The 72,089-nt window shown below is 33.0% G+C and overlaps 5 protein-coding genes across 5 annotated transcripts in view; 4 read left to right on the top strand and 1 right to left on the bottom strand.

Moving 5' to 3' along the window:
- Positions 1-1,877, bottom strand: part of LOTGIDRAFT_157561 (hypothetical protein) — a gene marked incomplete at both ends in the record, with an annotated part of 4,352 nt that extends 2,475 nt beyond the window's left edge. The window contains 3 exons of the mRNA XM_009049767.1: positions 1,013-1,104; positions 1,395-1,503; positions 1,734-1,877. Of these exons, the coding sequence (XP_009048015.1) occupies positions 1,013-1,104; positions 1,395-1,503; positions 1,734-1,877 (345 nt within the window). The remainder of the gene's footprint in view (positions 1-1,012; positions 1,105-1,394; positions 1,504-1,733) is intronic.
- Positions 1,878-2,389: 512 nt separating this feature from the next.
- LOTGIDRAFT_203482 (hypothetical protein) lies at positions 2,390-7,882 on the top strand. The gene is made up of 5 exons (XM_009049766.1): positions 2,390-2,557; positions 6,646-6,742; positions 6,997-7,074; positions 7,387-7,449; positions 7,595-7,882. The coding sequence occupies exons 1-5, from the start codon at positions 2,427-2,429 to the stop codon at positions 7,799-7,801; spliced, it is 576 nt and encodes a 191-aa protein (XP_009048014.1). The 5' UTR covers positions 2,390-2,426; the 3' UTR covers positions 7,802-7,882.
- Positions 7,883-9,302: 1,420 nt separating this feature from the next.
- Positions 9,303-11,027, top strand: LOTGIDRAFT_112013 (hypothetical protein; the record flags this gene model as incomplete). The annotated part of the gene is made up of 1 exon (XM_009049765.1): positions 9,303-11,027. One exon carries the CDS (start codon positions 9,303-9,305, stop codon positions 11,025-11,027), a length of 1,725 nt encoding a protein of 574 aa, XP_009048013.1.
- A 29,481-nt stretch (positions 11,028-40,508) lies between these two features.
- Positions 40,509-51,823, top strand: LOTGIDRAFT_230671 (hypothetical protein; the record flags this gene model as incomplete). Its single annotated transcript, XM_009049764.1, has 10 exons — positions 40,509-40,564; positions 41,347-41,554; positions 43,576-43,679; positions 44,189-44,343; positions 46,148-46,316; positions 47,488-47,703; positions 48,443-48,669; positions 49,055-49,236; positions 50,567-50,724; positions 51,608-51,823. 10 exons carry the CDS (start codon positions 40,509-40,511, stop codon positions 51,675-51,677), a joined length of 1,545 nt encoding a protein of 514 aa, XP_009048012.1. The 3' UTR covers positions 51,678-51,823.
- A 2,655-nt stretch (positions 51,824-54,478) lies between these two features.
- On the top strand, positions 54,479-61,401 carry LOTGIDRAFT_230670 (hypothetical protein). Its single transcript, XM_009049763.1, has 11 exons — positions 54,479-54,502; positions 56,054-56,274; positions 56,478-56,685; positions 56,940-57,043; positions 57,378-57,532; positions 57,727-57,895; positions 58,073-58,288; positions 58,443-58,669; positions 59,284-59,465; positions 59,970-60,127; positions 61,195-61,401. Exons 2-11 carry the CDS (start codon positions 56,132-56,134, stop codon positions 61,265-61,267), a joined length of 1,635 nt encoding a protein of 544 aa, XP_009048011.1. The 5' UTR covers positions 54,479-54,502; positions 56,054-56,131; the 3' UTR covers positions 61,268-61,401.
- Positions 61,402-72,089: the final 10,688 nt, after the last annotated feature.

Below are 72,089 nucleotides of genomic sequence, written 5' to 3'. Positions count from 1 at the left end.
CCATGTCAAGTGTACACATTTGCCAGCGAAATTTTGACAAACAATCTCAGATTTAGCTTTTTAGTTCAAGTGATTCTACCCAGGTTAAAACATTACATTCCACAATTCAGATCCGAAGGCCCACTAGGGCTCACTTTATGGGTCAACCAAATTTTGGCTTCCAGGATGCTAAAGGATGCTTTATTAGTCATTCTAATGAGCTTCATTTGACAATTAGTTTCTTTTTACTGATTATGTGACTTCTGCCTGTATCAGTTTATAGTTCTACAGACAGAAGGACATATCAGTAATGTCTAGAATACGCTGATCTTCAATTTCAGGAAATGTCCGGAAGAAAGTTCAATGGGCCCCAAGGTCTGAAGATTGGTATAGTGTGTTATTGCACCCATGTGAATGAATGGTCAAAATATTGCAAGAAAACCGTGTATTAATGTAAGGAGAGTGTGTACACCAGCCCCATTGCCGGGAATGAATTGGTGCTAGGCTCTGATTTTGTGTTCAGAAAATTTGAAGAATTAAGGCCCAGAGAACTCATTTTTGACAATTTAGAGGTGCCAAAAAACGTATCAAAATCTATATTTTGGGGATTTTGTACAAAGATACTGTAAATGAATCAATCTCTGCTAAACTTAAGAGGGTTTTGCTGGGGCTTAATTCTCACTTGCTGCGGCCCAGCCCCCACCCTAACGACGGGGCTCGTGTACACTTGACATGGAATGCCCTATGTATCTGTGGATTTCAAACATCTCAAAAACAATTATTAGGAAATTCATTATCTCTCAAGTTGGAATTTTTAAAAGAATTTTCCCTGTTCAAAAGATTATTATTATTATAACTATTATTGGTTTGTATTTGAAATATCAAATATTACCTCAATACCTTATATGAGATTTACTAGCAACAACGAAAGACAGTAGAAATTTGTTAACCAAGAATGTATGAGAAAACTCCATCGTTCACTTGAAGAGTCAGAATCAGTGCATCTGAACAGCTCTACGTAATTGGAACTTACCTGACTTTGTCTAGCATTTCTATCAGCTATTCTAGCTTTAATCAGTTTAATTAGATCCCTTATGTTGTAAAATTCAGCCTCTTCCAATACACCTATGAAAATCAACAATATTAATTTCTAGTGACTAATAATTTATAACAATGAAATTATCAAGGGTACACGGAAGCGTATTTTATTAAGAAACCTTAGTTCACAAACAAGAGTTACTTAAATACTTATAGCGTATAAAACATTGCAATATCATCAAATCATATTCAATTTATCTATGGTATCTTATTCTGTGGCTCTAAGGGCTGAATTCAGATCTGACAAAATCAAAGTTACAGTATCAACATAACAATTGTTTTGAAGCTAGGCTATTAAAAAAAAATATCAGATATACCTTCTTCAGCTAGATCTTTATTTAACACTAGTTTACCATGTCGTAAATAATTTAAAACTGGACCAAAATATGTTGGATCTCTGTCTATTAAATACGCTCCATTCTCATCCTAAATAAATAATAATAAAGTAAAAGTGGATACGTATAGGACAGCAGTAAGAAAACAATGATGTTGTTCAAGGCATACAATGTAAGCACACCATGTTTCATCTAATCCGAAGAGAACTGAAATCTTTCATTTACTAAGAAGCATCTTAAATTATGTGTATACACTAAATCAAGGGCAATAACACAAAATCAAATACTAGTAAATACTCCCAATCTAGACTCTATCTTTACCTTATCTGTGTTCAAACCATTATCCTCATCATCTTGGACTAGTCTGTTTAGAAACGACTGAGGATCTCTTTCTAAGGTTGTTCTGGTAGTTAAAAATACTGTTCCTCCAACATTTAACTTTACCCATGATTTAATTCGACACATTGGGCTTTTGATTTTGGCTTCAAGACCATTGCTTGTCTCTTCATTGTTCTTCGAAACTGCAGTTTCTATTTTTTTCGTAGACATTTTACACTTTATACTGAACTAGGTCTATTCAGACTAAGCTACAATAAATCACACTTCTAAAAAAACTTTCCAATAGCTTGAATTTTGCACACAATACTCGCCTGACAAATATAAGAGTAAGAAAGATTGATGTACAGCCCAGTACTGTAGAGGTAAATTAATTATCAATGTAAAGGTTGATGGGGTGGGGCTCAATTGAAAATAAATAGTTAGCTTCGAACCGTTATCCAAATTGTAAACGATGAGGTGATTCCAGGTTAAAAGACAAGAGTCTTAACATGTAATTAAAGAGGCCACATCATGATCTGCAACGTTTCAGTCACATTTCTCCCAAATAATAACAGAACACTATAATTTGTTTCTTGATCCAACTAATATCTCGCACCATACCGATATTTTGCGAGATATTACGAGAATTGCTGTACAAAGTCAAGGTCACATATTAGTTGCCATTTTTTCGCTGCAATGGCTTCGACAGCAGTAAGACGTGTTGGGAAATCTGTCGTAGATTGGGCAGCTTTTAAAGAACGTGTACCGCAAAATCAAATTGATCCTTTTAGAGTTTTGAAACAAAGATCAGATATCTATGTGAATAGGTTTGGCATTTTATTTATTTGATTTCTGAGAAAGTGTAATTGGGAACCCGTGTAATTTATGAAGTCAGAAAGGACGTATCAATGTTAAAACTGGTGTCTCTGTTTTGTCAACTATTAAATCTGTACCTAATTTCTGCTTACTCTCCAACAGAGAATTTTATTTTTTTTTTCTTTCAAGTCACAATTATTCAAAATCAATTGTCGTTTGCAAGAAATAAGGTTCATACATACCATTGCTACAGATAACTTAATTTGTCTTGCGAAAAAGAAACCCTACAGTGGTGTAACCTAATTTCGTGCATATAAGGATTCAACACCAAATTTTGTCAAAGTTAAAGAAACAGAAATTTTTTAAAATGGCCTTGATATTTCCTCAGATATTCTACAGTATAATTAGAATTGGTTTGTTTCGATATTCTTTATGAATCCCTCACTTTGACCCATATTTCATCAGTAAACAACTTGACAACAGCGGCAAAATGCTTCACCTATTTTCGTGTACAATGTTTCATCTATAAATAAGTCTAGAAAAACACGTTATGGATACCCAGTGATATGATTAACTTCTCTTAGTATTTATCTTTAATATCAATTCATTATAACTAGTGATAATTCCTTCAAAGAACCATGATTTAAAAAAAAAAAATAGTGACTGAAAAAATAAGATACGTAGCGTGATTAATTGCTTAACAACATAAGAATATGGCCCACATCGTATTCTTTAGAATTTTTCTGCTGACACGGAATCCGCTAGTTGATCACGTGACTTCATTCGTTGGACTACATTCTAGCAGACAACACTTGGAATTCCGATTACAGCTTTGGATTATAAGGAAATTCAGCTGATAAATAATATTGTGACGTTTGGTAATAACTGAAATCCGCCATTTTGTATTTGTCAGAGTATACATTAATGCATTTTACCTTGCTTGAAACTACTGGATTCATTCTACTAGCTGATATTGTACAGAAAACCCATGTTTATCAAAACAAGCAAATGCGGAGGTCATGCGAGGTAGTGCATTTAAATTATTAATCCTTTCTGGAAATGCACGAAAAAGAGGTTAGCACGAAATTAGGTTACTTGACTGTACTGGTAGTACTAGTAGAGTAGCCTACTGCTAAATCTATTAGTAAATAAGCTTTAAAGGGATAGATGCACCAAGTCACCAAGGTTTTGTGTTTATTTATTGTAAAATGCTTTAAAACGGCTAGAGTAAATAGCAGTAAATAGATTGACGGTAAATACCAATTATAAAATTGGTGATAAATCAATTAACAATATATTCATGGATGATATAGAAGTACTATGGTGTAAACTAAACTGCAGTATGAATTAGGGAGATTGAGTACTATATCGAAGAAGATTTGACCTAATTTTGACCAGTTCCCCTTGAATTGTTGGTAAAAATCAACAGATAAATATGACGGCTTCAAGTTAGCTACAGCTGCTTTAGTGTGGAATGCAAAGCTGAATGTGTTCATTCACAACAAGAAGTCCTTTGGCTAGAAAATAAAAGAAAAACTTCAGAAACAGCCAGATTGAGCCAGATGAAATGGTGAGTCTGTTAATAACCTTTGATAAAATTTCTCGATTCAGCACAAAAACAAGGAGGCATGATTGTTACTATAAAATAGTATCATTGTCACAGAGATTTGCGCTACAGATTGCTCCAGCACTGACCCTCATATTCCAAGCTGCACCAAGGAGAAGTTCCTGATAATTGGAAGCATGCCAACATCACACCAATCTTCAAGAAAGGTGATCACAGCAGAGCAGCCAATTACAGACCAGTGTCCCTTACATCTGTATGCAGCAAGGTCATGGAACACCTTTTCCTCAGTCAAGTCATGGGCCATCTGGACATAAACAACATACTATCCGACCAACAACATGGATTTAGAAAAAGAAGATCCACTGAGAGTCAACTCAACCTCACACTTCAGGACATGACAGCTGGACTAGAAGAGGGTGGACAGATTGATGCTGTTCTTCTAGATTTCAGTAAGGCCTTTGACAAAGTCCCCCATGAGCACATTGCCATGAAGTTACACCATTATGGGATCAACTACTCAAGTGGATACAGGGCTTCCTTTCATCAGCTACAGCTCCAGTAACATCAGGTGTTCCCCAAGGTACCGTCCTGGGGCCCTTGCTCTTTCACCTTTACATAAACGACCTACCAGAGAAGGTTACCTCCACAGCAAGACTTTTTGATGAAGACAGTCTCCTGTATAGGATTATCTGGACACCCAAAGATTCTGAAGCCCTGCAGGCTGATCTGGAGAACCTACAACAATGGGAGAAGAATTGGAGGACGTTGTTTAACCCAAGCAAGTTTGAGGTCTTACACATCACAAGGAAGAAGGCACCTACTGCCACCTGCTACAAGATTCACAACAAAGATCTCGCAGTAGTCAAGACGGGAAGATATCTTGGTGTTTCATTGACAGACAACCTTTCCTGGAATGCCCACATAGACCAGACAACCAAGATGGCCATCAACAGTCTTGCTTTTCTAAGACGGAACCTGACAGCCTGCCCGCAAGATACCAAGCCACAGAGCTACAAGACATTAGTGAGGCCAATCCTTGAGTATGCGTTGTCATCTGCGTGGGAACCATAAACTCAGACCAACATCACCCAGCTAGAAGCAGTTCAGCGGCGCGCCACAAGATTTGTGAAGGGAGACTAACGAACAACAAGAAGCACCAGCCAGATGCTAACAGACCTAGACAGGAATACCCTCCAACAGCGCAGGACCAACTCTAAGCTGGTGATGGTGTACCACATTATAAATGGTCTCATTGTCATACCATGGAAGCTGTTCTTCCATCCTGCCCACCTAAACACTAAAGGCCACACACTGATATTCATGGTGCCATTTTGCAGAACAGATGTCTACTGTCACTCATTTTTTCCCCTCGGGTATCAGACAGTGGAACCAACTGCCATCATCCATAGCTACTTCCAACACCCTGGAGGGCTTCAAAAGTGGCCTGGCATCCTCACCATGGATCAGAGAGACAGTTTGTAATCCTCTTTTAACTTGTAATATACGTTTGAGACTCACCAAGACCTTGTACAGTTTTCACCTGAGTATGACAATACCTCAGAGAAGGTCATGTACTGGATTGGAAGAAGATGAAGAATAAGGTTATATATTGGTGGATACTGGATAGCAGACATTTCGGGGAGGTGGAGTAGAATATCACTTGAAAAATCTCATGCATCGAAATACAACACTTCTAATTGTAAAAAATAAATATCAAAAAAAAAAAAACCTGAGTTTAAACAATTATCGGTTTGCTCGACTTCTCTCAACTGGAAATCATACCTTGAAAATTTAGACTCACATGAATTATATGTGATAAGTGCAAGTATTTCATCACTTCAAAAATAACAAAATGTGTTTTGATAGATTTAATTGATACTGCATCAAACAACATCATCTGGGATCTGTGTCTATTTCAAATGTAAAGTCACTGACCCTTATATTTCTATGGACCCAAAGACATTCTAAGACAAATGGCATAAAGTTTTAATTTTATTTGGAATATTTATGAAGTTAGAGAAATATTCAATTCAAAGCTCAATGTAGTCTGACAATAGTACTTTGATATATTTTTGAAGGAATTGTGACTGAAATTGCAATAAAATGTGGCTATACAATACTTATGCTTAAATTTATATGGGAAGGATGAAAATAAAGATAGTGGTACTTTATAATAAATTTTTTATGGGACTTCAACTAAAAAATATCATACTCTGACAGCCAATAAATGAAAACATACAGAACTTTTATAGTTATACTTTTAAAGTCATCATTAAATTTATATGCATTTGTTTAATTTTTAAAAATTGTAACTTAACACTTCAAATGCATATATTTAATGATTACTACCATTTTTTCTGAATATTATTGTTGGCAATGAAGCCAAACTTATCCAGGATTGGCTTCACAGTTCTTTGCACCAACTTGAAAAGATTTGGATCAGCTAACACAGAATAAGACTCAAATTAGATGCTATATGCAGATCAAAGGATGGTCAAATATATTGTATAAATTCTTTTTATTTCTCTCTAGAGTGAATAAATATCCTGAGAGTTTACCCAAGATAGACTTTACTTTCTACAGAAATGCCTTAGGTGCATTACCAATGATAGATCAGTTTGAAAAATCTGTGAGTACTTGTGTTTAAATGGTACAAAATTAACCTTTATAACATCATTATTTCAGAAGGTTATTATAAGAATATTTTTAACCAAAGGGTCCAAGAATTTGGTCAGTAGATTTTCTTCTGTGATTGCAAAGAAGTGCAATTGAAGTAATCGAATTCTAAACATTAAAGGGACAGTTGCACCATTTTATTGACTAATCATACCTCAGTCTCATATATCGTCTGGCATATTTTTAATGCTTTTCTTTCTATTTTAGTATTCATCAATTGAGGTACCCTATCCTAAAGATAAAGATAATGTAATCAAGGCCTTGGAAGAACAGGAAAAACTATCAGTAAGTCTTAAATCTTTTTCTAATAACCAAGGATTTAATTTAACATTTGTATTGGACAAGGATATTTATATAAGTGAACGTTTTGAGTATAGCCCAAATATTTTACAGGGATGCAGAGTCACAGTTCCATTTGTTTTTACCAAGGCTTAGAATTGAAAAAGAGAGATTTTCCATGCTTTCCAACTTCATAGATAAAAGATAAGGACGTCAAAAAGTCCAGGAAACATAATTGATGTTATATTTATTTATTAATATTTCTGTGTTATGTATATTGAGATCATGATGGTTTAAAGTTCTTTTTCTTCACTTTAGGCTGAAAAAAGAGAACAATTTAAGAAGGAAATGGTGGAGAAGACAAAGATTTCTCAATATGTTGTAAGTAGGCCAATATTCTGAAAACAATCTATCTTTTAAATGAAACTGTTTCAAACCAAAAGGGTACTACTTCTAATTAATAGAAAGTTTGTAGGGGGTTGTGGTCAAGAATGTTACTTTATGTGTGACTTTTCTCTGATTTCAGTTGGACAATATTCATTTAGTTCCACCACCAGAAGAAATGAATATTGAGATGTACTATTATTTCTTTCCTGAAAGGGCTATTGACCCTGAAAATAGACCAACAGTTTTCCCTCACACCAAATCTGCACAACCGGATGGAAATGAGGGAAATGTTATTCATAATTCAGAATTACATGCTTTATCTTCTTTTGAAAAGACCTCTAGTTAAAATGCTTGAATTCTAGAAATAATATTTAAATAGAATATATAAGAAATGTAAGGATGCCAATAAATTGTTATAATTGTCGAATGTTCTTTTAGAAAACTTATCTTGACAAGGCTTTCAGTGGCAGTGGCCAGTAGAGCAGGGGGAGGGGGAGGAGCATGTGGGTGCAGAAATCCATTTAATAAGGGGTCAGCGAAAATTTCCATTTGGCACACATTGAAAATGTTGTAAATGAAAGTTCAGAAATACAACAGAACATGTAGCTGAAAGTGAAAGTTTTTTGTCAGAATTATGACGCTGTGCAGCTGAGCTTTTGAGTTTTGCAGGAGCATTTCCAAAGTTTGTCACAGAAATTTCAACTAGTTACCAGGATGCAGAAAGTCTTAAAGATGCCCGCTTTGTCACTGCAATACCATTTGTTGGATGCAAAGCAAAGTCTATGCATATCAGACCTTTTCTGCTTGTAAACGAGTCAAAACTCGAAAACGATCCTCCATGGTGCAAAACCGATTAAAAGCCCTGCTGTTAGACAATTCGAAGATTTTATAGAGGGAAACAATGTTTTAAACCTTGATAGAGGAAACAATGTTTTAAACCTTGATAGGGGAAACCTGGTTTTATAACCTTGATAGGGAGTTTGTATCACCAAATTTTGCCACCCAAAAAAGTCTTTTGACCATGAATTTTCCAAATCTTCATATTTTGTTAAAACCAGCAACCACTAATAAAAAAAGACGTTAATTAAATGGGGTATTCAGGCTACCCTTCAGCATGAGGCAATCCCTGCCACAACTAGACTTAAATTAAATGAGTTCAATGTGGTAGCCTAATGATGGCCAAGAGCCAAATGCCTCCTATTGCTCTGTAAGCCATGAATCAATCCGTAAAATTTTCACTTCCTGTTTTATTTTTAAAAATCAAAAATCCATCCACAGTGTAAACAATAGAGTTTACAAACAAAATAGTCTTGGTGATCCTTTGATCACCTAATTCTTGTGAAATGCATCAGAAAGGATATATAGTTGTACAGACATAAGGTGAAATCCCACACAGTTTGCACTTCGACTTTACAACTGCAAGTAAACTTTATAGTTTTAGACTCCGTAAAAATGTCTACCAAAAAAACACCTTTCAAATGTGTGTGGGGACAGAAACTAAAAAACTACACTCTTAGATCAGTTAAAATCAACCCACTACTCAGCACTACTGTATTCTTTGAACTTCAACTAAATTTACCTCTTCAGTTCAAGACTCTTAAAACAAAAACTTATTTTGAATTAAATAATAGGTGAACCTACTTTTAATCATAAATACAATGCTGAGACAAAGAAGACAAAAACACCTACCACATCATTTATCTGGATTTGTGATGAATGGTTGTGATACAGACCAAGCATTAGCCTTGAATTATAAGATTCACAAGAAACAATCTACAGGAAAAAAACCTATCCATTGTGGTATTTGTGGACTAGGCTTTGAGTTAACAAGAAAACTGTTGAGTCACATGAAAATACATATACAAACTGGAGGGAAATCTTTCCATTGTGGTATATGTGGACTTGGCTTTGATATGCGAAGTAAACTTAATCATCACATAATATTTCATAAGATTGAAAATCCTTACAAATGTGATGTTTGTGGAAAGTGTTTTTCCAAATTGTTTCATCAGACTGAACACATGAAAATACATACAGGAGAAAAACCCTACAAATGTGATGTTTGTGAAAAGAGTTTCATAAGAGCACGTGAATTTAAAGTTCACCTGAGAAGACATACTGGAGAAAATCTTTACAAATGTGATATTTGTGAAAAGAGTTTTACAACAGCAAGTTATTTTAAAGTTCACAGAAGAGCACATACTGGAGAAAAACCATACAAATGTAATGTTTGTGAAAAGAGTTTTATTACAGTAAGTAATTTTAAAGATCACATGAGAGTACATACTGGAGAAAAACCACACAAATGTTATGTTTGTGAAAAGAGTTTTTTGAGAACTGGTCATTTTAAAATTCACATGAGAACCCATACTGGTGAGAAACCATACCAATGTGATGTTTGTGAAAAGAGTTTTAGTAAATCATGCCATCTTAAAGTCCACATGAGAACACATACTGCAGAAAAACCTTACAAATGTGATGTATGTGATTGGTGTTCTTCTCGTCCAAATTCCCTCCAGTTACACATGAGAACACATACTGGAGAGAAACCACACAAATGTGATGTTTGTGAGAAGAGTTTTATAAGAGCAAGTCATTTAAAAGTTCACAAAAGAACACATACTGGAGAGAAACCTTACAAATGTGAAATTTGTGGAAAATGTTTTACGACTTTACCTTACCATAAAATTCACTTAAAAACCCATACCGCTACTGGAAAAAAGCCTTTCAAATGTGACATATGTGAATGGTGTTGCTGTCATCCAAATACTCTCAAGTTGCACATGAGAACACATACTGGAGAAAAACCATACAAATGTGATGTTTGTGAATGGCGTTTTCATCATCCAAGTTCCCTTCAGTTACACATGAGAACCCATACTGGAGAGAAACCTCACCAATGCAACATTTGTGGAAAGCGTTTTTTAAGAGTAAGCAATCTTAATGCTCACATGAGAACACATACTGGAGAAAAACCTTACAAATGTGGTGTGTGTGAAAAGTGTTTTACAATGTCAAATAAGCTAAAGGTTCACATGAGAACACATACTGGTGAGAAACCATACCAATGTGATGTTTGTGGTAAATGTTTTATAACTGCGTCACGTCGTGAAGTTCACATGAGAACACACACTGGAGAAAAGCCATACAAATGTGATGTTTGTGATAGATCTTTTATAACTGCATCACATTATAAAGTTCACTTGAGAAATCATACTGGAGAGAAACCATACAAATGTGATGATTGTGAAAAATGTTTTATAAAAGCAAGCTATCTTAATATTCATAAGAGAGCACATACTGGAGAAAAACCTTACAAATGTGATGTGTGTAAAAAGTGTTTTACAGTGTCAAATAAGCTAAAGGTTCACATGAGAACCCATACTGGAGAGAGACCATACAAATGTGATGTTTGTGAAAGATCCTTTATAACTGCATCACATCATAAAGTTCATTTGAAAATCCATACTGGAGCGAAACCATACAAATGTGACATTTGTGGTGCATCTTTTATTACTGCTTCACAACAAAAAGATCACATGAGAATACATACTGGAGAAAAAACTTTATAAATGTGATATTTGTGAAAATAGTTTCTCAATCTCAAAAAAGCAAAATACATATGAAAATACCATAAAAATTCTGTGTTCGCAAAAGTGTTTTATCAAAGGATTTGTAGACTTAATGCTGACAGAAAAATATTCTAGAATCCTACAAATAAATAAGATAATTGAATATGGAATGGGGTCATTCAATCTGAAATCATAATTTTGGAGAAACTTCCCAGGTCGACTCTCAGATTCTTCTAAAAAAACATCCTTTCAAATTGTAAATTTAACAACCATTGCAGCATTTGAAGAATGTTTTTAAATACTGTCTAACACAACTGAAATCATTTATGAAAAAATGTCCTAAAACGCAGCCAGTCGCAACACACTTTTTTGATTATATCTTCATCAGATATATATGGATTTATAGTGCAAATATGAAATAGTTATTTTTTATGATAGTGTGAAAACAGACAATTATTAGAAAAAAATCAATCATTTTTATTTAAATTGTTCTGACACTCCTGATATAGTAATAAGTTTGAATTCATTTCAGATGAGGTCTTATAATATGTCAAAACTGAGGGCAAAAATCAGCGCTTTGTCTAATATACGTATAAAGGTGGCTTGAGTGTTTGTAATCACCCAAGGATGAACCCTAGCTAAAATCAGAAATATCAAAAAATATTTAGTTTGAGTTATTGCCCTTGTTCTTGAAAACGTGTTACATTTTACCCTGCTCTAGAAGGTTAAATTATTGACAGATTTTTACAAAACTTGGTGTGAGTGTTTGTTATCACCCAAGTATAAGTATCCTGTTTTTCAATAAGGTTCATTTTTAGGTGATAACAAACATTGACACCGAATATTATCCAAATCCAGCAAGAAATCAACTCTCTATTGTGTCCAAAACACATTTTCAAAAAAAATTGAATGCGTTTCAAGAACAACGCAAATGTTTTTCAATTTGTCTGATTTTAATTAGGGTTCATCCTTAATTAATAACAAACATTCATACCAAATTTTATCAAAATCCATGAAATAAAACAGCTCTCTATTGTGTCCACTACAAATTTTCAAAGACAAGGGCAATAACTCATATTATTTCGATTTGTCTGATTTTCAATAGGGCTCATCCTTGGGTGTTGACAAACACTCACAGCAAATTTTGTCAAAATCCTTCAAGAAACCCTCTCTCTCGTGTCTAAAACAATTGTGAATAGACGAGTGAAGGGACAATGATAGACCGAAACATCTGCCTCTATTCCAGCCTCTGATAGCTATCTGGACAGATGTCAGCTGGTGTAGAAACAGAAATAATAAGCCCTGTTAATTGGGGACATTCTGCATCTCTGCAGGTCCAGGGGGTTTTAAACTTATTTAGATACCTCGGATCTGCAAAACCCAGGTTGGCCTATATTTGGAAAGATGAATTTTTTTTCTAGTTCAGTCATACCGTCATTTTCTCTCTACACCAATTATGACATGTCTCTGGTTCCATTAAAGTTGTTTTTGGGGCGAAACTGATCAAGCATCAGCCATTTAAAACCAAAAGTTCAAAGTCATGTGATACTAACAAAACGAAAGTCACGGTGATGCCTAACACTAATTTACAATCATCTTAAAGGTAATTCAATATCATTTTTGAGAAAACGCATCTTTGGGGTTGTGGAAAATTCCCATTTAATAAGGTTTTTTTTTCTTCTGACTATACTCCAGCTGTCGGACTAGGGTAACGACTATATATGCCCACATTAATTTGTGGGTGTATTAAAATTGGTGAATCAATATTGAGGGTGCATACAAAGCAAAGTCCTCTTTTTTATTTCATTCGGGAATAATTTCAATATCCATTTTATAGGTTATCAGTTGGATTGAGAAGACAACATTTATTTATCCAAATTTATTAAAGAATAAATCCTCATTTCAAACATCACAGTCATTTCACTTGTCATTATTAAATAATATTCTTATATACAATAACAAAATATACACAGTAACAATCATAGACACAAAAATAACAGGGGCAACGTTAACATAATTTATTTAGGCTTGATGAAATACAACAACTGATTAAATGGTTGTGCCAGATTATTTGTACTTAGGCAATATGAATTTTTACATGATTTTTATATTTTTCGAAGCATCCCTACCCTTTTTTATATACCATTTTATACTTTGTTAAATATGTTGATTGTCACTTAATTTCTAGATTATTACATCAGTTAATCTCGCTCCAGTTTGCTCTAATTTAATAAGTTTGCCAGCTCAAACTTTAAGTAACGCAAGCCACAGTGCAATATTTAGAGCTGAAGACATTATTCATTGGTGTTGTATTTTAGAACATAGAAAATAACAACATAATCCCATCAAAACTGCAAAGCTAACCATAGCACAACATTAGGCAACCCTATGGAATAAAACCCAGAAAAACATTGATATCTTATCTTATGTCATAACTACAAATAATCATTAAAACCAATATATAATATATATTCCCACATAATTATAGTCACAGATCAAAAAGTCTTGATTTTCACATATTGCACCAATATAATATAAACTTAATACCATTAGCTAGTTAATAAATGATTTATCTGAAAAAGAGATAATACAATTTGACTGTTTTGGAGTAATGTGGTCTGACAAATAGAGATATATGAATTCTTGAATAAATTTCATAGCATTTATGATCTCAAGTCATGATTAGAGGTCATCTCATGCTGCAAACACATGTTTTTCGATACATAACTATGGAAGGAAGAATGGAAATAGCAATGAAGAACATTGAATAAAAAGCCATTCCATAACATACAAGAGGCAAAACTAAAGCACTAACAATCATTGCCATTTGTCAAATATGACAATGAAATCAAAGAGACAAAGAATTTGAAATGTTAAGATGTTTACCTGTTGTTTATACATTTCTTTAACATCTGCTAAATCTAATTTCAATTCTTCTGTCTCTTCTACCTTTTCACCATACATTTGTAGAATAGCATTATATCTACTATCTAATTCCTAAATGATAATTTTTCACTATATTATTGTCCTGTTAGGCTTACTACCTTCTTCAGAAACACCCAAAATAGATCTCGATCACATCTTATTCCGTTATTTTACTTACTATTTAAAGTTTAGAATACTCAAACTCAATAAGATGTGATCGAGATCTATTTTGGGTGTTTCTGAAGAAGGCAGTAAGCCAAAACGTCAAATAACATTCCCTTTTTGGGAATTTGTGATATAATTTAATAATTTTTCACATGTCAACTGTCAACAGAGCAGAAAGCAAGTTTTTTGGGCAACTATATTAGAAATTCTAAGAATAGAAAATCTCAGATATATCGCCCCATATCGGACGTAAACCTGGCGGCCCCACTGGGGAGCATGCATCTGTAGCAAACAGGCCTCTGTTTGTTGTCCCATCATAAAAGACTTAAATCTTTAAGACTTAAATTTTCAATGAGAATAAATAATTTTATCAGTGAAATTAACCAATTGGTGCATTACTTTTTGTTTTTCTACTTCAGAACTAGTCTAATTGATTTTCAATTTACAATATGAGAGTTGAGTTTAAAATATTACCTTGTAATTGTTAAGTAATTCAGGATATTCTTTTAATTTATCTTCCAACTCTTCAACTTGGTTTGTTAAATTAACTAATTCTTTAGCCATTGATTCTCGAGTTCTTTCTAACTGACTTATTTCACTCTACAATATTCAAACAATGATTACTATTAGAAATAACACTGGAAAATAATTTTGGTAATTAGAAAAAACATTTTAAAAAAGTAAAAAAATAGTTTGTTACAAATATGGTTTAGCCTGGGGTATACATAAATCATTTTCAATATTCAAAAAACTGAAATTAAAGGGAATTCTATATTTGAACAACTGAAAACCTAAAATTTCCCAAATAAAGATAATGGGGTCTACCTGTAACTGAGTTATTTCCCCTTCTTTCAGTTTTAACTGTGATTCAAGGCCCTCTATTAAAGTTGAAGCTCCTGTATGGCGTAACTGTTCGTATACTGATCTAGTATTATTAGGTGATGTCATATATAAACTTCTTTCTAATATCTCATCCTACAATATCATGGTTGTTCATTTTACAGAAATTTGAAACCCTATTTTCATATCCTTTTGGTAAGCATTGGTAGTTTGAAATAAATAGATTTTTAACACCTTAGGTCTTGTTTAGATTGCAGACATGTGCTATAACTCAATTGCTGATTTCCAACTTAATGAAGACATGTTTTTGTGCAATATAGGATAAGTTCTTGTTCAATTTGTTCCCTTCACCTCAGTGTCTTATGATTTTCACTACTGATAAAGGAAAATTTGGCCTTGATTTCAGTAAGCAAAGCATTTTGAATAGAACACAGAAAATACTCAGCTCTCTAACAGTGACTAGAAATAAATGAGGGTTGTCCAGATTGTTCAGGGTTCTACTGTATGTTAATAAAGTCTTTGAATGGCATTTAGCAATTGTGAGTACGATATATAGATTGTATATTAATATGGAGTTACCCACCTGATTTTGATGTAATGAAGTAAAGAATTGAGGCTGGTCAGTAAAACTAGCCACACTATCTTGTCTAGAAACAGATATTGGTGATGGTGTACCTCGAGATTTAGGTCTTTCTCTTTCCTGCAATAAAAACAGGGTGTGTTTGCAACAAGTAAGAATGAAAAAAATATTGATCCATATTCCATAGTGATGATTGAAATCTTAATCTTTTGAGATTGGAATGCCATTACCAAAACCATAGTAATTGACATGCTATTTCCATTTTGATTCTAACAAATGCTACATTATGCAGAAGAAGTAAAAATCAGTAGTTGTCAATGAAAAACTCCCTAATGACAAATAGGGATAAACACTGCCTAAAATAATTTGGCAATCTAAAAGTGATGTTTTACCAGTATTTTAATCTGTTCATCTAACATGGCACATCTTCTCTTCTCTGATTCTACTTTATTCTTCTCTGTTTCTATCTGACTTTCTAAAAATACCTAGCAATTGAAAAGAAATTTGTATTATAAATGTACAATATATACATATAATAGTATGATATTATAGATGTATACAGTCATTTCTACTTGACTGATATAAGATAATAGAATGAGAAATCTTATATTCAAAACAACAATCTTACCTTATCTCGTTTTAATTCACTTATTTCTTTTGACATCTGATTCTTAATAGCTTCTATATGGGCTGTTTCACTAAAAATATAATAAACTTAAAATGAGAAAAAAAATTCACCTTTCTCCGATAAGAATATATGGCAATGGTCATGTTTTCATAACCACCTCTACATAACGACATATTGATATATTTTCATGTTGGCGACTCAGTTAAAATTGATCCAACTGTCACCAAAAATGTTCTCAAAACATAACTTTGATTAAAAGTTTCAATTTAGTTATCACTTGAATGTAGATCTTATTTGATATTTTATAGTAGCTGCAGGGCTGATCTCAAAGTGAAGGCTATCAACTCTTATATAGAAATGGTGCATGGAATTTAAATAAAATATGTGTTTATTGATAGTTGTGTGATGAATAGTATTTCACACTCATGATTATAAAAATCTATGATAAGAGTTACCAAATTTAACATTTAATCCAGCAATGCATTTCATAAATTTCATATTTAATTTCATATTTATATTATATTTTATTCATATAAATTTTACACAAGCACAAGTTTAAGTTCTTCTCAAAATTCATCATTGGATTTTCCTGGTGTCAAAACTAACGACAGAATCCCATAAAACTATAAGAAATTATTGAAAAAAGTCTTTTGACAACACCTTATAACTCTGAACATTATTAATATGATCTCTTGTTCACATAGCCTTAACTATTTTATGACTTACTTCTGTTTTGATTCTTCTAACATTTCTATTTTAGATTTATCTAATCCACTCTGTACTACTAGTTGTGATTTCTCTTGTTTTAATCTAGAATTCTGGGCCTCAAGGGAAGTAATTTGTGCTGTTATATCCATCAATTTTTCACTTGCCGTTCTCTCTTTTTCTATAGCTATAGCCAATTGATTCTGTGTATCATCTAAATGAAAATAATATAATAACATTAAAAATATATATTTCCATTCCTATATGAAAGTTTAAGTAAGTATTTCAAGTTTCTTGATCAAACTCAACTGTGTTAAATGAAACTAAAATGATATTGTAACAGAGAAGTTTAAGATCGAGATTTACCATAACTGTCACATTTTAGGTAAATTGATGTATACTATCATAGAGACTATTGTTTGTATGATAGCACACAAAAAACATTTACACCTCAACAAAAATTGATTGAAAATAACAATATCTTGAATAATGCATTATCAAACAAAAGTATGTATAGTTTGTATAATGAGTAATAATTTCTATAAAAGAAGATAAAAAGAAGGTTTACTTAGTCTATCTGTTAGATTTTTTTCTACTTTTTCAAAAGAGGAAGCTTGAGATTTATAGGCTGCTTGTAAATTTTCAATCTGTCTTAATAATGGTCTGGTAGCTAGAATCATATATATAGTTGTATATGTATATTGATTAAAAATTCATTATTTCACAATATGACTTGAAATAGTACATCCATGTTAGGACATGATTTTCAACTGTACAATTTAACCACAGAAATTCATATTGTACATAAGTTGTGATCAAGGAAATAGTATATCATTTATCAGGAGAAAGTAATAATTATACAAATATAAATATCAGTTTTGTGAACTCCTTCTTGTCAAATGGCATCAGGCGTTCTTGAAGACTGTAAATATAAGCTTACATACTTGATGATACATTTTGTGATAATTCTTGATTTCTCAATTCATCTGCTTGAAGTTGCTGAAAAAAAAAACACTTCTGGATCTAGAACTTAACCATGTAATAGTATTGAAATTAAACTTTGGATTTCTTCCACTATGGATGTTATATGGTCAAAGGAACTATGGACTTTGTAGCTCCTAATATTTCCATCATTTTCAGATCTATTCTATAACATACATAAAAACAATAAATAACTAACATATTGTAAGTCTGAAATTTCTTGTCGTAACATATCTTCTTTTCTATTCTCTTCTTTTTCAATACGAGCCATACTAATACGGAAATCTTCTATCTACAATACATTTACAAAAATAAAAATATTAATTTACTATCTGAAAGTTTTGTTTATGTGGAAATTAGTGAATTGAAGAGAAAGTATACCTTTTGGCCTTACCAAATTAAATTGATTATAAATAACAATGCAGTGACATCAATAGAGCTCTTAATTTCTCATAGCCATTGGCATTATGTATATTTGTGGCTCAACTATTAAGCATTAGCTTATATGACAAATTTTTTTGAAGTTTAACAGCTGAATATCTTAATCAGATTTGTTACAATTTGACAAAAACTTGCTTATTGCTTATCTTCATACATGTTTTTTATCAGTCAAAGTTTGAAAGTTCTGAATCAGCATCTTGAGTGTATGAGAAAGTCAACTTAAAGAAATAGTATTTTCATTCATGTCTGAGAGAAAATGATGGAAATCAAGATATCCATTAAAACCACACCTGCATGATCAATGATTCTTTTTCTGCTCTAGCCTTCATCAATTCTTTATTCATAGTAAACTGAGCTTCTTCTCTTATCTGTTGTTCTAAACTTTGAGCTATCTGAGTAGCTTTACTATCTTGTGCTGCATTAGCTTTATGTAGCTCTGCTATTTCTCTAAAATTACATATATTTCATAATTAACAAATACAATACAAATTTTCAGGTTTTTGCTAGAATAGCATTAAAGTCAAATAAGACTGAGAAATTTATAATTTTTGATTTGAAAAGTGTTATGGACAATTATCATTAATTCCACCAGCTAAGTATTTGTTACTAATGGTATATAGTACATGGTCCAATAATTGCCACCAAATACATATTCAATAAAAATAGTAAGTTGCATCTTCTACAGAATATAATATGCCTTATTCGCCAGATAGTAAGTGCATACAATCAATACAAGTGATTCAAAAATATGAGAAAACCCTAAACGTACTTATATGAGTTATCTAAAGCTGTCTGTAGACTTCTTAACTTTTCTTGATGATCCTCTTCTTCGCTCTACAATTACAGAATTAAACTTTAAATAGACAAATGGAATCAATCACTTTTTAGTGGAAACTAATTCCATTTCTATTCAGTTTCATTTTCGGGATGAGATTTTAGTCACATTCTGATATTCACTTTAGAAATTTGGTGAGTTTTTTTTTTGTTTTGTAATCATATGAAAGTACTAACCTTGTATTTATGAAGTTCTTTTTCTTGCTTCTGTACAGCTGAATTCAGTTGATTAATGGCATCTAAATCAAATAATGAAAATATGTACATTAACTGATACCCATTCACAAACTTGCAGAAATATAAATAACAATTCATTTGTCACATTGTAATCATATTAACACCTAGTCTGAGAGCCGTTGTTTGCAGTGTCTAGGTTGGCACTCGATTGTAGAGTTTTGAACAGGTTCTTTCTGTTCCAATGCTGGCCTCAATATAATGGTATAGAAGCAGATATGCACATTTTTCCATCTAGTTTTTTCTCCACCGTTTTGAATTGGCTTTTTTTCGGAACATGTGGAATGTGTTCTGAACTATCAATAAGTAAACTAAACACAAGATCAACCAAAAGTGAAGAATCTAGATTGGTTGTTATCAAGTTAAATTGAACTTTTTCTTTAGAGATGTTGATCAAGTACAATACAGTTAAAAACCAGGTACCAAATACTGATACGGTATATACTTTTATTAAAGCTAATGAAAATATACCTGTCTGTTTCTTTTCTAAATCAGCTTTAGAATCACAAACTTTTCTTAAATGTTCTAATTCTTTCTTCATTTCTTCTATTTTAGACCTATTTGAAGAAATATAATAGGTTAATAAATATAACTACTGAAAGCAGCAATTATTGCAATTAATTTTCACAACGGCAATTTCCATCTTAGTCAATATTGATGAGTTTCAAGTGGATTGTCTACTCAAGTTGGTTTCTAGTTTTCAACATGTTTTCTGTCAAACACCTGGCATTCTCTTATGTCTTGTATATGAAATGTGGAAAAGATTTTGGGGCCAATAAAATCACTCTTTGTTCTAAAATTGATAATATCAACCAAACACTATTGCTAGTATTAAGGGATCATCTTTCAAACTATTCCTATTTAGGACATTTGTTATGAATGCAGTATTGATAATATTCAATAGATATATCTTACTTTTGTGACGTGATTAAACTATCATTTTCTTTCTCTTTAGCTCGTAATTTTTTAATGATATTGTTACTTTGTAATTGTTGTTTAGATAACTTCTCTCCTATAATAAATAAATACAATATAATAAGATAGTGGACCACAACCACGGCATGCGGATGGTAAAAACGAAACATCCATTTTAAGTTTCATCAAAATCAGTTGAAAACTAAGAGTAATAGCATATTCAAGATTTTGGGGCAAGGGCAATTACTCTGCTTCTAACAGTCGAAAATAGCTCAATTTTGAACTTGATTTTCATTTCATGTTTATGTATGCACATACCGAATTTCATTTGATTCCTTCAAACACACTAGTTTTTGGAGTGTTTACGAGCAATTGATGTTGATAGAAGCACTTACTGTATAGAGGTTAAAGGGCGATAACTCCTCAAAACTGACGTAGGAGGCCTAAATCTTGAAAAAGCCTTAAATTTAATCAGAAGTAAACTAAACTTTCCCAAACCTTTCGATTTAGGTCCAATAACATCCATTTTAAGCTTCATCAAAATCGTTTTATGAATATGTAAACACATACCGAATTTCATTTGATTCCTTCAAAAAATCTAGTTTTTAGTGCGTTTACAAGCAAATGTTGACGGACGGAAGGACGGACGGACAGGGGTGCCGACAATATACGTCCACATAGAGAGATGTGGGCGTATAAAAATAAATATTACATTGACACATTGTTTACAATATTTTTTTTTACTCAATATATAAATATACTGTATATACTATATATTGTTCTATGAAAAATATGAAATCTATATTTCATATCTATGGAAATCTTCAAAGTTGGGTTTAGAGTTTTTGAATGCTGTTCCAATCCTACCTTTCAATTTTTATATGTCTTTTATATATATGGCAGAATCTCTTTTTAACTTTCAAACGCAGATAATTCTGCACTAGCTGAATTGAATTGGGCATATCCAGATTTTGATTGATTGATAAAGAAATAATGAATTGAAATAAACCTTACCCTCTTCTAAAAGCTCTCTTATTTGTTCATCTTTTTCTTCCATCAATTTCTGTTGACTTCTATCATTTACTCTGGAAATCAAACAGAACAAACATTACAATCTAGATAACACAGTTCAAATATTATACATTTTGTTTTTTATAAATTATTACAAACTCAGATTAACACAAACTGACCTGATTTAAACGGCTTTTTTCATAAAAAAGATATCAACCAGGAATAATCAATAAATGTTGTGAGGTCTATAATAGTGTCTAATACAATGGCATTTTTCTGTTCTCAAACTTATATTAGATCTTTTAGAACTTTCAGTTATCAGCAATCATAGCCACTGTTATAATAAAATTTCAGACCCAATTGTTTATATTTGCTGAACTCTGCACATTGCTAGTCAGATCATAACTTCATTACCAATAGAACCAATAGTGCATACATCCACATGCAGGCCAAGTCAAAGAGGTACACATACGGTGAATCTATCAAACAAAATGTTTCTTTTGATAAGCCAATGAAGTGTGTTGTAGTTTAAAACTACAGTTATGACAGTTTTAGATTTGCAACAACTTACTTTTTATGAAGTTCATCTTGTACACTGTTTAACTGTTTCTTTAAATTCTCCTTCTCCTGTAACAGATATATATAAACAGTCACAGATTGAATAGTGTATAGGACAGGAATGAATAAATACCGATATAAGAAATTATGTTAATTATCTAAGATATGTTAAAGATACAAATAAATAATCCGGAATACAGATTTAAAGAAGAATCAAAATCCAAAAAGCTTCATATCACTGGTGTCTTACTCAAAAGTAGAAATTGGGGAGATGTACAAGGAAATTAACATCTGATATTATTGTGCATTTACCTTTATCACAGCATTTAATTTTCTTTCACCTTCTGTTATTCGCATCTTAAATTCTTCTGTTATAGCATCAACATCTTCCATTTTAGCTTCATGAGCTAATTCAGATTGTTCTAATTGACTGTAACATAAGATGCAAAAAAAAATGCGAACATGATTCAAAATTAAATGGACACAATAGATAGCCGTATCAAAGATTCTGCATATCAATTTTATTTTGTAAAATAATTTGGATTCATCATTTATTTTAAACCCAGGGGAGGTTTATATCCTACAGATAATATAGTGCTTCGGCCAGGACTATTCAATATGCGGGTTAAGAGGAGATGCCTGATTACACTGATTGCAGTTTAGAGGTTTCATTGCCTTTCCAGTTATTACATTATTTGTTTATTATTATAAATTTTCTTCCTTAATGTAAAATATTTCAGTTTTATATCAATCAATCTATACCTTCTTAGGATACTATTAGCTTCAAGTAAATCATTATTTTCTTTACTGAGTTGTACCAGTTTATTTTCTCTTGCTTGTAGTACTTCGGCTGTGTCTGCCAGTTTCTGTAACCAAATATAATATGATAAAAAAATACAACAAAACTTGATTCCTGGATGCCTTACTGGAACATCTAAATATTTTATAGCTGAAAATGAGAATAACGAAGAAAAGCAGACAACTATTCACAATGACACAGTTTTAATCATGCATGTTAGACAGAATATTAAAGCTTGATGATATTATAAACTGGATAATAAATCTGATTAAAATACAGATACAGATCATTATATCATGCCTTGCTATCATCAATTTCATTAATATGTTATGAAACAAATACTATATTTTGCACCAATCAAACGCTCCCTTCAGTAAAAGCTGTTTCAGGCTACATTTTCAAAGAATTATTGAAGATTCATTGTTAAAATTCTCTTCTATTGTCAGCCCACATTTAACAAGCATAACTTATGACAACTTCATTGAAACAAAATTTTATTGAACACAATTTAAAGAAGGATTCAGTCAGAGCATAGAAATCAACAAGTGAAGTAACCTGCAGAAAAATGAGAAACAAAGTATGTTGATCTGCATTTCAATCAGATTGGCAATCATTGATAAATTTTAAAAATTATTTTGTGCAAATCAAGTCTCATTCCATGTATATGTAATTATCAAAATAATGTAGTCATCTACTTTTATCCTTTATAAGTTTGACACAAATCTCATAAAACAAAACAACACTCAAAGAGAAATGATTGAAATCATGAAACAACATGGAAAGGAGCAGACTAAAACATATCATTATACATATTATAGTATGTTTAATTGTTAAGTTATGATCAATTTCTTATGTTTAATGCTCATTATCATGTCGGTTCATTTCAAGTATTGATATTTATCTAGTAGTGATGTGGTCTATCTATATGCAGTGTTTTTATTTCATAAACAAATTAAATTTCATAAAAAAATTAATTAAGCAAGAAATAGTAATTAAGAGAGAATTCAGATCTAGTTAAAACTGTTGGGGTAGAATATTACCTTTACTATTTCCAGCTCTTGTTTAGTCGCAGTCTGAAAATCAGCATGCATTTTATAATCATGTCATACATCTTGGTAAAGAAGGTATTAACAGTAAAGTTTTGTAAGAAAATACCATTGAATAATTTGTTAAAATCTTTTCAATTAAGGTTTTACTTATAAGAGAGAATTGTGATATCTAATTAGCCAAGATAAAGTTAATAATCATAACCCTAGGGTAATAATTTACAGGGATCTAGTAATCACCACTTGTTTTATAACTAAACATCAAGATAGCTTGCCAGGTAAGGTAATATATTGTCAGCTTTGATTTTGAATAAAAATATTTGGCAGTACAATAATAACAATTACCAGTATGAATTAATCAACCTTCAGACATACACTTCTTTTGAATTTTCCTGGGCGATACGGATACTGTATAATATTACGAAGTTTCATCAAAATCTGTCAAGAATAATTGAGCCTTCTAGAGTATTTTTTTTTTTTTGTAAACAGTATTTTATTCATAAATATATTCAAAATATATACATTAAGAAAAGGATTGGGGAACAGGCTGGGCCTATATTACCCCTCTCCAACAATCGTTTATATGTAACTATAAATTATATGTAAAATTTGAAAAAGATGGAAACTTATAATACATACATATTTACATTATGTACAACTTGCTACACGGGATTTATGCTTGTAATGATAATAAATTTTCTTTTCAAAATTTACAGGCAATAACTTGAACGCGTTTTAAAGAACAATGAAATTACTCTAACTTTCGATTCTTCTGATTTTCGATTCTGCGTCATTGGTTATCAAAAGGGGCTAAGATACATCACGATTATTTTCATCCAACGCAATGCATCAATTCTAGGTTTGTAGATTCATCGGTGAATCGTTGCAGCCCTACCAATAACTCATACTAAATATTTTTCGATTTTTCTGATTTTCAATAGGGTTCATCCTTGGGTGATACTAACACACCAAGTTTCATCTAAATCCTTCAAGAATTGTGCCTTATGGGGTATTTATGAGCTAAAAATTTAACGTGGGCAATAACTCATACTAAATATTTTTCGATTTTTCTGATTTTCGATACGGTTCATCCTTGAGAGAAAACCAAACATTTACAAGTTTCGTTAAAATCTGTCAATAATTGAGCTATTAGAGTGTCTACAAGCTAAAATTGAATGCATTTTGAAGATTTTAAATAGGGTTTATCCCTGGGTGAAAGCAAACACTCACACCAAGTTTCATCAAAATCTGTCAAGAATTGCGTCTTCTAGAGTGTTTACGAGCATTTCAAGAACAAGGGTTATAACTCATTCTATATAATTTTTGGATTTTTCTGATTTTCAACAGGGTTCATTACAAACAATCATACCAAGTTTGGTTAAAATCAGTCAAGAATTGTGCCTTTTAGAGTGTTTGTGGATGGACAGACGGACGGACCTGGGAGACGACAATATAGGCCCCCATTTGATGTGAGTGTATATAACGCAGTATAATCCTATATAAATATCTCAAGTTGTCATACATCTCAATCTAGAGCTATTACATGAAAAGCATTGGCCACGAAAAGCAAAATGTTAACAATATTAATGAGGGAACAGCATTCATTAACTGTTAACAAACATTAACATTAGAGAAAAAATATGAAACAATGAATTGTTTTCTTTTCTTTTCTTTTTAAAAATTAAACAACTATAAAGTTAAAAAAAAATGCAAATAAATAATTAGCATTGATCAAAAGGTTTTCTAAAGCAATTCAGTGCTTAATGATTAGATGACAAAGCATAACCACAATGAAATATGATTGATGTGGACAGACACGCCAACTCATTTCATGAAATAGGAGTTTAAACATCTCACACCAGGTTATGACTGCAGAATGATGATTTATATACAGGATTTACAGTGTGCACAATATGAAATACATAGATTCAATGCTATTTGTGTCAAGAGAAGTTCAATAATTTGAGCGCGATTTATCAAAGTGTTTCCAAGACATTAATAACAAATGAGAAAAACAATGCACTAATATATATTTCTAAAATGTATTGTTATAACGCTGATCCTATTCCGCTTATAGCAGTATATAACATGTATTTTTTTTGGGTTGTTCAGAATAAGTAACAGGGTTTACTGGGATATAAATAGTAACAGGTGGCAGATATTAAAATCAAGAAATTTAGGTACTCTCCATAGTCTGACACATTTATATGGTCCCAATGCATGTTGGAGTGCACAGTATGTTTTTTCAATTTGTATTTTACTGAAATGAGTATATTTTATTGGTATCGGTATTAGAGTGGGGAATTACTAGATGAATCTGCAGAAAATACTTCTAAATATATACTTACTATACCTATATCAAGTAATAATAGGACAATCAATACATGTACATTATAAGGTTTCCACAACAATCAGTACGAAATATATATCAGTAACATGTGATGTATATAAAAGGGACTAAATGAAGTGAAAGATAAAGTAAGAACCATAAAGCAGGATGATAATCAACCCTAACATACCTTTAGTAATTTCTCAGTTTGATATGGATTATTACTTTCTTCTGAAACCACTGATAACTCTGGTGAATGATGCTCTGAAATACCGAACCATTCATAAAGAATTGAAAACATAAGGAAAGAAAGAGTTCAAAAAACAAGATAGAAACCCAAATTAAGTTCTGTACATTTTAAATAGTGTGAAAAGACAATGTTTGATTGTTGCTTGAACAATCCATATTCTCGACAATTAGAGACTAATAACCTCCCTTGGCAGACCACCATTCGATATATCCAATTTGGAATCTTGTAATATTTGGAGTAAAAGGATGGTGATTGAAAATGGTGGCCTTCATTGAATCATCGAAAACTGTTGCACCAACCCACTTGTCCATAAGTGATCGATGTGAAACTTGACAGAAAGGTTCTTACATGTGTCCTCAAAAATTGTATCAAAAATTTCGGAAAATTCTAATGCTTCCTTACATTATAAATCAAAGTTTTAAGGTGGGATTTTTCGTCTCCCACAAAATGTTCTTTGAAGGAATATAATTGGTAGAGTAGTAAAGTACCAATCAAAATTAATGAAGAGAATATAGGATTGTGAAAGCAATGGCTAGATGATGATCATCATCATACCGTTGCTAAAGGAACATGGAGTCTGGTAGGAAAATGGTTCATTCACATGGTTTTGCAAACATACCAGTATACAATTAGTTGCTTTTTGAACATCTCAAATATGCTCAATGACTAAGCTTATATAATGTAAAGAATTACAGAAATTTGGAATACTTTTGACACTCTGGGTGGAAAATACTACATTTGTACATTCCATACTTACTGTGTTCATCATGAGATGATCTTCTATGGTCAGGATCAAAATCATCACCGGAATCTAGCTCATGTCTATCTACACTATCACGTCCTGGACTTAATGCTGCATCATTTTCACCAGCTTTACTATATGTACTAGAACTCGACTGACTATCTGTACGATGATGTGATGTTGTTCCACGTGCAACAGTTTTTTGAAGAGCTAATTTCAAGGGAGATAAATCAAACAGTTTATATTCTCCATTGGGCGTTGGAGTAGAGATTATTTCGATATCAGATGATGTTGTAGTTTCAATATCATCACTACTATCATGTCCACTTACACTTTTATCAATTTCAGATTCAACTTTAGAGCTTTCTGATTTTTCTCCATTTGAATCGTGATTGTCACCAGCCCCATATTCTGATTTCATCATGTCTGCCATGGCTTCTTCTAACATGCCAGATACATTCACAAATGATTCACCTAAACTTTCATTTTCTAAACTTACAGTTGTACCTTCTGGAGCTTCTGTAATGGTGTCACCTGAAGTACTAGTACCTAAACTGATATCTAATTTATCACTGGATTCATCTACATTAACCTTCTGTTCTTCAACATTAGTTTGTGGTATTTCATCAATATAGTCTTTCTGTGAGTCAAATTCATTCTTATCTTGAGAAATATTCACCAAAGAAACCGTTTCAACATTATCCACAGTTATTACTGCACAAGGCATACCTTCACATTCTACAGATGTAATTTCTGAATCAACTGATGAATCTTCCCGTAGTTTGATAGCATCTAAATCCACCGATATAATAGAGGGGGCATCATTAATAATATTCACACTTTCATCAGCAGTTGTTGTCAACTCAAGAGCAGTATCTACACTTGATTTGGAATCATCTGTAAGGGCCACTTGTGGACTTTCACTTTTTGAATCAGTTGAATCATCAATATTAATCAAATCCTCAACTCCTAAATCTTGTTTACTTTTAGTTTCAATTGAATTTTGAAGATCACTTCGTAGCAAATTAACCTCTTGTTTATCAGTAAAAGATTTATCAGAGTCAGACATAGATAGAATAGTGGTATCAGATGCTATCAAGAAATGAGAGTGTTCCAATGCAACATTTTCTTCAGTTTTACTGCCTATGACACTTTCAGAATAGACTGTTTCCACATCAGTATTGTCAAAATTGCTATCGCATGTACTGGTACTTAATACATTTTGAGAGCCTAATAGAGCCACAAATTTATCCTCATCTGTATAACTTTGAACATTTGTAGGCAAGGAAACTTCAGAAACTGAATCTTTCTCCACACATTCACTGTCTATTTTTGAGCCTAAATCAGTTTCACTGTTATCCTTATCACATATGTTTAAATTACTTTCTAAATCTATAACATTTCTATCTGAATCCTTTTGAGGACTATTTTCATTTACCTTTGTTCTAGTTGTATTAATGTCCATTTTTGTTTCATTTTTCTGAATAACAGATTTGTTTTCCTTCACACGAGATACTTCTGATGAGGTAATAGAGCTCCAAGAATCACTTTGGCTTTCACCCCAATTGAATCCCCAGCCTCCTGATGATTTATCTGATTCAGTATTTTTAGAATCTTTATCTTTTGATAATCTTGGAGATAACTTAGGCTTAGTTTTCAAATAATCCTCAGAGGACTTTCTATCCAGCATTGATGTTCTTTTCTCCTTTGATTTAGACTTGTCTGTATCTGAGGTTGCTATTCTAGTGTCACCGTCTTGTGTTTTGTTACCATGACTGGATACATTAGAATCTCTTGTTGGTGTGGATGTCATCCAAGTATTCCAAAAATCATTTCCAGCTTCTTGTTTTGCTTTTGATTTAGTCTCTGGTTTAACTTTAAAAAAAAAATGGAAATGAGATCCACTTGAGCAGCCACAAATATACCCAAATTAAAGCCCAAGCTCTTATCAATTGCAAATTTCAAAATCATATATAATAATATCAGTTTAGATAAGCCTTTAACTATGCCTTAAAAACTACTATCCAAATAGAAATTGTCAATTATATAATTGAATTCTACAAGAGCATTTGCACAGGTAAGTATTCAAGCCAAAAACTATAAAGTTAAGAATTTATTATGTTCTTTATCCAATAAAGATTAATTGGCCACCAGAATAAATGTTGAAGAAGTACAATATAAAGACTGCTGTAAAACAACTTTATAGACTACTGAGATTACATATTAATATATCAAAAACTCACTAAAAGCTTTGTTTACTGTTTACATTACAGTAGTCATTACAGTATTGCTTATTACCTGAAGTGCTAGCTTTGACTTCACTTTCTTCATCATCTTGAATATCTAAAGCTTTATCAATTTTAGTCTGAGCAGTTTTAAGTGCCTGGGAAGCTTGTGATGCTATATCAGTCCAACCTGAACTCCACCAACTCATCTTGGTATCTACACAAAAAATGATAGCATTTTTCTGTTACTGTTTAATTCAATGTTAAACTTTGTTGATATATATGAAACCTTTAAATTGCAATTGATACATTAAGTTTACTAAACAAAGTAAAAGTGAATTTGTTGACAATAAGCAACTAGAAATATTATTTCATTATCGTGCAAAGATCATTGCAGTGCAGTCTAAATTTTTCAAAAAAATTCTGGGCAAGAAGTTTGTTTATTGGTATAAATATTTCTGTTGATCAGAATACACTCTATGACAAAAGCATATTTGAGGGTTCAAATGGTTAAGTATTACTATTAGAATGTCTTAACTTCTGCTTAGGGTCAAAATTCGGACTAAATTTCCCTCTCCTCTGTGACTGTTAGGCTATTTTTCCACTGGATTGTATTTTCAACAACCAAATCACGATCTATGACTTTAGATAGTATTTCATAGTTTATATTTATTATCTCAGTCGTCATCCAAATGAATAACTGCACCCGGTGCCAGTCCAAACACAGCCACACAGGCTGAAGAATAGCCTACTAAGGTATCGTTATGACAATTTTTTCACATTAAACCACGGTTTGTTACTATGAAAGGGTCGTGATTTTTTGTACAATCAATACATACCACTCAAATATTTTTCTTATTTCTTCAAATTACCCCTGTATTTTGTAAAAGTATTCAATGTTTACATTTTACCTAAAAATTATCAGCCATGACAGATGACGTTTCAATTCTCGTCGTAGACGAGTTACTACGAGAATAAAATCCAGACCACAACAAGATCACATTATATTAAATACTGTACGTAACGCGGGTGATCAGTTTCTGAAAATACTTTAGCTGTACACCCTTTAATATGAATGTGCCAGGTTTTAACTTAGATTTTATGAAAGCTCATTCAATGCCCTTTTGAAACATTTAAGTCTCAATATTAAGAATTTTGTACGATGGGCCGTAATTTTAACCCGAAAATGTCAAAGACTGTATATATTTCAGAGTGAGGTGGACACCCTTCAATATGAATGTGACAGGTTTTAACATAGATTTTATGAAAGCTCATTCAATGCCCTTTTGAAACATTTAAGTCTCAATATTGAGAAATTTGTACGATGGGTCGTAATTTTAGCCCGAAAATGTTTAAAATAGAAAATTTAAAAAAGTCTGAACCTGTATATATTTCAGAGTGAGGTGACCACCCTTTAATATGAATGTGCCAGGCTTTAACCTCGATTTTATTAAAGCTCATTCAATGCCCTTTTGAAATATACAAGTCTCATTATTGGGAATTTTGTACGATGGGCCGTAATTTTAATCCGAAAATGTCTATAAGTAAACATTTTTAAAAAGTCAAAGACTGTATATATTTCAGAGTGAGGTGGACACCCTTTAATATGAATGTGCCAGGTTTTAACATAGATTTTATGAAAGCTCATTCAATGCCCTTTTGAAACATTTAAGTCTCAATATTGAGAATTTTGTACGTAACGCGGGTGATCAGTTTCTGAAAATCGCATCCGCTGGAAGCGAACCTTAACTTGTCATCTACCAACCAACCATTCTGAAAATCGGGTACAAACATTGACAAATATGTCAGGGAAAATAGTGCGGTTAATATACAGACAACCAATATTATTTTGTCCCACATAATATTATTGCTAATAATATCAAACATAGCCTACCTATAGCTGTAGTGCTATCAATCTTTGGTCTTTGGAAACGGGCCGGTGCCAGAAAGTGTAAAGCTAAATAAAAAAATTGTTGAATTGAATGCCATGTCACTCTATGTTGTTGTACTAAAAGAAATAAGAAGACACCCTTACTCCCTTTAAGAGTGACAAAGTATTTTATTTACAAAAACAGTGACATAGACAATTCTGTGGCCCTTATTCGACCGGTGGGTTCGTTTTGCCGCATTGCCCAACTTGCCGCATCGTGCCCAGCTGCACAAAAACGACTTGTAAAACAAAACTAAAGGTTTCTGATAAAATCCGGAATGACCATTTGTTTCACATGAAACGATATATTTTAATCTGTTGCCCCGCATCGATTTTCTTTTTATTTATAATTTGGACCTGTTAGGGAAATTGAAAGCATAGTTTTATGGTAAAATCTGGATTAAAATAAATACTAAGTACAAACGATCAGAACCGTATAAATACAAAATACATAAAACAAGTCCAGTTCAATAAATAAAATTGGTCATAACTTGACAGATACCATTAAATATGAATGTGCCAGGTTTTAACCTAGATTTTATGAAAGCTCATTCAATGCCCTTTTGAAACATTTAAGTCTCAATATTGAAAATTTTGTACGATGGGCCGTAATTTTAGCCCGAAAATGTTTATAAATGAAAATTTAAAAAAGTCAAAACCTGTATATATTTCAGAGTGAGGTGACCACCCTTTAATATGAATGTGCCAGGTTTTAACCTCAATTTTATGAAAGCTCATTCAATGCCCTTTTGAAATATACAAGTCTCATTATTGAGAATTTTGTACGATGGGTCGTAATTTGAGCCGCAATATGTCTATAAGTGTAGATTTTGATCATAGGAAATCTATTTTAAAAAAAGTGTTCATTTTAACACGGACGACCCCCAGATTTGATAAGATTCAGACCACGATATAAATAGCGTCGCGAATCATGATTAACCTATAGTTGGAACCTAGTATAACTTGAAGGCCTAAGCTTCAATTACAAATTGGAGCGCTTTTGTCGTTATGATCAAAATTAGTTTAGGGTTGTTTCCCTTCGATAATTCTTGTTTACAATATTACTCTTTAAACTCGCAAAGTGTAGGAGAAGTTATATTATATATCAGACATAAAATTAAATTTTCATGGCAGATCACATTCAGGTTCGTAGTTTTTCGGAATTTCATCACATCAAAAACGAAATTTGATACAAAAATGAACCATTGATATGCCCATATAAATATTAGTAGATAGGCCTATTCTATGATGTCCTTGTGCCCAATAGCACCTGTCTTGTAAAACTAGCTACCATAATAAGAATTTTTTATTTAATTCGAAGCTCCGTTCAGTAATCAAGAAGTTTACCATTCTTACTTTCTTAGGCTACTTCTGTAAATTTCATTGCCTTGGCTTCGTAAATTTTCAAAACGAACTTGAAAGACACATCGAGTTTTTCTTACACATCAATTTCAAAGTGATTCGATTTATCAGACTTTTACTCGGTCACCTAAACAGAGCTAAGGTGAAGAATATTCGTCATGAAATCGGGTTCAGCTTACATCTCGGTTATCTCCACTCAATATTTTGACTGTTAATTTCCCATACTTCTCTTACCTATGAAAATATAATGTAAGGGGTCAACACACTGTGTACCGAACAGGTCAAATATAGGGACAGAGAATGCAAAGCCTAACATCGAAAAACAAAAATATTTTACATGTACCACGCTCTAATAGAAAAAAATTATTAGTATATTTCTGGAAAACAGACTTTACATTACTGTAAGTGGAAATTGTCAGAAGTGAATGAAAATCTACATGTTGGTTTAGGTTAAGCATAATCGAGAAACTTCTTTGCAGCCTACAGTGTAAAGAGTCAGAATAGCGTTGAGCCTTATCTTTCATATTTAGATCACAAGATTCCTACTAAGTACTGATAGAACACATTGTTGGACATCAAATTTGTGATAATGGATAAAACATGTTACTCAGTGAAAATCAAAATTGTGATAATGGATAAAACATGTTACTCAGTGAAAATCAAAATTGTGATAATGGATAAAACATGTTACTCAGTGAAAATCAAAATTGTGATAATGGATAAAACATGTTACTCAGTGAAAATCAAAATTGTGATATTGGATAAAATATGTTACTCAGTGAAAATCAAAATTGTGATAGTGGATATAATATGTTACTCAGTGAAAATCAAAATTGTGATAATGGATAAAACATCTTACTCAGTGTAAATCAAAATTGTGATAATGGATGAAACATGTTACTCAGTGAAAATCAAAATTGTGATAATGGATAAAACATGTTACTCAGTGAAAATCAAAATTGTGATAATGGATAAAACATGTTACTCGGTGAAAATCAAAATTGTGATAATGGATAAAACATGTTACTCAGTGAAAATCAAAATTGTGATATGGGATAAAATATGTTACTCAGTGAAAATCAAAATTGTGATAGTGGATATAATATGTTACTCAGTGAAAATCAAAATTGTGATAATGGATAAAACATCTTACTCAGTGTAAATCAAAATTGTGATAATGGATAAAACATGTTACTCAGTGTAAATCAAAATTGTGATAGTGGATAAAACATATTACTCAGTGTAAATCAAAATTGCGATAATGGATAAAACATGTTACTCAGTGTAAATCAAAATTGTGATAGTGGATAAAATATGTTACTCAGTGAAAATCAAAATTGCGATAATGGATAAAACATGTTACTCAGTGTAAATCAAAATTGTGATAGTGGATATAATATGTTACTCAGTGAAAATCAAAATTGTGATAATGGATAAAACATGTTACTCAGTGAAAATCAAAATTGTGATAATGGATAAAACATCTTACTCAGTGTAAATCAAAATTGTGATAGTGGATAAAATAAATTATGTTACTCAGTTAAAATCAAAATTGCGATAATGGATAAAATATGTTACTCGGTGTAAATCAAAATTGAGATACTGGATAAAACATGTTACTCAGTGTAAATCAAAATTGTGATAGTGGATAAAACAGATTACTCAGTGTAAATCAAAATTGTGATATTGGAAGTTCTAAGTCGTGATAATAGAAATCAATTGGGCAAAAATGCTGGCCAGCAACACTAAAAAAATATAAATCTAAAATAAACCTAACCGAAACATACGCACAAGTCGCGAGAGAAACTGTGGGTGTAAGGGGTAGCTACTTAGAGCTTGTAGGTCCTATCAGTATGAAATGATACCCTTCTTATGATAACATAATATCTACGATATGTTTAATAATTAGAACCTGACACCTACTCAAGCCTAACTTCAAGAACACATAGCACCACTAGGAAAACCAGCATACCTGCTTTCGTTCAACATTCTGCGACCCTGCCTGGGGATTCTGATAGTCTTTTCATGCTATGCTCGTGCATTTTGACAACTCGATAACCCTTTTCCAAACCAGCATCACCTCGGTAGTTAAACAAAGAACACATCGAACAACAGATAATCCACTGTACTTGTCGACGTCTATGATAGAAGCATTGTTGCTACCAACGTCATCTCTGTGACCCAAAAATTTCCATATAACGTTCACCAAAGTAACAGTAGCATAATTTGTCAAAATTGTCGGGGTCTGATCGCCCCCCATATTCAATATTCAACACCGGAATAATATATACCTACACAACCCTAGCCGGACAAATCTGGTCCTACGCAGTTCTTCCGACGTGATATTGGGATGTGATTAACTCCTCTGCCAAAATAGGCTTTTGTCATAGTGAAAATCCTCAAAAACTAGGGACCCAAAAAATGGGTCGTAGCAAACCCCATGAAAATCGACATCTTGTATTTGGCCCTAAACCAAGTTCCTATGTCCCATTCTAAGGAACTGCAGAGGGTCAGATTTGTCGGACAACACAAACCTATATCCAACATAATCAAACTCCCACCTTTCTGTACGCTTTTTTCTAAATTATTTCCGTTTTTAATTTTCATTGAAAGCCAATGATGTACTACCAAGTGTTGATTATAGGATCTGAAAGAAAATCCTGTATTAAGAGTGAAGAATCATATTAAATATTGTCATCAGTTGTAAAAGATAAGAGATTGTGTAAATATAGCGACGAGGCGAACAAACGAATACAAAAAAAAAAAATAACAACAACTTTAAAGTCCTATTTTCCTGCTCTTGGAGCTATTTAAGACTGGCAAAGTCAAACAGTGAGCAATAAAGGAAATTTTCACCAGGAGAGTGGCGGTTCCTTATTATTGTTTGATATGGCCTCGGGCAATTGTCTTATCCTATTGACTATGCCTTTTTAATAAATAAAGGCAACATAATTTATAATATAACACATTTTATAGCAGTGAAAGTCGCCCAAAGCATAACAAATGAAGTACTTCGCATTCTGTATTTAACAATGATCGCCTTGGTTACATACAGTAGCTCTTGTAACTTAACCCCCGATTTCATCTCACACCCAAGCCAAGCTGCGAGGCAAGTTGACGGTTAGTTCGACTTGACGTTGCCTTCATTTTTGAAAACTAACTATTGATAGAACATACGTTACTGGGAACTTTCTCATTGACTAGAAATCACCTCAATCAAGACCTAGAAACAATGGTTTTAGTTTGAGGGTTCAAATTTCTATTGTAGCCTACTGCACTGAGAACGATTCATTCATTATCAAGGGCTTAAATCTTGGTTTGAGATTGTTATATTTTTTTTCTTAAAAAGGGGTGTGGTGGGGATATTAAGAAGACATTTAACGCTAACGGGACGTATCTGAGGTCTTATTGTTCACAGCTCATCGTCGAAATGAGTGTCAAAAATTTTCTGCGTTTGAAAGTTAAAAAGACGACTCGACTTTTGTTGAGACTCTGTCATATATAAGACATATAGAAATATATATTGAAATTATGTCATTTTCGTACATTTCTAGTACTTATAAAGACTATTATATACATGTATTCAAAACCCAAATCAAACCCCGAAAATGGCGAATTTGTCCCTTTAAAGACATAGATTTATGGTTAGCGGATCATAATATAAAGGTATCTTTTTATTATCGTGCTTTTTATTATTACTGGCTGTGATATAATCACAAAGCAATTTAAATTGGCGAAATAAAAAATTTTGACGCCAGCTATGTGATAGTGAATTGACCGATAAAGAATTTTTAGAATGATAACTCAAAACCTTTAGTGTTTAACGATGCGTTTAATCCCCTAGCTCGTTACTTTATAATTTCAACAATGACAAATTTGTGAAATAGCGAAACCCAAAGAGGCTGTCATTTTGTCCTACTTTGCTATCCCACAATGAGTCGTTATCAATAAACGAAATTTTAATCCAACATTATTAAAACCTTACCTATTGTTTTTTTAATTTAATCTAATTTTTTATCAGTAGAAAATGAATAGAATTTCACAATCACGTGGCATTTGACTGACATCTAAGGTACGGCTCTAAATCCGATTTTTTTCTATTTAAAATAAAAAAAAAATTGTTAAGCTAAGTCATAGCATACTTATTATCCAAGAAATTTTACTTTATATGATTACCGTACTTAGATTGTTCCAGATCTGCACAGTTCAAACACTCTCCCCCTCGCGAAATAAGTTGAGTTTGGTTTCCGCGTGACCTATCCGTACCTCATACTGACACTTCATGTCTTATGACATCTTTTTGATAACGGTTTGGTTTCTTCTAATTATATGATAAAACCAGTCCAGTGAAAAGCAACAAAGGTGAGGGTCTTTGTTGGAAATTAACGAACAATATCAGGTTATATGATCACTGTGTTTTTTGAATAACTCTTAATTACATGTTAAATGATGTATCGTCCAGAAAATAGCATTAATAGTCTCAGATTACTCTGAGTACACACAAATTTCAATAAAAACTATGAAACTATTCCAACAGAAGTGACAAACTATTTAATTCAATTTCTCAGTTATTTGTTAAGAGCAAAGGTATATATGGCGAAAGAGAAAAAGTTTATTATAAAAGCAGGTTTTTCGTTGTGTTTTTTGATTTCAGTGATTTTGGGAAGTCTTGTAGGGTTAATATACATCGCTAACATGAACTGTGTTCATTTCAGATAGAATAAATAAGGCTGTAGAATTCTGTTGATAAAATACTGTGTCTCAAGCATTGTCATAAATAATGTCGAAAATATTCGAATGTATGAATCTTTGTCTGAGAAAAGACTAATGAATCTTGCTTGATAACTAAAAAGGTATGTCACAGTGAGTCAAACTCAACAAGTTTTATTTTATGCTTTCTGATTCTGATAGGCGGGTTTAAAATCCAACCACTCCAAACAGCCCAAACAGAAATAAGAAATTGAGCAGATTTTGGTGTCAGGAATAAAGATTTCATACTAGGCCTACTAAACGAAACTATAAGACTGCCATTTTTGTCAATGTTGTGTCATCAAAGGTTTTTCAAAATACTTTGAGTGAAAAATGAACAATGATCATCCAACATAAAATACATTAAGACACATACGAGATAAGAATTCAACCTGAATACCTATACACCTTTTTCTATATCGCTCTACAAGTTGTATTGAGCACTATTTTAACAGTGAAAATATTTTATTATTCACAAGGTTTTGGGACATAGGCCATGACACCGCACTACGGATTATTTATTTAAAATACGTTGCAATCCTTTACTTTTCAGTAGATATTTTAAAGGCTAGACCCGTTTTTTTATTTTACTTTTTTTTATTTTAAAGGGGCTTTAGGATTTTTTTATAGGTCAGAATTATTTTGTTTGTTTAAATTTTTATTAAAACTATATTGACCAAAATCTAAAATCATTACATCACCCCGTTTTCAATTAATCCTTTTAAAACCAATCCATTTTTCAAGTAGTATACATAGATGTAAATAGCCTGTTTTAGAAACATTTTCAGGTATAATTTACGACTTTTTTTTTTAAATAAATGAATATTTTGCATACTCACCTAACTTTGGGTTCACTTCAGAGCCGAACGTCATAGCATCGGGGCAACAGAGCAGTTTACAGAACTAAGGCATAATAAGGTCAGTCCAAAATTATCTAGATTTGAGCCTTCTTCCAAACTGTTTCAGCGAAATATTCAAGGTCCCAAACCCATCACCAGAAAGCGAATGTACACAAACTATAAAGACAAAATGAAGAAGTTATGTATATAATTTTATCTTGGACATAATATCGTATGGAACAAGTATAAACGGAGTAAGCGCTCTCTCAATAAGTTACGCCAGACAGAGAAGTCATGCTTATTAAAATGAACCTCAAGAAAGGTGCAAAGTTAACGGGACAAAATAATTTAAACAGTCTAGATCAAGGGAGACAAGCTATTAGAATTGAACTGTCAACGTGAATTGCGGTCAATATTTTACACAGAAGTCATAAAACTTTATCATTCGTTTACTCAGAATTCATATTGATATCGTCGCTTTTAAGCAATAACCGACAAAACCACAATTTTTAAAGTTAAAGTCTAAATGTTGATTATAATTATGTCCTTAAAGAACGGGAATTTTTAAGAACCAAACAAGGCTAAATTAAAAATGCTATTCAACTAAAGATTAAAGCCATAGTTAAGATTATAAATTTTTAAATGCAAGTTGTTCAACAATTTTAAGATCTGTTAAGGATATTTCTCCAAAAAGTCACTGTGACACTTACGGATTATTATAGTCTTGACATTAGTCGATCGTTGAACAGGTGAGAGAAATAATGCGTGTAATATTGTCACATTGTCTTTTTTCTGTCGTTTTTAGTTCTACTTGATAGCCCTACCGTGTCCAGACTGGTATTCATGCTTCAATGACTCAAGGTCTTACTAACAGTGGTTTTTGACTAGCAGACCAAACAGACAGGTTTATTCAACAGATAATATTAACAGGTAAGTTCATTTTATATTCGAATATAGTATAGAATACTTAAACATTGTGGAAATCCCCATAACGTGTATATATCACCAGTTGCGTGCGGCTGCACTAAACTAATCGGTTTTTAAATTTGAGGTTAACAGAAAAAAAAACACGCATGTGATTGCAGACACACGCAAAGTAAAGGTGCCCTCACACCTTAGCGACCACCGGTTGTGTTTGGCTGCGAATAAAAAAAAGTCATAAATTCATATCGCAAATCGCAAGAAATGTGTATGTTTACGAGATTTGAGGTACACTTCTAGTACGCAGGTGATCGCTGATACACGTTGAATATAGGTACCCCATTTTCTATATATCACAGAGTATCTTATTTTAATATCCAAAAGCGGATAATTCTGGACACACATGGATTTGAAGGCTCAAATTTCGACGGAGAGCTGTGAGCACTATTACTGATTGGCATAGCTAAAAAAAATTCTCGTTTCGGCGACTAAAGTATGATTGGTCAAAAAGAATGGGCAACTTTACTGTCCCATTAAGCTGAGTGCATTGACTCAAAAACTGTTCTTCGAATTCATAAATACTTATATTTATAATATAGGACATTCTATCATATTTGTGAGTTAAACATTACACAACAAGTTTTAACTTTAAAATTACAGTATGCAAAATTTTCATGGAAATATTTCTATAAGATGCTATAAGATTACATTTACGTATCTACTTGATCATAATGCTGCTTTGTTTACACTTGTTTGCCCTTTTTGTTTGGGTGATTTATTTCAGTGTGTGTTCTGAATTTTATCAGAGACGAAGTGAAGTGTACCCTAATTCTGAACAGTGTGACTTGCAAATATAGGCTATATTCAGTTAATATCTTTTATGAAAACTAAATGCAGGATGTAACACAGGGTTCATACAGCACTTCGACTCAAAAATTCAAAGAATTTTAAAGGACTCTGGGCTTTGAAATTCAAGGACTTTTCAAGGATATTAGTCTGACGGAATACACATGTACCTAACTTCTGAACTGTGAAATCAATAAAGATAGTTAATATTTGTCAATGGGGTTAATGATAAAAATATACGCAATTTGACTCAACTCAAAATTCAAGGACTTTTGGGTTTTTTATGTTGTTTTCAAAGACTTTTTTTTGAAATCAAGGTTTTTCAAGGCAACGGACGGAATTCAAGGCTTTTTCAAGGCTGTGCGAACCCTGTAACATATTTTCACTGGGAAATAAGAAGGTTTCCTTGTTTTTCTTTTCCTTTTCGGGTGTGTTCTAATGGATTTAGCCTCGTTTGCTACTTCTGTTTTGAACCTCCTCACCAGTTTTTCAAATTTGATCTACAAGTGAGACTCGCGGGATTTATATTTATGTTTGAAAGCAGATAGACAGAGGAACAATCCCTAAATGTCGTATTATTGAAACCCTGGTCGTTATCATTCATTTTTTTCAGGCAGATATACAATATGGGAGAGAAAATTGTATATGATGATGTATTGGTATTACTAGGAGAATTTGGTCGGTACCAGAAATTGGTTCTGGTATTATCAACTCTGACCTCTCTTACCTCAGGTCCAGCACAGCTGAGTTCTGTATTCGAACTTGCAATACCAAATCACAGGCAAGCCTCTAAAAGTACAATACATTTAATGGGATTCCAACGAAGGAACTTGAATGACGTCTATTTCCACAACAACCGACGTCAATGGTTTCATTTGGCAATCCTCTGCAGTTTCCGTAAAGCTGAATCTGTCTCGGCAATTCATGGTAGATTTCCTTGTGTCCTCGTGGGCGAGACTCTTAACTTCCGGCATTTCACAAATATTTGTGTCCTATAGGTCAAAATTGTAAACTCTTTACGGGGACTCTTTACTTTTATGTAATGCTTTGTTGTGACTATCTCTTTACCTATGAAAGATTTTGTATCCATATCTTAAAACGTTTTTGTTTTTATTCACTTTATTTACCATCGCTTGTAGTTCTAAACGACCAACCACTAATGTTTGAACTACCAGAATCACGTGACAATAAAGACACAGTTCTGGCAAAAAAATGGCTACCTTTCATTACTGTGATATGCTGCAGAGCGTTAGCAAGACTTTTGCAGACTTTCTGCTGTGGTTCCTGTCATTCCAATCAACGTATTCACATTAAGACGTCACTATATATAACACGTACCAATCGCATACTAAACACTTACAAAGTTACAAACACACATTTGGTATTAATTGATCTAATAATCTAATAAAATATCGTTTTATTTGGTGATTTTCTGGTTCTTATGTTGTTGATTTTTTTTTCCAGATGTGCTCTTCCAGGTTATGATAATGATACATATCAAATACAAGATGATTACCATAGTTACCTTATTAACCAATCCATTCCCTCGCATTCTAGCTGTATGTTACGTAATCAATCTATAGACCAGAATGGGAATTTGACTTCAAGAGAATATAAATGCCAATCTTGGGTTTATGATAAATCTCTGTTTACAGCTACGTTAGTTACGAAGGTATTCTTTCAACACTCATATAAAACCAGACACCATCTAGACGGATCTTTCCGTGAGTTTACCCTGAACAAATTGATACAGAAGATTTCCCAACGGATTATGGTAGCATACTAAAAGTCTACCAAAATTGGACCATACATAGTGGGTCAAAATCAAGATGGTGTTCAAGATGGCTACCGAAAGCTTAAAATTGCAATAACTCAGTTGCTATTTTACCTAGGAAGATGATTTTGGTGCTTACACCCGGGTTTTCATACCATAGAATCTGTTGATGCGGATATAATTAAGATCAAGTTTAAATTTGCAATAACTTTTTAGAATTTGGTGTCCTCACCCAGGTTTTCATTCCCACAGACTCTGTTAATGCTAATATAATAAAGAGCAGAAAAAATCCAGTCAAGATGGCGTCCATGATGACTGCCGACAGCTTACAAATTGAAATATTTCAATTGCTATTCAACATAGGAATTTGTGTTTTGGTGTGTAACATTACTTCTTCGGGTTAAAACAAAATGTTATAGTGTAAACATTATTATAACAATTATTCACAATGGCGTCCATAGTGGCTGCTAGAACAATATGATAGTTAATATTTCAATTACTGTGCAAGCTGAGAAAGTCGATTCACTGATGGTTCCATATTCAAAGAATCTGGTAATGTAATCTCATTCTGGCAGAATTAAAATACACATATTATTCATCATCATCCTCAGACTCCTCTGTGACAGTTCTGTTATGTGGATTGTCACAATGTCATGTCTGAAGCGGACATGGTCTACAAGCATGAGTACAGGGTAGACCATACTTCCTGCAAGAACAGCTTTGTGTCACACATGCATTTGAGCAGTTACAATGCACATCCTTCAGGAGTCTCCCAGGGGCAGCATTTTTCTGATACCACCCCCACTTTGACGGGCAAAGACAAAATACACCAGACAGTCTGTATTTTCTGTACATCATTTAGCAGGAAGGACAAGGCAATGGCGCATGGAATCACATCTGCTGTAAAAGTCTCTCAAGACAGCACCTTCGATTCTTGTTTTCTCTTCAAATTGTTTAAGTTGTCTCCCAAATTGGGGATCTATATCTGGCGGATGTTATGAATTACAAGCTCTGTCCGCTCCCTCGTGCCCCACTTGAAGCCAGTTATATCGTCCGAGTCTGGTTAGCTACAATTAGTTTTAGCTATCTCAGCTCATGCGAGTAGTAGAATTGTCATAATGTGATCTTTGGACATCAATCAAAAATGAAACACAACACATGACGGGGCCATAACAACCATCCCATTGTTAGCTTTACTTCAATGTTCATTGACAAGAGAGAGGGAATCCTCTCAAGAGACGCCAACTTAAGCAACAAACTGAGGACAAAAGGTTTCACAGTGGTGGTGAATGCACATGAAGATGCTGATGTGGAAATAGTCAAGGCAAATTCAAACCTTCGGCAACCATTTTGAACACCATCTTGCTTGGATTGGATCTGATCCTTATTATATCAGCATTAACAGATTCTATGGGTATGAAAAACATTGATTTTGACTCCCTATGCATGTTTAGACGTTATTAAGCAGACAAAATGCTACCAGAAACCTTTTGGTTCATGGTTACGTGGTCATATTTCACAGTCTCATCTCCTTGTTTGACGAATATGCTATAAACTGATATCATGATTGAAACTCCATTTTTCCTGATACAACTATACATACAGTGCCCATGATGGTTTTGCAAAAACCTTCACCAATAACAACAAGTTGTTCATTTTTCTATAAACATAAATATAATATACTGTTAACAATAGTCAGGGAGTCAGGACAGAATTCGGTGTTGGATAAGTGCATAAGTATAGCACTAGTGTAACACTAGCCCCAACATTTGACCTCGATACTAACTAATATTAACACTAACACTCAGTTCTGACCTCACGTGTAAAGTAGTATTTCTAACACTGGTGCATAATCTGAGAATGGTTGGTAGTCAGTTATGGACCATACCTAATACAATAATATATTCATTTTGTGACAGTTTGATCTGGTATGTGATAATGCTGTATATCAGACGAATGCTGTAATGGTTTTATTTCTTGGTTTGTTTATTGGTTACACCACTTTAAGCACGGCCTCTGACATGTAAGTGATTATTATTGTCCATAAGACAAGACAATATCATGGTTTCATAATCTGATTACGATTGTACCTTTTGAAACACACTACAATGTTATGTTTCAATGAAAAAAAGCCCTCGTTACACTCGCTCTATGCTGTAATAGTTTGATATTATTGAACATCGATTTTTTTTATACCTCAGATTTACCGGCATCGATCCGTATGCGCTTGTAAGATGAAGAATGTTCACAGTACTGTGTGGTGGCCACTTTGGAACAAGTACGAAAAAAAAATCATGATTCGGCGACCAGTGGCCACAATGGTGACCATTGCATTATACGTTATCCGTTCCTACTCACATATACCGCATTTCATGTACGACTGCACCATTAATCATTGTGACGAGTGTAGTTGCGAGACAAAATTCTTTCTCCATCCCGTAACATTTTATGGAGCTCTTTGACTCTTTGACCCCCACCCCTCCTTCTTTTCCAAAATATCAATCTAACTAACACTGCTGTATTTTATTTTAGATTTGGTAGAAAACCAGTAATGCTAGTTTCAAACTTTGTATTTGTAATCTCCAACTATCTAATGATTTGGTCACCAAATTACATATCACTTATGTTGATAAGATTTTTCATTGGATTAAGTATGTCAGGCCAAGTTTTAGTTTTGTATATTATTGGTGAGTTATTCTATATATTATTGGTGAGTTATTCTATATTTTATTCATGGGTATTCTACATATTATTGGTGAGTTATTCTACATATTATTGGTGAGTTATTCTTTATATTATTGGTGAGTTATTCTGTATATTATTGGTGAGCTATTCTATATTTTATTGGTGAGTTATTGTACACATTATTCGTAGGTATTCTACATATTATTGGTCAATTATTTTATATATGATTCGTGGACATTTTATATTACTGGTGAGTTCTTTTATATATTATTCGTTTGTATTCCATACATTATTGGTGAGTTGTTCTATATATTATTGGTGAGTTATTCTATACATTATTGGCGAGTTCTTTTATATATTATTCGTGGGTATTCTATACATTATTGGTTAGTTGTTCTCTGATTATTTGTGAGTTATTCTACATATTATTCGTGGGTATTCTATATATTATTGGCGAGTTATTCTATATATTATCCGTGGGTATTCTATACATTATTGGCAAGTTATTCTATATATTATTGGTGACTATATTACTGGCGAGTTATTCTTTAAATTATCCGTGGGTATTCTATACAATATTGGCAAGTTATTCTATATATTATTGGTGACTATATTATTGGTGAGTTATTCTACATATGATTCGTGGGTATTCTATACATTATTGACAAGTTATTCTATATATCATTCGTGGGTATTTTATGTATGAGTTATTCTGTATATTATTGGTGAGTTATTCTTTATACTATTGGTGAGTTATTCTGTATATTATTGGTGAGTTATTCTTTATTTTATTGGTGAGTTATTCTGTATATTATTGGTGAGTTATTCTGTATATTATTGGTGAGTTATTCTATATTTGTTATTAATGAGTTATTCTATATATTATTTGTGGTTTTTCTATATATTACTGGTGAGTTATTCTGTATATTATTGGTGAGTTATTCTATATTTGTTATTAATGAGTTATTCTATATATTATTTGTGGTTTTTCTATATATTACTGGTGAGTTATTCTGTATATTATTGGTGAGTTATTCTATGTGGGTATTTTATATATTAATGATGCGTAATTCCGTACATTATTGGTGAGTTATTCAATATATTCTTTTTGGTATTCTATATATTATTTGCAAGCTTATATATCATCCCTACGGTACGTGGCCCTAAGTTAAAACTTTAACCTAAGTTTTTAATTCAAAATGAGACTAATTATTAGTAATTATCACCTAATTTTTATCCTTGAAAATAGTTATCACCTACGTTGAAATTAAAGTTTTTAATTCAAAATTAATTTTCACCAAGAAAAAATTTAAGTTTTTAATTCAAAATAAGTAGTGAAATATGTCGTATGTGAGGCACTGTACAGCAAAAAACAGCTTACAGAATGTTGTGGGTTATATAAAGAGACAGGTGCGCCATTATATTTGACCAATCATACCTTAGTCTCAGAAACGGGAATTATTGAACTCAGTCAATCAGTAATAGTGTTCACAGCCCATTGTCCAAATTAAGCTTTGAAATCCATGTGTGTCAAGAATTATCTGCGTTTGAATGTTAAAATGACAACTCGTCCTTTTAAGATAGGGCCACTCTGTGATATATAGAAAGACCTTTATCGAAATAGTGAGTAAAATTCCTAGTTTGAAATTTTTGGAAGAATTATGCGATTTTCGTACAAGACTATTTACATAATTTCAAGACTCAAGTCAACCCCTCACCCCCTTTAAAGAAAAATGGCACATCTGTCCTTTTAAGAAATTTAAAATAATGTTATACTTCTAATAAGGTGTATGTGTTTTTCTTCAGCTCTCGAATTTGTTGGGCCGGATCAGAGAATTTATGCAGGTGTTGGTTCCTTCTTCACATGGATTGTTAGTTGTTTTATTTATATTTGTGCGGGATACTTCCTTCGTGATTGGCAACATTTACATATATTTGTAGCTATTTACTCTACTCCTGTTTTACTCAACTTTTTGTAAGATATTTAAAATTAATATTTGTATTTTTTTTACCACAAATGAATATATTATCTAAGATAGCTTGCGAGGCAAGGTGACATACGCCCATTGACAGCTGTCAGAAATGATAAAACAGTCTTTAGTGACTAAAGTACGAATTTTCTCATATTGAAGAAATATTATTAGTTTGAATTCAATTACATATATATATATATAAATATATATAAGCTAGTTATTTATGCTGAGCAATTCTACAATTTTTTGTTTAAATCAATATCAATTACCCAAATACAACAAACAATTAAATAACACAGCACTGATCAAGGGCGAAAAAACAACTTTTGACGCGCGTTTACAAAATCAATGGCAATAACTCAAAAAACGTTTATCAAAAATATCTCAAGCTAAAATTTGTCCGAGATCTTATCAATTCCAATGATCACACCAAGTTTCATCAGAATCGGTTGAAAACTGTAGCTTCTATTGTGCTCACGATCGAATTTTGACGCGTTTTTACAAAGTCAAGGGCAATAACTCAAAAACCGTTCATCGAAAATGCGTCAAGTTAGAACTTGTCCGCGATCTTGTCAATTCCAATGATCACACCAAGTTTCATCAGAATCGGTTGAAATCTGTATCGTCAATCCTGCTCACAAACTATTTTTAACAAATTTCGACATGTTTTAACAAAGTCAAGGGCAATAACTCAAAAACCGTTCATCGAAAATGCGTTAAGTTAGAACTTGCCCGAGATCTTATCAATTCCAATGATCACACCATGTTTCATAAGAATCGGTTGAAAACTGTAGCTTCCATCCTGCTCACGGACTATTTTTAACAAATTTCGACGCGTTTTAACAAAGTCAAGGGCAATATCTCAAACACCGTTCATCGAAAATATGTCAAATTCGAACTCGACAGAGATCTTATCAATCTAAAGCAACACACCAAGTTTTATCAAAATCAGATAAAAACTGTAGTCTCTATAGTGCTCACATGAAATGTTGACGGACGGACCGACGTACCGACGGACATGGGCGACGACAATATACGACCACACATTCACGTGGGCGTATAAAAATCAACCTCACTTGTACAAGTGCAATATAAGAAAAATGTAATTTTTTCGTTTTGACATAGTAGAATGTAAATAGGCCACACTCTTCATCGCATTTTGTTTATTTAAAGTTGTGTACCAGAAAGTCCACGATGGTTATTAACCAGGGGATATAACAGTAAAGCCAGCAAAATAATCCTAAAATCAGCCAGAATAAATAATATAGAATTCGATAAAGAATTGATTAAAGATATAGAAATAAATGATAAAGTTACTCAAGTTAAATTTTGGAGAATGTTTACAAATTACAGATTGTGTATCAGGACACTTATTATCTATTTTACGTGGTAAGTATGATATTTTTACTACTCTGATTTAATCACCGAATATACAATTTGGAACATTCACAAGTAATGACGTTCAGTCTATGAAGATAATGAGCAATGTGAAATGAGAAAAATTTTGATAAACATTCGCTTTGAGGCCTTCACTTTATTTTTTATTTCATTTGCCCATTGGTCTGTTGTTTTCACTAATTGTCCTATACCGACTGGGAAGGTCAGCCGTTGCACGTAATGTATCATATAATTCTTTAAAACATATTAGGCTGATGGCATCGTTGTCTCTATAGGGTTGCATATAAAAACTATATTCATTGTGAATTCGTGCCCTTGTTGTTTGAAATGCGTTCCAATCTGTAAAGTTGTAAACAACATTGAATATAAAATAAATACAGAAGAAAAGTATGCTTCTATACGGAGCCCCTAATTATTTCGTTTAAACGAAATAATAATTCAATTCGTTTAAACGAAATAACATTTCGTTTTAACGAAATGATTAATTCGTTTAAACGAAATAATTAATTCGTTTAATCGAAATAATTATTTCGTTTAAACGAAATATTATTTCTTTCGTTTAAACGAAATAATAAATAAATATGTTTACAATTGCGCCTTAGGGGCTCCGTACTTTCTAGATATGCTGACAACATTTAAAGTAAAATATTTCATGCTAGCGATGGTCGCAGTTCAATTTTTTATGCTTTTATGTTACCGACATGTTCTTAATTTGTCTTAATGATTTCAGGTTTGCTGCCAGTATGACATATTATGGAATTATATTAAATATGGGGTTATTATCAGGAAATATGTTTATAAATTATGTGATAACCACCTCTCTAGAGGTACTGGCCTATGTAATAGTTATTACAACGACTGATAGAATTGGCCGAAAGATGATGTCATGTATTTATTTGGTTATAGCTGCTATTTGTTTGACTTCTTGTATTTTTACTGAGCTTTATGCACCACCAGGTAATGTCTTCATTGAACCAATACCTTTAGTATATTTTTACTGTAATATTGTTATAAAGCACGATATTCTTAACACTCGATGTCATTCCACTCGTTAAATAATGAGGTCATATCATAGTCGCAATGTGTCTTTTTTAAAATTAGTTTATCTGCAGAATGGTTTTTAACTGCAGAACATACAAATCATCCGGTAAATAAATTTCCAAGAAGAAGTTAGCAAAATTAAATGGAGTTCAAAATATATTAGTCCTTAGTCCATTAGCGTAATAATCCAATAAGTTTCGAATGTGAGATTGGCAATGGAAGGGTGCTACGGGATCTTAAAGTGCTGTGTCATTACAAAGTTGCTTGTTCTCTTTCCTCAAATACTGTATAACAATTGTAGGTCTAAAGTGGATAACAACTGTGTTAGCCCTCACTGGACAGTTTGCCGTCACCTCAGCTTTCTGTATCCTCTGGTTTTGGACTGGTGAATTATTTCCAACAGAACTTAGAAATACCGGGACTGGAACAAGTTCTGCTGTGGCGAGAATTGGTTCTGTTGTCGCCCCTTATGTTGGATATATGGTAAGACAAAAAGCAGCTTATTTTGAACTTAAGTTAAAACACAAACACTGGTCCAAAACTAAATGATCTCAAATATGGTCTGATTAAGACCAAAATAAAAAGTCGGGTGTTTCAGAAAGCGTACATGTAGTAGTGCACAAGCCTGATCATTATGACCCAGCATAGCTAGACATAATCTGCCCTTTATACTCGTTACTTCTACGTGATACCTGGTGGGATATTGGAACCTTTTGAGCCACGTTTTATTTATTGGAATAGAGGCCTACTTAAAGGGATGGGTTCACCACCTGTTTGATAGTAGGTAATAGTACCTTTGTAGCTAAACTATCAATAATAATGTTCACAGTTCACAGTCAAATTTTGAGCCTTCAAATCCATGTGTTTGAAAGTTAAAATTACGCCTTTTGTTGAGACACACAAAAAGAAAAGAAAAATATCGAAATAGAAAGTGAAATTCATAGTCTGAGGTATTATTGAAGAAATAATGCAATTTTTTTTTAGATTTCTAGTACTTTAAAGACTATATGCATATATATAATAATGTATGTGCATTCAAATGATCTGTTCAACCCGGTTTCCCTCGTCAGTGATGCAGGTCGGAGGGACTACTGTTGTCGTCCGGTGGGAAAAAAAATTGAAGCCCTTGAGCTACAGGTTGTGCACGTTAAGGATCCCTCGATACTTTGAAATCGAAAAAGATTTAGCTACTGCCGTTGTCCTGACAACACTTCCCTCATTGGACGCTGCATAAAATGTTGTCCGTCTTCATGACCAACAGTATACTCGACCTAAAACAACGTCATTCAATTCATTTTAAAAAAAAAAATCTCACATGTTGGTTGTTGTACAGTTTTAAAGATAGAAATGTTAAAACAGAACCAACAAAATAAACATGTTGTTACGCATCGTGTCCAAACCGCGCCCCACACCCCATTCCTCGGGGTTAATAAGACCATGTCAAAACCCGTATTCTTGATATGATGATTGTTACTCAGAGTTTCACGCTATGCGATATTCAGACAACTGACCTATATAATCCAGCTTGCGTCCCTACTGAAGTTCGACAAGTAGAACTTATTCTCATGTCTATACTTCGAGACGAGTTCGGAACGTTTGTTTTAAGTTCTTTGGGGCATTAATGATGGAAAGCTTTTCGGTTAGAAATCACGAATACGGGTTTTGACATGGTCTCGAAGAAGTATGACGAATGGAGGAGTGGTTAGGACACGATGGGTTTAGCTTTGCTATCAATGTAACAGGAAATGTTGTAATTATTATTTTTCAGTTTAAGTTACCAAATGTGCCTTTAAAGTTATATAGTTTATTTCAGAAAATCGTGATACCAGGAGTATTTGGACGTATATCACCATTTATTGTCTACAGTAGTCTATGTATATCGGCTCTAACATTATCAACTATATTTGTACCAGAAACATCCCATCTTACATTACCAGAAACAATTGATGACTGTATTCAACTGGGTCATGGGTAAGATCCTAGAAATTGCTAGGTTCAATTTTATTTTTCATTAATTTAGTTCAAGCGCTAAAAGGGAAATTGTAAGAAAAGGTCTATCTTATTACTAAAATGTATATTGTATAATTTGTATTACGGGTTTTGTTATATCTAAAAACCCGCATACCGTAGGGATTTTCCAGGGGAAAGGTTTAAAAGTATAAAAACCCAAGGGAAAGTGTTTTATCTGACTTATAATTCGGCGAACACCCATTTTACTGAGTTAACCAACAATAACCGACGATGGGGAGTAACTTCTGCATTCAAGACTGAGGTCAGTTCATCAACCACTGAGCTAGGCTTACTATTTGTATTCTTTGAATTTTCTATATCATCCTAATAAATTGTACTACGCGTGGTAATGAATTCCACCAGTCAGTGAAAGAAAGTGACCCGGGATAAGGCTCATTAAACCTATTCTGATCACCAAAGCAGAATGCAAGACAAAACTTATCGCATGAACATATCTTTCACCCGGTAGTGTTCGCTAGATTTAACCAACGTGCTCTATTGTTGATATATCAAATCATTGTCTGGTAAAATGGTTGCAAGTTGTAACTACAAATGTTGTCAATTCAGCCTGCAATCAGTGAGATATATAGACTTTATATTGGATAAAGCCTTCTGGAGTCACAGTTAGTGGAGAGAATTATACATATTTATATATCATCCGTGGGATTTTAAATGAAACTGATTTAAAATTCTACCATAAGTTACATCATATTTAATGTTTTGTCATTAATAAGTGAAATCCTTGGCACTTAAGTAAGCCATATAATAGAAAATGTAGCCAATGTCGATTGGATTCTTAAGTTAGTTAGATTCTAATTTGAGAAAAATAAACTTTATCTTACAGATTTGGAAAACAGAAATCCAAACCTTCACCAGAAGAAATGAAAATGCTGAATTCAACAGTTAAAAGTTGAAGTAGCAAAGCTTAAAGTTCTATTGCTCACCATTTTGTTCACCAACATTTCGCTGAAAACTTTTGACATTCATATTACTAAAATATCGTATTAGAATAGAGCTGTTGTCTTTAAACTTCTTAAAAGTAAAATAAACATTTTTGTCCACTATTACATAAAATGCTTTTTGGAGAAATATCGAATAAAAGTACTGTCTTTAAGATTAGATATGGGATGCACCACACCTCGGTATTAATCTGTTCCTTTGTCTGAACTGACTGGCAGAACCTATGGGGTTCAACTGTTTGAGGATACAGTAGAATAGAAGTTCTACAATGACATGCTCCAAATCCACCAAAAAGTCACAATGGTTTCTTATAACACAATTTTTGTGTCAATTGACTTTCAATCGTTTGAACGCTTTTCCTTTCTTTCTTTCTTTTATAAGCAAATCAGAAGGCTTAATATGATATTCTTGAAAATTTACATTAGTTGGCGCGGTCATAATCCGTGATAAGTATTGTGATAAGTACAATTACGATAGCCTACAAGTCATTTTGATTATAATGTACTGTGAAACATTGCAAAATATCATATATTAAGCTTGAAATTTTCACTTTTAAACTTTAGAACAGCTGCGCAAGACATAATGTTTCACCATCGCCGTGTCGACTAGCATAGTTGGATACGACATTTAAGGAGCATGTACTTTAACACTCTATGTTAAAATTATGCTCGCTTTGGTTTGGTTAACCTACTCTTCGCCAATCAGTTTGCCCACATCTCCTAAAGTCAGATTCAGAATAACAATTACGTTTCATTCACATTTATGTCCACCAACATGAATACACTAATACTTTGGAGTCATTTACGGTTAACCTGACGTTTATGTTATGTGAAATTGATAATGCAATCTGAATTGTTAAGGTCATTGTGTCTGTAAACTTATAATATTAAACATGAATATTATAGTACTTTGTACTGGTTAGTCAATAGCCGTATTCAATTTGTTCTATATTCAAGGATTGTTTGATATTTTTGGTGTTACTAAATCAAACATTTTCCAAAGTTTTGTAATTGTGGGCTTTTGCCAAAACGAAAGGCACGTCAACTTCCCTAAAGGTAAAAAATACTTTCTTTTCTGAAGATATAGAAAATATTATATTTCATATCTATTTTCCTCGCTCAGGTATCTCATGTCTTATGCAACTTTTTGGTAAAAAAAAAATTCAAAGAAATTAGATTGCTGTTAAATATTAAAGGAATACTACCTCTTAAAATGGACATGTAATTTAAAGTCTAAAACGAAGTGTATATTCATCAGTTGACTAAATATAGAATCTGAAAGGGGGTACATCCATTAAACTAAATAATTATTGAAACCCCCTTCTCAGCATGTTGAAGTGGACGTATTTGGACGTGTAAAGTGGGAATAGACGAAGTATGGTGTCCGGTGCGGTGTAGCCTACGGCGCGGGATTATCTAGACAGTAGAAAATAGTAGAAGCGAATCATGTCCGCACCGTGTTTCCGCAACGAACACCGCACCGGAAACCGAACGTCGTCTATTCCCACCTTTACACTATCTTCTCTGATTGCAGACCAACCAAATTCATTTCCATCGTGTATGATTCAGGTGTTTATTGGGCTCGCTTTATTTCTACCTCTTTGCTGGCTTGCCGATTATGAATTGTGGAATGCGATTTGCATTGAACTAAAAGGTTTTATCCTTTTGATTCAGACGATTGTTAAAGTTGGGATTAGAAATATGTGGGAATCTGTCAAACTGAATCACGCCGGGAAATGAAAATGAAATGAAATGAATGAGTTTTACGTCCTACTCTTCTGCACCTTGTGGGCTAATGAAGACGGGCAACGCCATGCAGGTTGCCATGAGGGAAATTTTGCCAGGACAGCGGCATTAGCCTGCTCTTTTTCGATTTCCAACTGTCGAGGGATCTTTAACGTGCACAGCCTGTAGCACACGAGGCCTCGGTTTATTGTCCCATCCGAACGACTAGACGCTTTTTCCATGTCAGCCCCTCTTACCTGCATCACTGACGGGGGGAAACCAGGTTGAAAAATCCGAAGGTATTATCTCGACCTATGCCGGGATCGAACCCTGGACCTTCAGGTTAGTGAGCAAGCGTCTAACTCACTGAGCCACCGCGGCTCCCGAAACACGCCGGGAAACAATTACATAATATATATGACTTAGCAGTGATAATTATTATGATTAACATAATCATACACAATAATATAATATTAGTTTCCCACGGTTGTTGTAACTCGCTTTCTAAGGCAATGTTTACATATTAGAATAGATAGAATGGAATAAGACCGATTTGTCAACAAAATCTTGCCAAAAACACTATTCGAGGAGATAGGTGTCAAGCTGAGAACAACAAACCAATAAAATCCAACAAACAGCTTCAATTAATCACCAAAATTCGTAGTAGCTTTAGGTACAAAAAAAGCCACGTACTCAAAATGAAATCAGAGAAACACCCAAAGATGAACTTGTTTGAAAACTGTTACTGGAGTCCGAAGCAGGATTTTAATATAAAGATAGTAATACAAGCAAAATCTATAAAACTGACATATGTGCGCTTGTAAAGCAGATTAATAGAATAATGAAGATTAAATAGTAGATTAAGTATGGGAGTAATTAGGCTTTACCTCAGATTACGCTATTAACTATAAATTTGTATGGCTGGGGTTTACCGGCTGGGATACCCGTCTGATATGAAAACTACACGTGTACATCTGAACGTTATGTTTACTTAACGTGAGTTCAGACTCGCCATAGGTCCTAGTATATTAAGGATAAATAGCAGTAATAGGCAGGTAAGTTGAAAATCTTTTGGTGATGATTTTGAGGTCTTCCTCAATGACACAAGGATGCCGACTGCAGCAATCGAGTTCGGTCGTCTGTATAATGATTGAATTTTTAAGTTAAGTTCCTGGCCCTACCATTTGGCTCAGAAGGTCTGTTGTTCTTAAAAACAAATAATCTGTTTGGATGGGTGAAAATCAGACGAAACTAAATAATTTGAAATTGCAAAAGAAAGATTCTATACACTTCCCTTCATGAAAAATGAAAAGATATAAGTTTACCAGATTTTGTATAAAGCACAAACCCTCACTCCCATATTCAAGAACCTTGAGTAAAGTTCGGGATGACCAATGTCGACTGGTGATTCGAGCATCTCATGAGGTGACCATATTCCGATCGTTCAGTTCCGCTCTGGACAGATTCCTCCAGGCTCACCTTTAATTTTGTAATAATATTGAATTAAATTATCAACATGATGATTCCGTAAAATTTGCAACGAGACTCCAATCTTTTCAATTTTTAGGCATAATAATATGCTTTATTGTATAATAATATAACAGGGCCTATCAACATTCTCATAGAAAAGAAGCTGGAAATATTGACTACGATTTAGGACTCTTGCTTAATAATTTCTTTTCATTTAATATTTTGAATTTTTTAAGGTTATTTATCAGGAATATTATTTTTGTGTCTAATGGTGTTTAAAAGGATAAAGGGTAAAATAAGTGCTATACATATCATGTGCATAATGGTATCTCTTATCTTTTTAAGTCGTTATAAGCGTGTTGATTTGAATAATGACCCGTATCTACAATATAAGGTCAAGTTCTGCATGATAAGACAACTTACTGTGTACACATTTGAGTTCACATTTACCATATAATGCTACAATTTGGCTTGGCTGATCTAGGTTACCAACTTGTACCTTCACAAAGTATTTCGCTGACAGAATATTCCAAAAAGGTCCAGATTCGAATTACTCTAGACAACCAACCCTAACTCAGTCGCCCGAAAATGTCCTGGCAATTTAAAACTTTTGAAAACGACCAAAAATTTTATAAACCACTGGTAAAACCTTTGTCTTCCTATTACCCTTTGATCGCTGCATTATTCACTTTCCAAAAAAAACCTTACTATTTCGAAATTTGTTCTCTTAGATTTTCTCTGCAATCTTATTCATATCGGAGAATAGGAAGATTTTTGTCCTAAATTGTATCCAAGACTACCCCAGGAAGCTTTAAACTGACCATACGAAGCTTCCGATCAAACACGCCTGTTTATAATGTTTATATATTATTTGACGTTTTGTGCAGAAACCATGAGAATCAAATTCACCCGTGGTCCCACCTATTACGCGAGCGTGACAATGTTTCATGAAAATACAATCAAAACTATTTTTTTCATAAGCCATTTTGGGTATTTTGACAAAATCAAGAACTCAAAAAATGTTCATCGAAAATCCAACCAAGTTTTGCTAAAAGAAAATAAAGTAATATTCTGCGAATAAGAAGAATCGTAATAGTTTCTATTTAGAATGGTTTTTAGGTTTATTTGTTTTTCAGATATTTAAGAACTTCATAAGAATAGTCTGAAGAGGTCAATAAACCTACTAGAAGATATATCAAGAGGTGTCAAGAAGAATGTTGTACGATGATGTGTTAGTGTTACTGGGAGAGTTTGGACGACATCAGAAATTGATGGTCATCTTTACAGCATTGTGTTCTTTTACCTCAGGTCCATCACAGCTGAGTTCTGTTTTTACATTGAACATTCCTAAACACAGGTAGTTATCTTTTTACAACAAAGTTTTTCCATCGTTGCATACAACGTAACCTTGCCCGTCTTCATCAGCAGTAGGGCGTCAAACTCTATCAATTTACTATACTGATCACGATAAAAGTTTTCAATATCAATATTTAGACTTTAACCTCGTTTCACCAAAGTTAAATCAAACATAAACAATGTATATTAATTAATATTTTTCAGATGTGCTCTTCCAGGTTATGATAATGATACATATCAAATACAAGATGATTACCATAGTTACCTTATTAACCAATCCATTCCCTCACATTCTAGCTGTATGTTACGTAATCAATCTATAGACCAGAATGGGAATTTGACTTCACGAGAATATAAATGCCAATCTTGGGTTTATGATAAATCTGAATTCTTTTCTTCATTTGTTACAGAGGTTAATCATTTTTGTCTTATTCAGTTTATTTTCAATATTCATTTACGAACATTTTATGAGACTAAGAAATTAAGGAACCGATCTGTATAAATATGAATTATCGATTCTAGCTCATAAAGATGCCGTGTTAGGACAGAAAGTGATGGAGACAGTTCTTGATTAATGAATTCGTCAGATGCTTTTTAGTCAAACCTTAATCATTTTAATTTATTGATAGTTATAATACTTCTATAATGTATTCTGTATGCTTCCAGTTTGATCTTGTATGTGACAGAGCAGTGTATAAGACCAATGCTGTTATGGTGTTATTTCTTGGTTTGTTGGTTGGTTACTCTACATTAAGTACTGCAGCTGATATGTAAGCTTTCTTTATGCGTAGATTCTACTCCAAAAACAATTAAACTGTTCCACCAAATACTAAACTGATGCAAATTACTTAAAAACATTATCTGTGAATTACTATAGGTGGTTCATGCAATTTCACTAAAAGTAAGCTTTTTATGACGTCACTATCGTGAAAGTCGCTATTGACACATAATGTCCTTTGCGTCAAAAAACGCATTCTTGTGGAATAGCAAGAACAACAGACGTCTGATTGGAAAAATTGGAATGGTGCAAATCGGTGTTACCAGTCTCCCTGATACACATAACATTTTTAGAAAAATCTTTTTACTATCCTTTTTATGTTTCAGGTTTGGTAGAAAACCTTTACTGGTAGTGTGTAACATTGCCTTTGTGGCGTGTCATTATTTAATGATATGGTCTCCAAATTATATATTTTTGATGTTTATTAGATTTCTACTTGGTTTAAGTATGTCTGGCCAAGTTCTAGCACTATATATCATAGGTAAGAGGCCGTAACTCTTACCAAGGGCTATAAATTAGAGCCCCGTTTAACCGATTGACAAAACTCCGGAAACCCCACTGTAAAAGATATTATCAAATTTGCATGTACAAATAGTAGAGTGATATATTAATGTTCCCAAATACGGTTGAATTAGATGATGAAACAATGATAATCATGTTTGTAATTTCTTTCAGGTCTGGAGTTTGTTGCACCCAATCAAAGAATATACGCTGGTGTAGCATCATTTTATACATGGTGTATGGGTTCTATGATTTATATTGGTATGGCATATTTTATTCGCAACTGGAGAACATTACAGATTGTAGTGGCGGTTTACGTTACACCTGTTCTCTTCTTTTTCTTGTAAGTCTCGTGAGATTTTATATTTCCTTGGGCGTTCGTCTTTCTTACTAAATTTTATTCGTCCATTACTGGTCTTCTTGGAATTAAGACCATGATTCGTATAACAATGATAATTTTATGGATATATTTGCTAACTTATTTATAATCCGCGATTTTGTGACTAAATTTAAATTTCAGGATTGTACCAGAAAGTCCACGATGGTTATTGACCAGGGGATATAACAGTAAAGCCAGCAAAATAATCCTAAAATCAGCCAGAATCAATAATATAGAATTCGATAAAGAATTGATTGAAGGCATAAAGGTTCAGGATAAAGTTACAAAATTCAAATTTTGGAGAATGTTTACAAATTACAGATTGTGTATCAGAACACTTATTATCTATTTTACGTGGTAAGTGAAGGTTCTAAGAAAGAGACACCAACTAACAGACATTAACATCACGCAGAGCAACAACTTTTTCGAGATAATAGATTTTGATAAAATCGGCTATGCGGTGTAGATATTTCTGTGTGTTTTGTTAAGTGACGCAATTTTGTATTTCCAGGTTTGCTTCCAGTATGACATATTATGGAATATTGTTAAATATGAGTATATTATCAGGAAATATATACCTCAATTATGTCATTTCAACGGCATTGGAAATAATAACATATACCGTAGTAATGTTGTCAACAGATAAAATTGGTAGAAAAATGATGCTGTGTATAAGTTTGATAGTATCTGCTATTTCGTTAACGTCTTGTATATTCACATTATTGTACGCTCCTTCAGGTATGATTAAATCTTTTACACGTGATAAGGTAGGAGAAATATGTAGATATTTTTCTTACTGCGAAAGATCAATCTAATGTCTATGTCATGTGGCTCTGTGGTCTGGCGGTTTTTTAAATATGCCAACAGGGTAAATATAGCATTCAAGAATTTTGAAATCTCAAGAACCATAAAAATCAGTGCAATTGGGGGCATACTGGTCCTTCCGGTCTATTGCATTTCTTACTGGTTTAAACGATAGTCTCGTACATCACGAGTTGTCAATAATATGAGACTTTGTGATCGAGGCTTAAATCGTTCGCGAACCAGTTAAAACTCGATGTAAACGCAACGCGTTAGACAATAAAGCAGGCTTTAAGCTAGCTTAGAGCTAGCTCAGTGGAAACGCGGTTATAGACTGCTTAGAAATCCACAAGTCAACCCCTAAACTGGCATTTTCATTGGGCGTGGAGTAGTAATTGTCCGCATTTTCAACCAAGATCGAGAAAATAATGTAAACCATTTACCATTTCGGTTTATTTGAGAAAAATATTAAAATTTTACATGCTTATCAACTAAATAGAACAATAATCTGTGTGTATATACATACATATTAGAATAATTTATAATTTTAGACTTCGATTGGTTAACAACTGTATTCGCTATCATTGGGAAATTTGGTGCCACTACAGCTTTCTGTATCCTCTGGTTTTGGACTGGTGAATTATTTCCAACAGAACTTAGAAATACCGGGACTGGAACAAGTTCAGCTATGGCGAGGATTGGATCAGTTGTCGCCCCTTACATTGGATACATGGTATTATTTGTTCTATATTTCATAAATACAAGAATTTTAGCCTCCGACATAAGGTTAGCTCTACTGAGAGTTCCAAATGCTATATTCACTAGAAATCTAGATTATAGTTTACATTCAGTACCATGCCCTCACCCCACGTTTAATGTGTTCTCTGCCAACCCAGATTAGAATATATTCTATTGTAGAAAGGTGTAAAAAGGCTAACCTCAACATAAAGACCCTATGTGCTTATTGATAGTTGTGTGATTCAAAGAATGTATTATAAAATTTATGAAATTCGTTGCCGGTTTAAATTTTTTTCTCGCCTTGGCTAGGGTTATATTAAAACTCATTTCATAAATTTCATACTACATGACTCGTATAAGATCCTCTATATTATATATGTAACATTTGAAAATAGGCGATGCAATAATAAGGAATAACCCATAATATAATTTACATCAATTACATTGGTTCCCTGAATCGAAACCGCTTTTAAACATACTGTGTTTTTTTCTTTTCCAGACTGTCAGTATTTCGGGAGCATTTGGTCGAATATCACCATTTGTTGTGTTTAGTATTATTTGTATATTGGCTCTAACATTATCAACTATATTTTTACCAGAAACATCCCATCTTACATTACCAGAAACAATTGATGACTGTATTCAACTGGGTCATGGGTAAGTAACCAGACATAATAGGCCTACATAAATATAATATTGATTGTAACAAGGATTATAACTAAGTTAATTAAGCTTTTTAATAAGTTCGAAATAAGATAAATTACATAATCTTTCGTAAATCGTAGATTTAATATAGAATGATTAGATAGTATTAGACAATCTAAGAAAGAATAAAAAAATAGAAGACGTCATGAAACTCAGCCTCCTTGGACTTTTCAATCAGCAGTAATTAATAGCCCTATGATTGAAAATATTTCCATATCTAGGGTCCCATTCCAGTACACGTACAGCGAGATTTTACAATCGCCACTGGTTTCAGGATCTGCCATCGAAAGAAGCGCGTAGTCGATCGGATTGGTAAAAGACAACGCTCCTTACGTCACAAGTTGTGCAATAAAAAGGGACATGGCTAATTCTGTTGTCCTGCCAAAATTAACATAATTGCACATTGCGTTGTAGAAACTTGCAATATATAATACAGTAGTCATATTACCACATGATTTGGTCCATGATGTTACTATTATTTAGTCAATACATTATAATTAGTTAATTAAATTAAAATCTGTATTTAGTGTATTGCTATAATGAATCGTGAAGAGTCGCCTGGTCACGATATAAGGAAATACCTTTTGAAACATTTTGATCTGCATTTGAAGTGGATAAAAAAGTCACAGGTTTATTTTAAGCTTCTCCACTGAATAATTAATACACACTATATACTACAGCGTCACAACTATTTTATACTACCTTATTACATCAGAATAATCATAGTCACACAAAATAGTTGACATCATTACAGAATACTTAGTAACCCCCAGCTTTACTAAATCTTTGTAGTTGTTACTTTTTTAGAATCTTAAATAACGCATATAAAATCCACTTTGTCCCAAAAATAGCTGCACATAAAGCGTTAGATAGTTAAACAAAGACAAACACGGTCGACTGTGATCATTTAATCGTTAAACTAAATCAGAATCGTTTTAATGACCTACTAAATCATGTAAAACAATAAGGCATTGTTTTGGATTGAAATCAAAATCTATAGTTCATTTTTATATTTTTAGGTTTGGGAAACCAAGGAAATTGAAACAAGTAGAAGAAGAGATCAAAATGTTGAAAAGTGAAACTAAAATGTAAAGCAAATTCTTTGTTATAGGTCTACATGACGTATCGAATAATTTTGCAAAACAAGCCAAAGGTAAACATCGAGCATAAAACCTTGACATTTCTTATACTATTCTCAATGTCTTGTAAATAAAAACTTATGACAGAAGATAAATATTTGTATATTTATTCAAATGGTAAGTCTACATTGTAGAGAGAAACAATGCATAGGGCTTTTCTTTAGCTAGCGATAAACAGTTTTATTGGGGTCTGTTAGTGTTAAAACAAGGTATGACTAAGTTCATTTCACTACAAATACGAACAACAAACATAGCGACTTGAATGGTGAATTTTAAAAGTTCAAATGACGAAACTAATGAAAATATGTTTAAAAATCCATACAAGCAAGACAATTCCGTTATTCAAAATCTCGTCCAAGGTATGGCAAAATCGCGCACGACACCCGTCACTACCACAATGATAAAAATCACGAGATACAACCAGATCAATTCATGTCTGACCAAAAAAATCAGCCTAAATACCAGAAACAGCTACATTGTATTTATCAAGGAATTCTGCATAACGGCCATAAAATTTCCTACATGGCATATGAAGTTTGTGTGTCAAGCAACCATATTTCAGCAATTTCAGTGGTTTCCTTAATTTCCAACTGGAAGTGAAGAAAACGGCTAGTAGTTTACTGCTCGATGGAGGCCTCGAATAAATTCTGCTTCATAAGAGCAAATAAATAAATCAGCAAGTAAAAGAGCACAAATAGGAATACCGATTACTTGCTGATTACTCTGCCTACCAAATTCGACAAATATGTTATCTATCAAAAAATTCAACATTTTAACGACATCTCCTTCTGAATATTTATTGATAGCGTCAGGGAACTGATCACAAATGTTATATTATGATAAGAAAAACACCCGCATATGATTGGTAGTAACACTGCAATTATGTTCAGTACATGTAGTTTGGATTCTTATGCAACAACATTGAAATCAAATACAGAATCTTAAAGGTTTTACACACTTTTTATATGCCCTAAGTGATTGTCAAATGTTTTTTGGTACCACCTCGCAGAAGTCAAAATTCCAAAATACTGGACAATTCAAGTAGAAAAGAAGCGCAGCTAAACTTTCGATAGAATGAAGGACAGCCTACATCAAAGAGTTTTATTTGAAGTTAATTACAATACCGAAAATGTTAGTAGGGGTATAGGTTGGTATCCACCTTTATTGAGTAGCAAAAAAAGCAAGTCGTAACTCAATGTAATTTTCATTGTTCTCACAAAAGAGACAAACCTAGCATACGTAATAATTTCGTCGGTATCAAAACAATAGCAATAGTTTCGTATAATTTAGGGGTAATAAGGCCAATAGGAAGCAATAAGACACTAAAATTAATACCAATAAAATAGATGTAAGACAAAACCAAAACGATTTTGGGGCCCAAAAACATGTTTCCTAAGCAATCAAAGCAATTGCGGTATGAATATTCAAGTATTTCCCCTATTGATTGTCTAGATATAAACCAAAAAGACCAAAATATAAACTTCCAAATGGATTTTGACTTGTCAAGTCAAGTAACATGTTTTTCAATATTTTACTCTACACTTTGAATTTGACATTTCTCGAGTGAAATTATGTAGGCACGTACTATTTATATACTACACACGTAAGAGTATTAAATTCTTGTTTATTGGACCTAATGGTGGACCTCAAATCACAAGTTGGAAGGTTTAAAGGCTAACAGTTACAAAAGTCTGGGGATAAGGTCTACCATCTCAACTCCCCATTTCCCCTCCGAATATATCACTTGCGTCACTATAGTATCACATATAGATGCATACCTTGCCAAAAATTTCTAGAGGCATTGCTGTTGGAAAACTTTGAGACCGATCTGATTTCCAATGAATTGCCTATGATGAAACTTGGCTTGCTTGGTTGAATTAGACCTACGTCTTTTACGGTCCAACTAATATCTATTATTCCTTGTTATTTAAATCAAACGGGATGTTGAATTTAAGACAGGTACTGTTCATGAGGATCATTTTGCCCGAATTAATGTTTTTGATTGAGGTAATTAGACTTTCACACGCTGACAGCACTATTTTGTCCACCCTTAATGGTTTACTATTTAGAACAATTTAAGGCAAAAGCTAGACTATTACCTGACAGGATTAAGCTGTCTAGTTGACAGGAGGAAATCAGACGACAACAGGTTGATAATGCCATGGATCAGAAAATATCAAGCGTATCGTTCCTTATGTCTTCACAACAAAATTCAAAAGTCATAATATTTGATATTTTGTTTAGTTATTTCTGTAATTTTCAGACCATCCTACTTTGTAGCAGACAAAACATTTCAAACCATATTTTTTTCAGTTCTCTTCTAGAAAGGTATCAGTATTAGAAAATAAATTTAGTTTCTTCACACGCAACTTGACAGGAGCCGAAAGGAACATTATTTCACATGAAAATTGATTTTAAAATTACCAGTTTAAGGACACGACAGTTATCTAATTATTGGTGTCAAAACAAAAATAAGATGTGGTGTTTTCACAGTTAATTTAGGTGTTGTTAATTACCATGATGATATTCCTGGATCAATATCATTCAAACTTGCTGGTTTACAAAACGCGTCATACTATATACAGCACGACTAGACTTCTCACAAACACTATCTTCCATCTAAACAGAAAGGTGGGAGAAGATTTTGTATCAGGAAGGTAGGAAAGACAAAGATGGCATTGGGATGTAGTCTTCTGAATTTGGTCACTTTACTATCATTATTTGGTAAATTATTGACATTTCCTACGCAGCAAGCCAATGAGGTAAATATTATTTGCTATTTTTCTTTATAAAAATTATTTTCGTACATGTGTGTTAACTCCATAACAAGTATAATTATTTCCATAGGATTCATTTATATGTTCAATTTTATTTTATATCATTTACTATTACTGATAAGTATTTCAAGAAACAGCAAAACTTTTTTTTTATGCCCAATGTACATTAATTACCATAAAACATTGTTACTTAAGATTAAGATTAAGTCGGTCTCTCAAGTATTTTTTGATTTTTGATTTCTTGTAACATAAGACACCGGGAACAGACAAACCTGAATTTTCAGAGGAAACGGCGCAAATTGTACGTAGATTATTATATATTTTCACTTTGAGAAGTAAATTGGGAAACAAATTGAATTGAATAGGTTATTAATTGAATAAGTTATAAGTCGCAAGTGTAAATTATATTTTAAAAATTTCTTTTTGGAGTCACTTTGTGCCGTAAGAATCAAACTGTCTGACAGCTGTTGTAGGCGTAACTTTAAGGTCTTATTTCAAAAGATCGATGTTACAGGCGCTTTCCTTGGTGGTCTCTTTTCATCCTTTGCATTACAGTTAGATGATAGTTTAGTTTTTATTACATATGTTTCCAAAGTATCGTACGTTAAACAATAAAGTTGTAAATATATGTTATCCGGATAACAACGAATCGTCAGATACTTGTTGATTGTTCTGATTATTGAAATAATGACTTCACTATCGCAAAAGGTGCTAATAATATCTATGGACCATTCGTCATAAAACATTTTAGTGGAATTTCCAGATAATTAAAAAATGAGAATAGAAAACCTCTTTACAATCCCTTTAAGAGACATTGGCTTTGGCCCTTTTATAAAACGACATTTCATGATAACTGAGAAAATATGTTCCTTTCTTATAAAGAATATTTAATTTAATTGTTGTAAGGCATCTTGTCCGGGTTTTAGAAATAATACAGTTTCAAATAGGTGGATATATATATCTTATAAGTGTCGAATTTCAACTTGTTTAGTAGCTGGGACTGAAAACCATAAAGCTTAAAACAATATTTTGCATAAATTGTATATGTAGATCACTTACTTTAAAAAATATAAGAAAATTTCTACTTTAACCCAGTTTCTTGATATTTAATTTTTTTATTAGAAAAAATATTGTTTATTTAAATAACACATCATGTCTTAATTATGACAATATTCTGGTATGTTTTGTGGTTTCTCCTACAATCTAAGTTGAACTAGTGCCAACTTCAACACCTTTCTCGATCAGCTCAAGTTATTGCCAATTATATGGAAAATGAAACGAAAGGAAAGAAAAGATGGCATTGGGATGTAGTCTTCTGAATTTAGTCACTTTACTATCATTATTTGGTAAATTATTGACATTCCCTACGCAGCAAGCCAATGAGGTAAATATTGCCAAATAGTGCCAACTTCAACACCTTTCTCGATCAGCTCAAGTTATTGCCAATTATATGGAAAATGAAACCAATTTAGTCAAAGGCTAAACGTCAAGATAGTCAGATAAAAAAGAAACAAGAATATAATTGGAAAATTAATATTGACTGAACATCCCGATTTTATCAGTGACGTAAGATTAAAAAGATAACTTGAAGAATATCGAACCAGAGTTTTCTATCCTTGTATAAAATCGTTGTTAGTTATTTGAATATTTAAAGGAACACACCTGAAATATAGAACAAAGCAGTCTTCTCAGTTTCATTTTCTCATCGAAGTTCTAATCTCTGATTTTCTTGACATTCAAATTACATTCTCAATGAAAATCTTAACCTTTAAAGGTAGATAGTAAATAAAGGGCAATAACTCAACAACCGTTTATAATAAATTCGCGAAATAATTTATTCATGCACTCCTTCGAGATCTCATCATTATTGTGACTAATGGTCCCGTCACACCGAAGTGGCGAATGGTCTCCATTATTCGCGGTGTCACGGCGTTTATTTTGGACATTATCTAGAAAAGCGGGGTCGTGAAGCGTTGTTACAGACTGGTATGACAGGAATCTCATCAAGTCATATAAGTATGTCAATATCAACCACTACTCCATAATCTAGTGTGCTAGTAAGCTGAATTTGACAGGTTTTAACTAAATCAAAAGCAATATCTCGCCAATTGGTCAACGACAAACCTTTGATATCGATCTTATTTCAAATGATAAATGAAAATGTAGTTTGTATCATACTAACAAAGAATAACAACAGATCGACAGACGGACCTAGGTAAAGCTAATGTACCTCCACATTATCACGCGTGCATAAAAAAAGCATAAAAAAAGAGAAGAAAAAAAACTAAATTTCAAAAACGACTCCACCACGAATCCATTATTCCAGACTTTTGAAATCAACAACGACTTGTGGAACTCGAAATTTAGACACGTGAATCTTAAATTTCTACTCATGGAAGCTGTACAAATTATCGTTTTTCAAAATTTCATTGAAATTAAAAAAAGAATTTCGTACCATCTTAATGTAAGTCATGATAAGTCAATATACAGTATTATGTAGTGATAATGACATACGGAATCTTCACATCCTTATTTATACCTACTTTCAAAAAGCATTAAATATTAAATATTCCATCCTCGATACCAGAATGTCTTTAAATAAGTACGCTCAGTTACCAGGATATCATCACTTAGCACTAACTTTACTCACTGTTAAACTGTAACTGTAAGACGCAGTTTAATATAATACCAACCAGTGTATATTCTAACCAGCGATGTAAAATTTGCATTGAAGTTGATTAACAATCCCGGCGTCAGGTTATCCTTCGATTCAATAAAAATCCATTTCAAGTAGAACGTCGTCACTGCCACTCTTTTATCAATAGTCTCAAATGTGGATGTATGCTGATGGGTCCTTGCAGTTGCGAGTGGATTTTGGGGAAATCATAAGTCTATGGAATCATATCATTGTTTTTTCTCAAAGGTCTTGTATCATAAATGGTTTGTTTTATTTTCATCGTTTTAGTGAACAAAAAAACAAATAATTGGCTAATAATAAAAAAATAATAATAAGTCCTCGCCGTTTTATAAGTCAGAAAAAACAATTCCGCTCGTTTTTTTAAATGGTATGTAAAATTATTTATCTCTCGGTATGCGGTTTTGAAATATCATAAAAAAAAACCTCAGCAGTGTTATACCTGTACACATAATGAATGTCCATAAAGGTCGACCAACCCGGGATTTACAGACATTTGAAGCTGAATTGTTGGGAACCGGTCACTTGGAAAGCTACTTAAAATAAGGCACATATTGGTAATACATTCAAAGTTTTGTGTAACTCTATTATATAGGAGGAAATGTATTAGATTCGTCAGAGGATTTCTTGAATGAAATTTCGTTTACTTGACTAATTAATCTTTCCTAGGGAATCTCATTTTACAGACGTATTATAATTCCCTCTACATCTGAAGCTGAGTAAATCATTTGTCTTCTTGTCTATTTCGTGAAATATTGGGATAAAAATATAATCTATGGTGGTGCCTGGTAATGTCCCCGATTATCTAAGAATTATACGTCATGATACAGCGAGGAAAAAATGTCTTACATCATCTGTGTTCACTCTATCTATGCATGCTTTTCGTTGTCAATAGTAAACAAATGATACTCTTGTTCTTCTGATACAAATAATATATATATCGGTAAAGGTTGTTATCTGAGCAAATAAAAAGTTTTTTTGTTTTTTTGTTTTTTCCTATTTTTTTTAAGAGAATTGAAAAATCAGGCTCAAAATAATGCTGTTAATCTTAGATGTTTCTTGTGATTATATTTGGCTGACATTTCTAGGAGAGAATTGTGTTTCTGTTCAATATCAACTTACCAAATTATATTTTTAGCAACTCAAAGACATTCTAGGACTAAAAGTACTTCTTTTTAGATTGATATACTAATTTTGTTTAAATAATGGAAAACAATGAAAAAAACTTTGACAATAGTCTTTGGCAATGTTTTATTTAAACCATTGTCCACGTCGGATCATTAACTGAGTATGAGATTTTAAAGAGCAGATGATGTTTATGCTAGAAAAGATAAATCTGACATTGTGTGTAACACTGTAATTATCTGTTATTTTAACATCCATTATAGATTTCAAAGATTAATAGTTACATGCAATAGTTGTCATGATAATAGCAATAAATATATTATGGACCCACGCTGTACTGTTGACAAACCTGCATTTGGGTAAATCTGAGTCCTGTTACAACAATGCAAAATGAACCTTATCCTTTACCAGAGTTTTAGATTGAATCAAAGGTCTACCAAAATTCGATCATGATATAATACCTCAGCAAGTCTGACCTCTGATCGTGGTTTAAAATAGTTCCGATTCTATTGATCTTTACCTCGAGTACAACATGAAAAAAATATACTAAAGGTACGAGACTTTTTTTCAATAGCTGATTCAATACTGAATTTTGATGGCAATGATTTAAGGTGGAGCTATTAACACGTACATTTCTATCAAACAGCATGGTATACGTGACAAATTATCAGTATTAACTTTCAGTTGATATTAAGGACTAATATTATTCGACATTCTCAATTCCAATAATTAGATTTGAATTGTTCATATCGAAAGGTCAACAATTTTTCATTATGTTGTAAACCATTCTTTTAAGACAATTGAAAACCAATAATTAATTTTTCAAATCAAAGGCAATTAAATCAGCACCGAAGTTTGAGTTCTTTTAAAAAATCAACAATTTGTATCTCATTTTGTACCTAAAACCTCAAATACTGTTGTATTGTGACGAAAACATGAAACATCGATATAACAGTTACACGGTGGTTGACGTTTCCAGTGTGATTTGAAACAATTCAAAAACTGCTTTGAAATACATAGACAACGTAGTTTGTATTGTAGCGATCTAGTGAGAAGGCTTGTGATACCATGCGAACATTCAGCATATATCATTGCAGCTATGGTTGGATTGTTAACTCGATCTCAGGTCATACTCACAATACTCAGCGCCTGTACTTTTTTCATTTTTCATCTCTTTTGTGGCTGCAATCAACACAAGTCAGCCTGACAATAGCCGCTTCGAGTAATGGAACAAGAAAGGAAAAAGATGTTCTGTCTTGATCCTGGAATCACCGATATCACAGTAATGTGCATGGGCTTGGATATTACTTCTGCCATCAGGAGCCACGTTTTTTTCGGTTTTACATAGTTCAGAGGAGACAACATTTGCGATCCCGAGGGTGAAAACATTAAAGCATGGAGACTTGAGGCTGTGGATCTTCCACCTGTCGTGTCTCGAGGGACAATTGATTACAGGAAATTAGATAATCTGTGTATGCAATGACGGCGTAGGCCATGGTCATCAAGTCTCAGTACAGTACACAATGCCAGGTGGCTCACTAAACTGTTAAATGCCTTTAAAGTAGTTTTGTTTAGTACTCCTTTAAGAAATTACCACGAAACAGGTACGATCTAAAGTGAAAGCCAAATCACGAAACTGAGACAAATTGTGACTTTTCACAATGAATTGTGACCAGTTCGCCAATGAAATACCTCAAAATGATCTATACTTGTACAAGGCATGTCTGAAATACATGGGTCTGGGCGCTCTGAAGAGTTACTTGGTAACTGAGTGCAAAAAGGATATATATCTGTTCAATTTATTCTATTTTTTTTGAGTGGCTCTTGGACCCTGTAGAGGTTGTTTAATTTAATTGATACTTTGCATCTCTAGAGAGAACATGTATGTACCATCGCTATTAGGATTTTGATGCACCCGGCATTTCATGCGCACTATACAGAGGAGAAGTTTGTTTTTGTCACTGGCCTGTGGGTTTTCAACCAAGCAATGGAAATACCTGATTTAAGATATTGAACATTTATTGCCCTTTATTACCTACAAGTGTCCACATCTTTAAAAGACTTGTTTTGTGCTAATTTAATCTAATAGAAACAATAAATTATTTTTATCCCTATAAAATAAGCGCTTTACAGGATTCAATACACTGCTCAAAGCAGTCTACTGGTATTTTACAAAGATATATTGCTTAAATGGTTCTAAAATTGTTCAAGTTATTTCTATGAGATGTTCATTTAACGGTTAAATGCCATTCATTATTCGCCAATTTTCTCATTCTCAATTAGTTTATAAATACAAAGCTTTTAAGACGTAGAAAACTTATTAATAGTCTCTTCAAATCCCCGTTGGAACAAAATCACAGTACCTAATATAGACAAATTGACGATAGAAAGATGATATATAATCCATGAGGATTTCACTTTATTGTATTAAAATCGAGTTTACATTGTGAGATGTGTAGTTGTATGGTTACTTATTCATCAACATAACACCATATGGTCCTTTCTCCGTTAAACTGTCTTCTGCTGCCATTAGTTCGACACAAAAAAAAAATTACAAGTATTTTCTAGCTGAAATTGTGCATCGGAAACAATTCTTTTAGCATTCCCATATCACGTTCGACCATTATAAATTTATATTATTTTTACAACAACTAGACCAGGGGACAATAGGCATATTTCAATTCAATGAAATGTTTCAATTCATCCGGAATCTATGCAAGAAAAGTGAAAATCTCTGTTGACTCGTTTGGAATGTGAAAAATGACTATCCGATTTTGTTTGTAGTGTAGTGTAGTGTAGTGTACACTGTTTTTGATTTGCAATTCTAGTTAGGCCTATGTTAAATGGTTTAAGACAATGGTTTGAGATACAAATGAAACTGGTCCAGTATTCGATTATTGTTTGCTTGAAAACTTAGCACTAGAAAGTACTTAGCACTAGAAAGTACTCGTAACAAATTGAAATTACAATTCAACAATCACCTAAATAATCAGTTTCAGCAATCGGAAAATTCCCGAAAGTAGGCAAAGATTTAATAAATATTCATACGAATTTCAACAATTTACAAGTCATCGCTCTCCTTGAAAAGGACGGAAATGAAGACAATTTGGATTATACAAACAATAGAGTCAAGGTAACGATCAGATTCTCTTTCTTACTAAGTCGCACTATTTACAATTTCTAATTTCTTCATTTACATTTAAATGATACAAAATGTCAAAGTACTAAATCATCTACAGAACTAACTTTCTGGTAAAGGAATTTTCCAGCTAACAATCGACAAATATATTAGAAAACAATGTATAATAGTCAACAGCCTTTTTCAGATGAAAGAAAAACCCCACTTAATGTGTTTAGTGGAAAAAATAAATCTGAATATATCAATTCGTGCTCCAGAGGGATTTACTTTATGGTGAACAATAGAGTTGTAGGGCCTCAATCTTAAAGAACATTCCTCCTTTCATTCCATCACAATCTTATTCTTTTTCGTCCTCATTAACCCAATTTCACATCTTCATCTTGTACACAATAACTGTATTACAAAACACCAGAGATGATCCTGTTGTTTTCAGTCATTTTATTGGTCACTTGAGTCACTCTATTGATACTGGTTTCTATCATTCCAAAGAAGTACAATAAATTTCTAACCCGGAAGAAAAATTAAATTTGTAGCATCTGGCGAGACGCAGATCAGTGGCGGTTCCAAACTCTTAAGATTCGGGTTACGGACTGACTAATGGGGAGACTGTCAAGGTTGTGGTTCAAATTCGGCAGTTCTGAGATGGTTCCTCAAGAAAACATGTGGGAAATGAAGTAGATTTTGTATCAGACATTTTAAGCCTCGGTCCCACTGGGAATTTGGAAATGGGAGATAGTAGGCGGTGGAGAAATGTGGAAATGTTTTGGGATGCTTGGTGATGGATAGCGACAACATTTTAGAAAAAAATGGAGCAGTACTATCAAATTTCGCAACGGAAATGATTCTGCAAAGGTCTGCTAAACATTAAGCGACAGTTCTGCGATGTTGGACGATAATCTGCAACGGATCTGCTGACCATGACCAAGTTCGTCCGGTGACTGTTGCCGATGTATCGGAGTTATATTGAAGATGTTAGACGTTTCGAAAACGTTTTGAATTTACTGAATTCTAAAACTGATAGCAAATGCAAACTATAAAT

Source organism: Lottia gigantea (genome assembly GCF_000327385.1).
Source record: "Lottia gigantea unplaced genomic scaffold LOTGIsca_14, whole genome shotgun sequence".
NCBI classification, from domain to species: Eukaryota; Metazoa; Mollusca; class Gastropoda; family Lottiidae; genus Lottia; species Lottia gigantea.
The sequence above is the reverse complement of the archived record's forward strand: the minus strand, read 5'-3'. Positions and strand labels throughout refer to the sequence as shown.

Excerpts from the sequence above, each read along its gene's own strand:
- LOTGIDRAFT_230670 (XM_009049763.1), top strand. The coding sequence starts at position 56,132 with ATGTTGTACGATGATGTGTTAGTGTTACTGGGAGAGTTTGGACGACAT. Across the intron at positions 58,289-58,442 it reads CTTATTATCTATTTTACGTG|GTTTGCTTCCAGTATGACAT; the intron begins GTAAGTGAAGGT and ends TTGTATTTCCAG. Across the intron at positions 58,670-59,283 it reads ATTATTGTACGCTCCTTCAG|ACTTCGATTGGTTAACAACT; the intron begins GTATGATTAAAT and ends TTATAATTTTAG.
- LOTGIDRAFT_203482 (XM_009049766.1), top strand. The coding sequence starts at position 2,427 with ATGGCTTCGACAGCAGTAAGACGTGTTGGGAAATCTGTCGTAGATTGG. Across the intron at positions 6,743-6,996 it reads TAGATCAGTTTGAAAAATCT|TATTCATCAATTGAGGTACC; the intron begins GTGAGTACTTGT and ends TTTCTATTTTAG. Across the intron at positions 7,075-7,386 it reads AAGAACAGGAAAAACTATCA|GCTGAAAAAAGAGAACAATT; the intron begins GTAAGTCTTAAA and ends TCTTCACTTTAG.